The sequence below is a fragment of the Rhinichthys klamathensis genome, unplaced genomic scaffold (genome assembly GCF_029890125.1).
Source record: "Rhinichthys klamathensis goyatoka isolate OS25496 unplaced genomic scaffold, OSU_Roscu_1.1 h1tg000599l_1, whole genome shotgun sequence".
In the NCBI taxonomy this organism is placed as follows: Eukaryota; Metazoa; Chordata; class Actinopteri; order Cypriniformes; family Leuciscidae; genus Rhinichthys; species Rhinichthys klamathensis.
The window spans coordinates 530,418-602,506 of NW_026607054.1; the positions used below are offsets into that span (position 1 = coordinate 530,418).

General features: G+C 43.2%; 1 protein-coding gene across 5 annotated transcripts; it reads left to right on the forward strand.

Moving 5' to 3' along the window:
* The first annotated feature begins 5,150 nt into the window (after positions 1-5,150).
* Positions 5,151-53,504, forward strand: LOC130075705 (DDB1- and CUL4-associated factor 1). Of its 5 annotated transcripts, none has more exons than XM_056240461.1 (26): positions 5,151-5,330; positions 6,746-6,866; positions 8,238-8,314; positions 10,943-11,016; positions 16,028-16,141; positions 17,493-17,630; positions 19,145-19,651; positions 22,063-22,164; positions 22,305-22,463; positions 27,084-27,263; positions 30,890-31,099; positions 34,911-35,080; positions 35,171-35,239; positions 36,784-36,908; positions 37,401-38,457; positions 41,241-41,459; positions 41,610-41,808; positions 45,196-45,278; positions 45,354-45,438; positions 46,173-46,406; positions 47,292-47,385; positions 49,916-50,020; positions 50,268-50,341; positions 50,846-50,944; positions 51,719-51,794; positions 53,303-53,504. In XM_056240461.1, exons 2-26 carry the CDS (start codon positions 6,751-6,753, stop codon positions 53,359-53,361), a joined length of 4,425 nt encoding a protein of 1,474 aa, XP_056096436.1. In that variant the 5' UTR covers positions 5,151-5,330; positions 6,746-6,750; the 3' UTR covers positions 53,362-53,504. The 5 variants fall into 5 exon arrangements, with proteins under 5 accessions (XP_056096436.1, XP_056096433.1, XP_056096432.1 ...); XM_056240458.1 differs by having other exon boundaries at positions 5,152-5,330; positions 50,846-50,938; positions 51,512-51,798; positions 53,310-53,504; XM_056240457.1 differs by having other exon boundaries at positions 5,152-5,330; positions 50,846-50,938; positions 51,512-51,794.
* Positions 53,505-72,089: the final 18,585 nt, after the last annotated feature.

Here is a 72,089-nt window from a genome sequence, read left to right on the forward strand (position 1 = left end):
CCACGATCTGATCTGGATACGACCCGGATCTGGCTGACTACATCATGTGTTGTGGTCGTGTCTAGGCGCAGGTCCACGATCTGATCTGGATACGACCCGGATCTGGCTGACTACATCCTGTGTTGTGGTCGTGTCTAGGCGCAGGTCCACGATCTGATCTGGATACGACCCGGATCTGGCTGACTACATCATGTGTTGTGGTCGTGTCTAGGCGCAGGTCCTCCATCTGATCTGGATACGGCCCGGATCTGGCTGACTACATCATGTGTTGTGGTCGTGTCTAGGCGCAGGTCCACGATCTGATCTGGATACGACCCGGATCCGGCTGACTACATCATGTGTTGTGGTCGTGTCTAGGCGCAGGTCCACGATCTGATCTGGATACGACCCGGATCTGGCTGACTACATCATGCGTTGTGGTCGTGTCTAGGCGCAGGTCCACGATCTGATCTGGATACGACCCGGATCCGGCTGACTACATCATGTGTTGTGGTCGTGTCTAGGCGCAGGTCCACGATCTGATCTGGATACGACCCGGATCCGGCTGACTACATCATGTGTTGTGGTCGTGTCTAGGCGCAGGTCCACGATCTGATCTGGATACGACCCGGATCTGGCTGACTACATCATGTGTTGTGGTCGTGTCTAGGCGCAGGTCCACGATCTGATCTGGATACGACCCGGATCCGGCTGACTACATCATGTGTTGTGGTCGTGTCTAGGCGCAGGTCCACGATCTGATCTGGATACGACCCGGATCCGGCTGACTACATCATGTGTTGTGGTCGTGTCTAGGCGCAGGTCCACGATCTGATCTGGATACGACCCGGATCCGGCTGACTACATCATGTGTTGTGGTCGTGTCTAGGCGCAGGTCCACGATCTGATCTGGATACGACCCGGATCTGGCTGACTACATCATGCGTTGTGGTCGTGTCTAGGCGCAGGTCCACCATCTGATCTGGATACGGCCCGGATCTGGCTGACTACATCATGCGTTGTGGTCGTGTCTAGGCGCAGGTCCACGATCTGATCTGGATACGGCCCGGATCTGGCTGACTACATCATGTGTTGTGGTTGTCTCTTGGCGCAGGTCCACCATCTGATCTGGATACGGCCCGGATCTGGCTGACTACATCATGCGTTGTGGTCGTGTCTAGGCGCAGGTCCACGATCTGATCTGGATACGGCCCGGATCCGGCTGACTACATCATGTGTTGTGGTCGTGTCTAGGCGCAGGTCCACGATCTGATCTGGATACGACCCGGATCCGGCTGACTACATCATGTGTTGTGGTCGTGTCTAGGCGCAGGTCCACGATCTGATCTGGATACGACCCGGATCTGGCTGACTACATCATGCGTTGTGGTCGTGTCTAGGCGCAGGTCCACCATCTGATCTGGATACGGCCCGGATCTGGCTGACTGCATCATGCGTTGTGGTCGTGTCTAGGCGCAGGTCCACGATCTGATCTGGATACGACCCGGATCTGGCTGACTACATCATGCGTTGTGGTCGTGTCTAGGCGCAGGTCCACGATCTGATCTGGATACGGCCCGGATCTGGCTGACTACATCATGCGTTGTGGTCGTGTCTAGGCGCAGGTCCACGATCTGATCTGGATACGACCCGGATCTGGCTGACTACATCATGCGTTGTGGTCGTGTCTAGGCGCAGGTCCACGATCTGATCTGGATACGGCCCGGATCTGGCTGACTACATCATGCGTTGTGGTCGTGTCTAGGCGCAGGTCCACGATCTGATCTGGATACGACCCGGATCTGGCTGACTACATCATGTGTTGTGGTCGTGTCTAGGCGCAGGTCCACCATCTGATCTGGATACGGCCCGGATCTGGCTGACTACATCATGCGTTGTGGTCGTGTCTAGGCGCAGGTCCACGATCTGATCTGGATACGACCCGGATCTGGCTGACTACATCATGCGTTGTGGTCGTGTCTAGGCGCAGGTCCACCATCTGATCTGGATACGGCCCGGATCTGGCTGACTGCATCATGCGTTGTGGTCGTGTCTAGGCGCAGGTCCACGATCTGATCTGGATACGACCCGGATCTGGCTGACTACATCATGTGTTGTGGTCGTGTCTAGGCGCAGGTCCACCATCTGATCTGGATACGGCCCGGATCTGGCTGACTACATCATGCGTTGTGGTCGTGTATAGGCGCAGGTCCACGATCTGATCTGGATACGGCCCGGATCTGGCTGACTACATCATGTGTTGTGGTCGTGTCTAGGCGCAGGTCCACCATCTGATCTGGATACGGCCCGGATCTGGCTGACTACATCGTGTGTTGTGGTCGTGTCTAGGCGCAGGTCCTCCATCTGATCTGGATACGGCCCGGATCTGGCTGACTACATCATGCGTTGTGGTCGTGTCTAGGCGCAGGTCCACGATCTGATCTGGATACGGCCCGGATCTGGCTGACTACATCATGCGTTGTGGTCGTGTCTAGGCGCAGGTCCACGATCTGATCTGGATACGACCCGGATCTGGCTGACTACATCATGTGTTGTGGTCGTGTCTAGGCGCAGGTCCACCATCTGATCTGGATACGGCCCGGATCCGGCTGACTACATCATGCGTTGTGGTCGTGTATAGGCGCAGGTCCACGATCTGATCTGGATACGGCCCGGATCTGGCTGACTACATCATGCGTTGTGGTCGTGTCTAGGCGCAGGTCCACCATCTGATCTGGATACGGCCCGGATCTGGCTGACTACATCATGTGTTGTGGTCGTGTCTAGGCGCAGGTCCACGATCTGATCTGGATACGGGCCTGATCCGGCTGACTACATCATGTGTTGTGGTCGTGTCTAGGCGCAGGTCCACGATCTGATCTGGATACGGCCCGGATCTGGCTGACTACATCATGTGTTGTGGTCGTGTCTAGGCGCAGGTCCACGATCTGATCTGGATACGGGCCTGATCCGGCTGACTACATCATGCGTTGTGGTCGTGTCTAGGCGCAGGTCCACGATCTGATCTGGATACGGGCCTGATCCGGCTGACTACATCATGTGTTGTGGTCGTGTCTAGGCGCAGGTCCACCATCTGATCTGGATACGGGCCTGATCCGGCTGACTACATCATGTGTTGTGGTCGTGTCTAGGCACAGGTCCACCATCTGATCTGGATACGACCCGGATCTGCCTGACTACATCATGTGTTGTGGTCGTGTCTAGGCGCAGGTCCACGATCTGATCTGGATACGACCCGGATCTGGCTAAATACATCATGTGTTGTGGTCGTGTCTAGGCGCAGGTCCACCATCTGATCTGGATACGGGCCTGATCCGGCTGACTACATCATGTGTTGTGGTCGTGTCTAGGTGCAGGTCCACGATCTGATCCGGATACGGCCTGGATCCGGCTGAGTACTGTAAACCTCGAGATAAACAGAGAGACTAATATTAGCGTAGACTAATCTTCTTATGATGGAAAGATTACATCGGGTGTTACAGGATGTGTTCCCTGTTCTGACTGACCTAATTTGTGCAGCCTAACAATCACTTAACTCAGATCTTTAAAATAAATTATCTTTAAATATGGACCACTCAGATGATCACTTTTTTAAAAATCTGAAAAGTAAGTAATGTAAAGATTGCGTTCAGATTATGTTAATACTTAATCAAACCAGGAGATGTCGCTATTATGTGTGTGTGTGTGTGTGTAAGAGTGAGTGAGTGAGTGAGTGGGTGTGTGTGTGTGTGTGTGTGTGTGTATGTGTGAGAGTGAGTGAGTGGGTGTGTGTGTGTGTTAGTGAGTGAGTGAGTGAGTGTGTGCGTGAGTTTGTGTGTGTCTGTGAGTAAGTGTGTGTGTGTGTGTGTGTGTGTGTGTGTGTGTGTGTGTGTGTGTGTGTGAGAGAGAGTGTGAGAGAGAGAGAGTGTGTGTGTGTGTGTGTGTGTGTGTGTGTGTCTGTGTGTGTGTGTGTGTGTGTGTGTGTGTGTGTGTGAAATCTGAAACTACAGAGACAAGATCATTGAAAAACTTGTTTTCAATCAGCTTAACAAGTTCTTTAACTCGAATGGTTCGACAGTTTTCAGTCTGGTCAAACCGTATCAGCGCTCATAGAGGTAATAAATGATACAGCACAGTACAGTACAGTAGGACACTCAATACAGAAACAGGCAAAATATCAGAGCTGGGTTTGGCACTGTCGATAACAAAACACTGGGTCGGGCTTTTCTGGGATAGTCCTCAAATGGTTCAGGTCATACTAAGAAGAAGTGAGAGGTTATTATGTGAGTATAGGTGACCATAAGTCTGAGTGGACATCCTTAATAAGTTTATTTCATCTGTTCATCACGGGACAACTGAAGGTGATGTGCTCTTCAGCGCCTCCTGGTGTTTGAGATGAGTAAAAACACACTGATCACTCTCTCGCGCCTCCTGTGGACACAGCGGGAACTACAGGTGACTGACAGGAACTACTCTGAAGCTGCGATTAATATAAGGCAAACATAGTTATAAACATAACATGCCTAACAGCATGGTTACTGTCAGAATAATAAAGACATACATATTTTTACAGATATATTTTATATACAGCGATATGCTGCATAAAAACTTAAAGATTGTATCTTATTACATTAAAAAAATAAATGGAGCAGTCAGTGTCTTCCTCAGGCTTACAGAATACGTATAAATTGAAAACATAAACAAAAGGAGCGATTTGGGAGCTAGTTAAATAGATATTACTCAGTATCTTAAAACGCTGTATTTGTCATGCACTTTTACAGTGAATATCGTCACAAATTGTTCCAGTAAAAGTGGAAACTATATTATGTAGGAATTACTTCACGTTTTATTATTATTTATTTTTTTTTATTCTTTATCAAGAGAGTCAAAACTCTCTTCTTTTTTTATTACAACATTAACAACAATTATCATTATGATTATTGTCATAACTGTAACACAATACAGTCCAAACGCTCTTCTTTCTTTTTTTCTTTTTTTTTTAATTAAATGCCAATCACATTACAAATAATAAACATGACAATTGTCCAACACATAGTATAAAAAAACTGAACAAATATAGACAACAAATAGTAAAGTCCAAACTCGCTTCCCTGGTGGCAAACAGCGTGCGTCTGACGTCATCGACGTCTCCCTGTGGTCGCCGGGTGATGACGCGTTTAGAGATCGCCATCATAAAGTTGCAGCACATTGCTAAAGGCAGACACGAGTGACATGAGCTCTTAAGCGACACTATTCATGTGTTTATAACAGTCCGTGACGCGTGTCTTGTGTTCGTGAGGCGATTGCGAGCCGTTCGCGAGTCTGAGGCGGTGTGTGCGCGCGCGCTGAAGGTGAGTGCTCGCGCGCCGAAACACGTTATAAACACTGTTTACCTCAGTGTTGTGTGCAGTTCACATGTCAGATCAGTGTGTGCGGGATACACGCGTGCTCGCTCTGTAAACACCATGTCTTTCTATACTTTATATATGTATACACTGGATAAGCGCTAGCTGCGTGTTTGAGCTGGTAATGTAACGTTACTGTAAGAGGCGCTCAGTTCATAATAGCAGGTGTTTCTGCTGGACTCAAGTTCAACTGACACACACACACACACATACACGTGATGAATAACGTTACATGTATTGATATTTTCATCTATTGATGTGTTCAGCTTTATCACAGGCACAGCGATATTAGTGGAAACCCTGACTAAGAAACTCTTGATTAAATATTATAATTCTTATCAGTTCTTCTATTACATTCAGGATGCTGTTGGCCTTGATGACCTCACTGTGATTTACTCCTCTGTGTTTCAAGTTTTACTCATTTACAGTCAAACCAACATTTATTCAGACTCCTTCAACATTTCTCACATTATCTCAGTTTATTCGCTATAGTTTAGAAACATGAGCAGAACTCAGAGTTCTCAGATCAGTGGATATTTGACTGGTTTTGTCCGTCCTTCTGTTAGACTCTCACACATGAATTATGTTGAATATCTGTCAGCTGTTAAATTTAACTACACAATTAGATAATACCAGTTTAGCTCAACCAGTGACCAAGCAATGCTTCATGTTGTTCAGTGTGTGTGTGAAAAGAGCATTAGCAGTTACAGAAAACACACTTCAGCAGAACATCATCAGCTCAAAGTGGAGGAATAATGTTTAGTCCCAAATTTTCACTGGTAGTCACTGTATGAAGAATATTTGGGTATAATATGTCAGAGTTTACTTTATTTTGCTCTCCTCACTTACAGAAATGAATTATAGTGTCCTGCACACACTAGTAAAAACATATCAAAAATGATATCTGATGTCTGGATAATGTTTGGACTGTATGAGGGAAACGGCTTCTCCAATGGGAACAGGTGTGGGGCGGGGCTTAGTTTAGTCCAGTGAGGAGGTTTGATTGGCTCGTCATGAGCAGGGATTTTGCAATGCTTAATATGATCAAATATTAAAAAGCTATGACAAATATTTGGTTGGTGCACGTTTAGTTAATGCATCCCCACCATATATAGACCATTAAAGTCCCCCTGTGGTGTAAATCCAGCGTTTAATGTTGTTTATGTGTCTATGTGGTGTTTTTAATACGCTTTAAGACACACCGTGTGTAAGTTCATAAGTCGACAGCATTGCTGAGTATTTCCTGCTTAAAACTGCAGTGAACCAAAGACAGTCTCAAAAACACGGTTTGAAATCGCTGGTGTTTCTGACGTCACAAACGACCTTGTAACCAATCCTGTGTGTGTGTGTGTGTGTGTCAGGGCTGATGGCGTCTGGTGACGGAGGCGGGGTGGACTCTAAAGCGGAGCTCAGTGCTCTCCTGGAGCAGTGGGAGAGAGAACAGCAAGCGGGATCCGGAGAACTGCTCAACATACTGACCAAGTGAGACACACGGAGACTACAGTAGGGCTGCACGCTCGTGGACAAATCAGCATCACCGTTATTAAGATCAATATTGAGATCACGATTAATTATCACGATTATTGGTTGATTTTAACCAAAACAAATGTTATTGTCACATAGGCTGATTATAGTGCTTTCTCATCCATATTGTGCTATTCCTGCTAATGTACAGATATGAGCATCAAAACAAAATCTTATTCACCAAAATTCAGTGCCAGTTAACTAATGAACTAGCGCTTCATATCCGCCTTGATAATCAATACGCACATGGTTATAAATCTATCAAAAAGGTACGCTAATATCGGCAGCCGTGATGCATCATGATCAATGTCGCGTGTGTGATGCATTACGGGTTAATAATTATTATTATTAAAAAAAAAATTGTCATTTGTTCTCCATTTGAAAATATTAGACTTTTGTTATTAATATCTCTACTGCTGTTATAAATTAAAAGATGTAACTGAGTTCTAAGCTAGAAATTGAAAGTGAAATTACAGTATTGAAAAAAGTGATAATAGTCAAAAACAGAAATAAAACAAATAAATATCGGTTCTGTGTATCGTTTATCATGGAACATAAACATGCCAATAATCAGTATCGGTTATAATAAAACACAATATCGGTGGATCACTGAACCGCATCTGAGACATCGAGAGTAGAGATGTATTAAAGTAAACATATCTAATTAAAGCTAGAGGTCACCCCAACATTTTTTTAAATAAATTAATTTGCATTTGTTCACGTCGTTCCAAACCGTAAGACTTCATTTCAGTTTTGAAACACAATTGTATTTAAACTAATTTTGTTACATTACAAATGCAATGAAATTTAACATCAAAATGTGACGTCTAACCTTAAAATGTATGTTGTAATGTAAAGACTTTGGTCAGATCAAGAATAATTTATGCAGTTTTATATTATTTATTTGAAAGAATTACCGAGGCTATCTCTATCCATGTTCAACCGGCCGAGGTGTGGCGTTTAGAAGGGATTTGCCGATATGTAATGTAATACTTTTAGAGTAATTAGTACAGACATCACACCATTGACGATATAATTCATAGCTAATAATTAATGACTGTTTTAGAGTAACTTGCCATGTTTCGTAGTGTGCAGCTTCCCCAACACATTAATGTATAACCAGGACTGACGTGTTCACAGGGAAGTATGAATTTCTTCTGGGTAATGTCAAGTAAACTAATTAATGTGCATTTTAACGAGTTATCTATGTTATGAAGACCTGTTAAATATGCTTGTAAATGTTGAATAACTAATCGAGAAGAAGCGAGTGTGTTCCTCAATGCCTGTGGTCATGTGTGTGTGATTGGTGATGCTCGTGCGGATCTGCAGGATCTCGGATCTGGTGGAGCGGGAGACGGAGGAGTATCACAAGGCGGATCCGGACCCGTTCGACGACCGCCACCCAGGTGCACTCTCACACATTCATATCAGCATTAATATCAGCATATCAGCATTCATATCAGCATATCAGCATTAATATCAGCATTCATATCAGCATATCAGCATTAATATCAGCATTCATATCAGCATTAATATCAGCATGCATAGCATGCATATCAGCATTAATATCAGCATTAATATCAGCATTAATATCAGCATTAATATCAGCATTAATATCAGCATTAATATCAGCATATCAGCATTAATATCAGCATGCAAAGCATGCATATCAGCATTAATATCAGCATTAATATCAGCATATCAGCATTAATATCAGCATTAATATCAGCATATCAGCATTAATATCAGCATTAATATCAGCATTAATATCAGCATATTAGCATTAATATCAGCATATCAGCATTAATATCAGCATTAATATCAGCATTAATATCAGCATATCAGCATTAATATCAGCATGCAAAGCATGCATATCAGCATTAATATCAGCATTAATATCAGCATATCAGCATTAATATCAGCATTAATATCAGCATTAATATCAGCATATTAGCATTAATATCAGCATATCAGCATTAATATCAGCATTAATATCAGCATTAATATCAGCATTAATATCAGCATATTAGCATTAATATCAGCATATCAGCATTAATATCAGCATTAATATCAGCATTAATATCAGCATATTAGCATTAATATCAGCATATCAGCATATTAGCATTAATATCAGCATATCAGCATTAATATCAGCATTAATATCAGCATTAATATCAGCATTAATATCAGCATATTAGCATTAATATCAGCATATCAGCATTAATATCAGCATTAATATCAGCATTAATATCAGCATTAATATCAGCATTAATATCAGCATATCAGCATTAATATCAGCATTAATATCAGCAGGGCTTCACATTAACCCTTTGTCGCACAAGTAACTCTGCCATTCACTCGTCCGAGGTGTGTGGATGTGTGTGCGTGTGTGTAGGTGTGTTTGTATGTGGGTGGGTTTGTGTGTGGGTGGGCGTGGGTGGGTGTGTGGGTGTAGGTCTGTGTGTAGGTGTCTGGGTGTGTGTGTAGGTGTAGGTGTGTGTGTGTGTGGATGGGTGTGTGTTAGGGGTGTAACGGTTCACAAAATTCACGGTTCGGTTCGATACGATACACTTGTGTCACGGTTCGGTTCGGTACGATTCGGTACGTTTCCGATACAGCAAAAAGAAAGAAATGCCAGAGAAATTTCCTTGATTTAATCTTTTTAATTATATTTTTATTAAAACTAACATCATAAAGTATGATATTTTTTAACTTTGAGCAATGATGGAGCTATACTTGACTTTTCTTAGGAGCTTATAAAACAAAACAGCTCCTTGGACAAAATTAAATGTAATATTGTAGTAGTTATAAACAAAGGTTTATTTTAGTTCAGATTAACATTTGAGGGCAGCAATTGTATTCATAATGTCAAAATAAAACCGACGTGATGTTACTTGAAAGCATTATAGCCTACTATTCCTGCCAAACTTCCATGGTTACAGTTAGTAGTGTTACTACAGTAAACCCATGGTGAATGCTGCTGATCTGTGGACACTGGATAGTTCATTCATGGCACAATGTTTCTTCCTGGTTTCCACGTCAGCGCTGTTTGATCCGTTAATAACGGAGAAATGCGAATGTTTCTCACTAGATCTTGCAGCGATGTTATTACTTCAGTGGCGAATTCAAATGCTTTCTTTACTGGATTTGGCTGTGTAGTAACAGTGCTGATGATTAAGATCGGCTCGCGCTGTATTTGTCCAAACTGATAAACGGTCCTTCAACCACACAATAACGAGTGGTTTCGTTCCGCTTACATTACATTTGCCATTTGATGTTGGGCAATGTTGTGGTCACGCACATTATGAGCGCGCGTGACGCGCCTTCATTTGAAATAACGAAATTTTGGTCGGCAGGAAAAATGGTCCAACGAACCGTTCGGTTCAAAAATGCGTACCGAAAACCGAACCGAAAGCCTCGTACCGAACGGTTCAATACGAATACGTGTATCGTTACACCCCTAGTGTGTGTGTGTGTGTGTGTGTAAATATAATTGACTCTGAAGCAATATTCTCATCAGTGTTCAATCAGCTTTGATATATTAAATCTGCATATATTGTAATATCTGCACTTTTAAAGCCCCCCCCCCCCCCCCCCCCAATCTTATTAAATGTACTCTTCATCTTTCATTTTAAATTCCTAAATTTGATCAATAAATTCAATTATTTAGAATAAAGCTTTATATCTCCGAAACAGAACAAAACCAGCCAATATTGTGTCTAAAATGTAAGTGACTTGATTTGAACTGTTTATGGGCCTGTTGTAGTCCACCGCACGACATCGTTACAGTAATACATTATTATCCACTATCGATCGCAACTTACAATAAATATAATGCAGTCTGAATCATTCTGTCGGTGTAGTGATTCCATGGTTATTTATAGTTAGTTATTGGCGTGTTAATCCGGATGCTTGTAAGTGAAGTTCTCCTTTACTCGCCGCTTCATAAGATCCTCTTGTCTGATGTGGAGCTCTGCGTGCTCAGCGTCTCCCAGACCCACAACCGTAACACTGACTTCCTGTTTTGCTCTAAGGACGGGCAGATCCAGAGTGCATGCTGGGACACCTCCTGAAAATCCTGTTCAAGAACGATGACTTCATGAATGCGGTGAGATTGGATGCATAATCACAAGCACAATTGCATCATGAATTGAACTGATACACAAATAAATTACACATTTTACATTTGTTTAATTAATATTGTCAATAAAATGTAGTTTAAAAATGATAGTCACTGATTGCATACTTTTTCCCTGAAATACAGCTATAGTGCAAGTGCTCATCGAGCACAGTGATGGTGACAATATACAGTGTTAATCAATAGAGATTTACTATATTGTTTATATACTATATAGTTTATGTGCAGCTTTCAGTGGGCAGGACTCATGATTTTATTTTTTTTTCCATAAAATTTACATATGCACGCACGCAGACAACAGAGAAAAGATGTAACTGATATAACGAATATCTAATGAATATTTTTAAAAATAGTTTTGAAAGTCCAGATTTACATCTGCAAGTAAATTGAATATATTTAGTTTGATAACTAAATATAACAGGGCTCCAGACTAACTTTTTGCCTTGGTTGCACAGGTGCGCCTAACTTTTTTATTTAGGTGCACAAAAATTTTTCCTCGTCTCGCGTCGCCTTTAACGCCACAATTTCAAGGTCACATTTTTATCACGCTCCATATACATTCATATATATTATGTAAATGCTTTTAAACAAGAATAAGAATAATAAGGTGTATTTTTTTTTTTTTTTTAAGCACAATTATACTGTATATAAAAATATAAATCTTTAAAAAAAAATAAAACATTTAAAGTGCTGTTTTTACATTGTTCAAGTTAGGGCAGTGTATTGACACAAATTTCACAATTCGATTCAATATTGATTATTTTGGATATCAGGTACAGTACATGGCACATTTTCTCAAGGAAAACAAATCTCTTAACTAATGCTGTAAACTGGGAGTCAGTTGTAGCCCACTATGCTTCATTAGCCTACTATAATATTGAAGGTAAAAATTACCTGATTTGTACACAAACACCTAAATTACACTTTTATTTATTTTTATAATAATAAAGTTATATGAAATATAAACATTTAAATGGTGGCTGCATAAAAACTTGCCAGATTTTTTCAAACAACATGCATTAAATATGGAAAAACATTAAAAATTATAATGAATATGCAATATGGTGCATATATTTGGCAAAATGCTCCTCCCTAGAGTTAATTTTTCTAGCTAGCTAGCGAGTTTATGGGCACTGGATATGTTTTTTCTGAGGTAAATGTGACGTTACATGACATTGTTTACAAGCGTTTTACTGACGTCTTTCCACGGTTGAAACACTGATTGAGCGATTCCATGTGAAAGATACGGATTTCGATAAGTTGTACTCTATCTTTTAACACACTTTCAGACGCTCGTTCATGTTTATTTCGCGCTGTAACTGGTATTATTAAGGCGGAAGAGAAGATCATGCGCTGCTGCTTCTCTTGAGCTGAGCTGAGCCAGAGCGATCTCACGCCACAGCGCCGACAACACACTATTTATGTTTTTGAATTTCATAAGAAAATGGACCTAATTTGAAATCTGAGACTTTGTTTCATATCAATAGTAACAAAGCACAAAGACTATTGGGATTTATTGGATGGGATGCTCGCTACAATGTTCCATTCATTCATCAACTGAAAACAGCATAGCCCAACGGTTCGTAAAAATCAATGAGAATCGATTAAAATCGAGAAATCAATATTTTTCACCTAGCCCTAGTTCAAGTAGCCTACATGTTTTAAAGTTTCTTCGTCGTCTGTTTTCTTGCGCTTATTAAGCTGATGCTGCTGATTGCTGTAACTGATTCTCTGGTGCTCACGTCGCAATTTATTTCAATCACACAGTCAGCACAGAGCATTTTAGTCCTACAGGAATATCTGAACCACAGCCAATCAGAGGCAAAGACCCACCCAATCTCTATCTCTGATTGGTTTAGACCACGATATGATCCAACCATGCGTGCAAGGAGAACAAAAGACTCGTTTGTGGAGAGGCAACGGATGCGATCATGCGAGAACGTTATTAGGTGCACTGGTGCGACCTAGGAAAAAATTTAGTCGCACCCTTACAAATTTTGGTCGCACTCTAGAGCCCTGTATAATATTGTAATAAACTGGCATTTTGACAATTCTGTGTGTATTTGACCGTTGAAGGGCAATGAGCCACAGAAGAGGGCATTTTAATAACTCTCTTCAATGTCAAGCACATCACAGTCTTTATCCTGTCACTCATCTGCAGTCCAGATATGTTTACTCCCACCGTGATATGAAGAATATTCGATCAGCTCTCAGTGTCGTGATGCCGTGCTGCTGTACGGATGTGTCATGACGTCATGCATCTTTAACCCCTGTAAATAAGCCTGTTACTCAGCTTTAACCCAGAAGTGCTGCAAAAGTGTCTAAAAAAAATACGTTTCAATCAAAATACACTTATTTTTTTCCAGATTTTTAAATTATTGTTTGAGAGCTTTAACCATTTAAGTGTGTTTGGGAAGGATTTCCATATCTTTCTACGCACATTTTCATCAGAGTTTTACTTTCTTATACAAAGATGTTTTATTTGGTCAGCACAACTTTGATAAAGATATTTTTTCATAAACTTATTAATTCTTCTAGCTAACTTTTTCTTACACAAATGTAAAGTTCAGGGTGCTAAGCCCTACTTTTTCATTTTTGTTGTTGTAAGGAACTTAACCCTTTAAGTGTGTCACCCCGCTTTTTTTGAATATACATGAAAATGCACATTTCGAACTTAAATGGTTGTAATTCAAGAATGCTTTGGGATATAGACGTAAGATTGGTCTTGTTTTAAAGAAGACATTTGGCAGATTTTTGTAGAAGTGAAATAAATTGAGAAAGTGAAACAGAAAAAAAGTTATCGAAGTTTGAGTTTATGAAAATGTACAATGTAAAAAATGTAATTATTCATATTTTATATAAAATATATATTTTCAAAACCTGGGCGACTCTAAAACTGCACAAAAAAAAATCAAAGCCAAAAATCTGAATAAGTTGTGTTTCACATTTTAGGTTGATATCTTAAAAAATGAGCTTTCAGTGAGATTTTGTTTGAGCGCAGTACCAAACTTTTTCACTAGATGACAACCAGACTCCATCACTGCCCATATAAGGGCGCCTCCATTTCCATATGTGTTTTGAGTGATATGAACCATTATTTCCACAATTTTCATACAATTTATGAAGTAGACATCCTATTCAGAAGTAATATGAGAAGTTTGGCAGATTTTGATATGAATTCAACCTCTAAGAAACACATAAAAAGAACAAGTATGTGCGTTATAGCTTCCTGCCACAAATGGTGAATCTATAATTTTTTTCTTTATATTAAAAAAACCTTTTTTTCTACAATAATTGAATGGATGCTATCTTTTGAACTCTTGGCATGAAAACAAACTGAGGTTTCTATCCTTCTTTCATGATTTTTCATGTTCATCACTATTTCAAAATAAAGGTCTAAACACGCCTTAGGAGTATGAAAATATTCTTGTTGGAAATTGATAAATTACGGCTCCTCTGTAATTTATTTTGAAAATCAATCACCAAATATGGAAACTAGAGATTGTAAGCTTTCAAATGATACATAGTTTGTCAAGATTAGTTTAGGTTTAGTATAGGATATTACTGTTTTAAAAATGTAATGGATTTGGGCCCACCGGTGGGCCGGTGACACTTAAGGAACTTAAATGCTAGCTGGACACTCCTTACATCCGTCCACAGCCCTTAAGACTGTCTCGCTGTGTCGTTTTTTATGATATTGTCCTGATTTTGTAACCTGTAATTGCACTTTTAACTATATTTTCCCCAGGCATTGATCATGTATAGCCGCGTTTCCACCAGGAACGGTGAACTTTGTGGTGTTGCTCTGTGTGTTTACACCGCAGGGTCTAATGCAGTTCGGGGAAATATTCCCCTCGGACGGTCCTGCTGGCGAGAGGTGTTGCTATCTCAGTTCAGGAGCTGTCAGGGGCGGGACTTAGGCGCTGAACGTGCTGATTGGTTGAGTTCATGCCGCATTTTGATTGGATGACTCCACGCAGCACCGTCTGTTGCGGTGCGTGAAGTAACAGTTGTTTACTATTCGAATCAACAAAGATTTAAATAAATCCGTCTGACGGACCGACACCGAGGTTCAGGCTTTATTAAGCTTAAATTCAGAGTAACTGTAAAGTAGCGCGCGGTCCTGCGTCACCGGACTAACTAGCCTAATCTTCACGGCACTGTAGACCGCGGTGGAAACGCAGACAGCAACAGGTCTGGGGGAGAAAGTTCCTGGTGATTTCGGTGGAAACGCGGCTTAAGTTCTCAGCAATAAAGAACTGAATGTGTGTGTGTTCTGATGTTGGGTGTTGTGCGCCTCCAGCTGGTGAACTCGTACGTAATGAAACTGAATGTGTGTGTGTTCTGATGTTGGGTGTTGTGCTCCTCCAGCTGGTGAACTCGTACGTGATGAAACTGAATGTGTGTGTGTTCTGATGTTGGGTGTTGTGCGCCTCCAGCTGGTGAACTCGTACGTGATGAAACTGAATGTGTGTGTGTTCTGATGTTGGGTGTTGTGCTCCTCCAGCTGGTGAACTCGTACGTGATGAAACTGAATGTGTGTGTGTTCTGATGTTGGGTGTTGTGCACCTCCAGCTGGTGAACTCGTACGTAATGAAACTGAATGTGTGTGTTCTGATGTTGGGTGTTGTGCGCCTCCAGCTGGTGAACTCGTACGTAATGAAACTGAATGTGTGTGTGTTCTGATGTTGGGTGTTGTGCGCCTCCAGCTGGTGAACTCGTACGTAATGAAACTGAATGTGTGTGTGTTCTGATGTTGGGTGTTGTGCACCTCCAGCTGGTGAACTCGTACGTAATGAAACTGAATGTGTGTGTGTTCTGATGTTGGGTGTTGTGCGCCTCCAGCTGGTGAACTCGTACGTAATGAAACTGAATGTGTGTGTGTTCTGATGTTGGGTGTTGTGCACCTCCAGCTGGTGAACTCGTACGTAATGAAACTGAATGTGTGTGTGTTCTGATGTTGGGTGTTGTGCGCCTCCAGCTGGTGAACTCGTACGTGATGAGCAGTCGAGAGGGGTCCCTGAACACCGCCGCCTGCAGACTCCTGCTGAACATCATGCCGGGCCTCGAGACCGCTGTGGTCTTCCAGGAGAAGGTACCGCCTCATACGGCCGCTCTACACGCTCTCTTCACAGCCGTCTGATTCACCGTTACATCTACACCTGCACACACAAATGTGTTTCGCAGAACGGATATAAATCCGATCTTCATTTCCCACACGATCTGCAGATTTAAAGGGTTCGTTCACCTAAAACTGTCAGTAATGGCTCTCCCTCATGTTGTTCAACCCCGTAAGACTGTCGTTCATCTTTAGGACACAAATGAAGATATTTGTGATTAAATCTGAGAGCTGGATCACTCCTCCAGAGGCTTCTAAAGGATTGAAACTTGCTGGCCGAGAAAAGTTAGTTAAAAAACCTTTAAAATAGTCCGAGTGACTACAGTGGCTCAACCTTAAGTTCATCAAGCGACGAGAATACTTCGTGTGTGCAAAAACCCCCAAAATAACGACTTTATTCAACTCTTCATGTTCTTCTCTGTGGGCCTGAGTGAGTTCTCATAGTGTAACAGTGCAGCGCTGGTGTACGTCACACACAGGCTCACTATTGGCCAGCATCACACACATGACCAGTGTCAGCCAATAGTATTCTCGTCGCTTGATAATCTTAAGGTTGAGCCACTGTAGTCACTCGGACTATTTTAACGATGTCTTTAATAACTTTCCGAGGCTGGCAAGTTCAATCCCTGAAGAGTGATCCAGCTCTCAGATTTAATCACAAATATCTTCATTTGTGTCCCGAAGATGAACGACAGTCTTACGGGGTTGAACAACATGAGGGAGAGTCAGAGTTTACATTTATGGGTGAACTAACCCTTTAATGGAGGTCACGTCACTGAAAGCAACCGATATAAGCTGCATTTTATTGATCATCAGCTAATTCAAAATCAAAGACCGCTATAGGAGAGAGCGGCAACAGCACTGTAAGATCGTTTCGTTTCTTTTAATGAAGATTATGAATGTTAAGCGTCTGCGACTCACTTTGATTTGCGATAGTTAGCGCTTGATGAAGAGATGCTCATCTGTGGTGTCATCTGGCTATAACATGACATATAGCTTATAACACGCGCTCACATGTTTAGTTTTAGCATTGTTGGGAGGAGTAAAATTTACATATGTGGTTTCAGCAACCAGATGCGTTTACACTTGTCCAGTTTCGTCTGGAATGCGTCTCAGACCTCCTCCTGAAGTGGTTTGAGCGATCGGATTTAAATCCGTCTCGAATGCGTTTCGGAGGGCATTTACACCTGGTCTTTTCACGATCGGATAGCCATCCAATCACAGAACACGCATGAAGTGGCCCGGTGTAAACAGCCCTACGGCTTCTGCTTCCTCACGTCTGCATGCGGATTGTAAGTGTGTGTGTGTGTGTGTGTGTGTGTGACAGGACGGTATAGTGGAGCGCTTGTTTAAATGGGCCCAGGAGGCGGATCAGCCGCTCAGGATCTACGCCACAGGCCTGCTAGCCGGAGCCATGGAGAACCAGGACATCGCCGCCAACTATCGCGAGGAGAACTCTGTGCTGGTGAGGCCAGGATAACATAACGTTTCATTTTCCCAAGCTCAAGGATGCTTCACAGTAACAGTAGAGAACAAAAGATCAGGTCATACATAATACATGTACAATAGACATTTGCCCAGTCCAAGAAGAGAGTGATTGCGGTTGCATCAAATACAAACAGAAACAACTGTGTATTTATTTGATTAAAAATACAACAACAAAAAAACAGTAATATTGTTTGACAGTGTAAATCAGCTGATTTCTATGTGAATATACAGTAAAGTGTAATTTATTCCTGTGATAAAGCTGAATTCTCAGCATCATTACTCCAATCTTCAGTGTACTTTTTTTTCAGGATTCTTTGATGAGAATTTCATTTATTTGAAATATAATCTTTTGTAACATTATAAATTTCTTCACTGTAACTTTTGATCAATTTAATGCATCCTAACTGAATAAAGTATTGATTTCTTTTCCTCCCCACGCCAAAAAAAATCTTACAGGCCCCAAACTTTTGAATGATAGTTTGTTATAAAAGCTTTCTATTTGAGATAAATGCCGTTCTTTTGAACTTTCTATTCATCAAAGAATCCTGAAAAAAAAGTATACACAACTGTTTTCAACATTGATAATATTATTTAAAGGGATACTCCACCCAAAAATGAAGATTCTGTCATTTACTCACCCTCAAGTTGCTGCAAACCTGAATGAGTTTCTTTCTTCTGCTGAACACAAAGGAAGATATTTTGAAGAACGATTGGAACTTCGGCACCATTGACTTCCATAGTGTTTTTTTTGTTCCAATCGTTCTTCAAAATATCTTCCTTTGTGTTCAGCAGAAGAAAGAAACTCATTCAGGTTTACAACAACTTGAGGGTGAGTAAATGACAAATTTTTATTTTTGGGTGGAGTATCCCTTTAATGTTTCTTGAGCATCAGATCCTCATATTAGAGTGATTTCTGAAGGATCATGTGACACTGAAGACTGGAGTAATGATGCTGGAAATACAGCTTTATCACAGGAATAAATTACAGTTTAAAATGTATTCAAAGAGAAAATGGTTATTTTAAATTGTAATATGATTTCACAATATTACTGTTTTTTTTTTTGTATTTGTAATCACATAAATGCAGCCTTGGTGAGCAGAAGAGACTTTAAAAAGTCTCACATTAAAAACATTAAAAATCTTACAGATCCCAAACTTTTGAATGTCGGTGTGTATGTTACACAAGGGTCCCTGCGAATCAAATTTGATGCCATAAAAAGATGTCAGTTACTCAGATTGAAGATTATCAGGAACATTGAATGCAATTCGCAACCTCACCACTAGATGCCGCTAAAACTTACACACTGCACCTTTAAATGGTACAAGAGAATCGAGACTGCCCGATATCGTCATCAGAGAGAAGAGCTGCTGCAAGAGGGAGGGGACGTTACTCAGATTCAACAATTTAAAACAATGATGTGCGTAGTTGAAGTATGTATATTATACGCTGCAAAACTGTCCGTTTTGAAAATAACGCATGTTTGTGTGCAGGTTCCTCTCATGCTGCAGAGACTGAGGGAGCTTCAGGATAAGGAGTCGGAGAGCCGGAGAGACGGCAAGCGTCCGAGCAAGAGTCTGGCTCCTCTGCTCCCGCTGGACGAGGAGACCGTGGACGGAGAGTTCGCTCCCAGCGTTCCCAGCGCTCTGCCGGAGAGCCCGGACGCCGAGCCCGTGTGTGCGCTGAGGAGCCTGGGCCGCTCCAACACGGGCATGAAAGGCCTGATGAAGCCGGCGTCTGCTGTGCCGCCGGAGGAGAGCGAGGCGCCGCTGGAGGGCTTGAGGAGCTGGAGGAAGAGGGAGAACGGAGGGAAGGTGAAGCAGAAGCTGAACTTCTCCATGCCGGAGCCGGAGCGCAGCTTCAGTGAGCTGTCCAACAGCAGCTGGTCTGAGATGAGCCCGTGGGTCATCGGGAATAACTATCACCTGTTCCCGCTCACGCCGGGGATCGAGCAGCGGCTGATCCTGCAGTACCTCACCCCGCTGGGGGAGTACCAGGAGGTGACGCCACACACACACACACACACACACCATCAGTCAAGCTCTCCTAAACACACACACACACACTCACACTCATGCACTGATGGGGACAGAGCTAGCCTGCAAACACAGAGTTCACAAGAGAGCACAATTTGAGTTTGCTCAGCGACTCCCTGTGGCATTGAGTAATTAAGTTAATAGTTAATTGCTCATTAACTATGGCCTTGTAGCTGAGCTGCACCAATCACATCGGGTTATCTGATCTAGGCGGGCCAGAGGCGAGATGACGACAGCGCTGCGACGGCGAAGTCATTGGTAAACATTGCAAGATGGATATGGATGAACACCAGGGGCCTGATGTATAAACGTTGCGTACGCATTTTTCCACACACATATCGGGATTTAAAAAAATAAACTTGGCGTAAATAAGTGCACACCGTAAGGATGCTCTTGACCGTGCGTACGCACTCTTTTAGAAGAGTATGTGTTTTGGCGACACCAACTGGCCCAAATAGCAATAACTATTTAAAATGAAAAACTTCTAAATTATCCTATTACATCACCCAATAAATCAAATTGCATCAACCTGAATTATCATTATCAGCATTCTTAACCAGGTGCAAATACAATTTTTTTGTAATGAATGGGCTATAAAAAGGTATGTGCGTATATAACATATCATCATAATGGATGCTCCAGCGCTGTTAGAAGACCTTGCTAATGACGCTCTACGGAGGGAGCGTGTTCTCAGAGACCGTGAAGATGATTGGCTTATGATGATGATTGGCTCATGAGCCAATTTCGATTCCCAAGAGCCATCCTCTTGTAATTGTGTTCTGAATTACGGCCAGTAACAGGAAATCATTACTGAGAAGTTACAACATTTTTATATTCAATAAATATTTTTTGTGGATGTGAACACTTTTCCTCTGGCATGCTGTCTGTGTTTTAATGTGTTAACTACAGAGATAATTGCTTATCATGATAGCAGATTGTCTGAGAAAATGGTTTCATGCAAATAATGCACAACAAGGTCTATCTGTTTCCATTAAAAATATAAATCAATTAAAATACTATTTGGCCAGTGGAAAAGATTGAGAAAAACTTTCTCTGAAATGCATTTTGCACTATTTTATTTTATTTATTTAAAAAACAAGGGAAGGATGGGCTACTAAATGATTTTTAGTAATGTAATGTGACGGCACATCCATATTTCATATTTTCCTAATGTCTTGTACCGTTAAACATGTTATCATGTGGATGAATAATCATATGCAAATGATATGCAGATGAGGATATGCATAGTAAAACTAGGCGTTATAATCTCCATATATGGTTGTTTCGGGGAGGAGACGCGAGTGCGCACACTCTTCCGCTGACTGGGATTTATAAAGTGAATTCTGCGCAGGTTCTGGCGTACGCACGGTTTTATAAGTCTGAATATTTTTTTGCGTACGACATTTTTGGCTTTCGGACGCACGACGCACGTACACTTTTAGTAAGGACTCTACGCACAGTTTTATAAATGAGGCCCCAGTTGTTTGAAACGGCTTTGGCCGCTACTATGAGCGCGTTAGACTTGGCTAGGCTAGCTGTTTTGCTGACCGGATACTGCAAGAGTCTAATCTACCAGTTAGCTCCGTGGTAGCTAATATTGTATTCGAGTATTTGGGCTCATAAAAATATTTAAATGACGTTTAACGAGAAAGACTAAGTTATTGTTTAAGTTTTTGTCACCTGAACAAGCTTACGATCAGGCTAGGGGTGTAACGGGCCGCGTGTTCATACCGAAAACCTCTGCTACGGGTCTTTTGGTCCGACACACATGTGTCTTAGGGCTGTCAAATAAAAATTAAAGTTTCGAATATTCGTCGAATTTATTAAAAAAAACGTGCATTTGAATTTTTGCTGTCAAGAGGTGTGTGTAGTAGTCTAATTCTATCCCTTAACTCATCCTTGATCACCAAAATTACTCATTTGAAAGTTTTTCCTTGAAGAAATGTCTTCATGCCTTCAAATTTCTTGAATGTAACTCGACTCCCTCGCCTCATTTAGTATGCGCGGTTCTATGAATATGCAGATGAGCCCCGCCTCCACTCACTCAGCTCAGAGATCCAGTCGTTGACGATCACACGTTGATCTGATTGGTTACAAGGTCGTTAACTCATTTATGATGGAGGGACAATTTCCCAGGAAGTGATGATTGTGTTCTCGAGAACGTTTTGTTGTTTTATGCATAGTTAAATGCGCAACTTCAGATGGAAACACGTGGTGCATCTTTCACGAAAACATTTATCGACGTCCAACACAACACACACTTCCTTTTTTAAAGCCGTTTTCAGCCAAAAATAAAGGCATATTTGCCCCCCATTTTAAAGCTGTGTGAAAAGCCATCTGATAACACGTGTGTGTGTGTGTGTGTGTGTGCGCAGCTGTTGGCTGTGTTCATGCAGCTCGGCGCCCGAGAGCTGCTGATGCACTACATGGACCTGAAGCAGACCAACGACGTCCAGCTCACGTTCGAAGCGCTGAAGGTACCAGACACACTCCTCACACACTCCTCAGCTCAATGTCTCTCACGAGCATGAACACCCTGTGATCTCAAGGTCTTAGTTTTGAGGCCTGTGTTCACCAGCCAGATGTTGACTCGTTCTCTGTCCTCTGTGTTTTCCAGTATCTTGCATCTCTGCTCCTCCATAAGAAGTTTGCTGCCGAGTTCGTTGCGCACGGAGGAGTGCCGAAGCTGCTGGAGATCCCCCGGCCCTCGATGGCTGCCACCGGCGTGTCTCTGTGCCTCTACTACCTCGCGTACAACCAGGACGCCATGGAGCGGGTGAGATGCTGGCGCGATCAGGCTGGAGCAGGGCTCCACATTAGCGCGTGTGTAGTATCATGATTAACACGTCAATAACTAAAAATAACCATGGAATCACTAAAACGAGAGAATGATTCTGATTTATTGTAAGTTGCGAGCGATAGTTTATACTGACGGTATCAAGGTTGTGCTGTTGAGGCTCTCAAAATGTGGAGTTTTATATTTTTAACACATGATACAGTTTAGCGCACTCACACGCCGAGTGCTGTTCCTGAACACCATCACGACTGGAAGCGTGACACTGATTACCGCTAAAGGTGGAAACACAACAAGCAAACACACAATCGGGCCATCAGTGCATCATAACTAAAGTTTATCATTTTCACGTCTCAAGTCTTATCAGTTTAAACATTCAGGCTACTCGCGCTCTGAGAGATGGTTCCTCTGCGTGCACACATACGGTAAAGCTGCCTCACAAACAGCTCGCGAGTAAAGTTATTTTTCGCAGATTATATGGCTTTAATGGGGGGAAACGCAAAATTGTCAATTCCGGTCTGGGTAAGTACACTCGTAAACACAGTCGGTTATGTATAAAGCACATGTGACAGTGTGACAGACAGAATAATGAAAACAGCAATGGATCACTAGCAGTAAAGGTGATAGCAGTGTGTGTGCTCGTGTCTCAGGTGTGTGTGCTCTTCTGTCTCAGGTGTGTGTGCTCGTGTCTCAGGTGTGTGTGCTCTTCTGTCTCAGGTGTGTGTGCTCGTGTCTCAGGTGTGTGTGCTCTTCTGTCTCAGGTGTGTGTGCTCGTGTCTCAGGTGTGTGTGTGTGCTCTTCTGTCTCAGGTGTGTGTGCTCGTGTTTCAGGTGTGTGTGCTCTTCTGTCTCAGGTGTGTGTGCTCGTGTCTCAGGTGTGTGTGCTCTTCTGTCTCAGGTGTGTGTGCTCTTCTGTCTCAGGTGTGTGTGCTCTTCTGTCTCAGGTGTGTGTGCTCGTGTCTCAGGTGTGTGTGCTCTTCTGTCTCAGGTGTGTGTGCTCGTGTCTCAGGTGTGTGTGCTCTTCTGTCTCAGGTGTGTGTGCTCGTGTCTCAGGTGTGTGTGCTCTTCTGTCTCAGGTGTGTGTGCTCTTCTGTCTCAGGTGTGTGTGCTCTTCTCTCTCAGGTGTGTGTGCTCTTCTGTCTCAGGTGTGTGTGCTCTTCTGTCTCAGGTGTGTGTGCTCTTCTGTCTCAGGTGTGTGTGCTCGTGTCTCAGGTGTGTGTGCTCTTCTGTCTCAGGTGTGTGTGCTCTTCTGTCTCAGGTGTGTGTGCTCTTCTGTCTCAGGTGTGTGTGCTCGTGTCTCAGGTGTGTGTGCTCTTCTGTCTCAGGTGTGTGTGCTCGTGTCTCAGGTGTGTGTGCTCTTCTGTCTCAGGTGTGTGTGCTCTTCTGTCTCAGGTGTGTGTGCTCTTCTCTCTCAGGTGTGTGTGCTCTTCTGTCTCAGGTGTGTGTGCTCTTCTGTCTCAGGTGTGTGTGCTCTTCTGTCTCAGGTGTGTGTGCTCTTCTGTCTCAGGTGTGTGTGCTCTTCTGTCTCAGGTGTGTGTGCTCTTCTGTCTCAGGTGTGTGTGCTCTTCTGTCTCAGGTGTGTGTGCTCTTCTGTCTCAGGTGTGTGTGTGCTCTTCTGTCTCAGGTGTGTGTGTGCTCTTCTGTCTCAGGTGTGTGTGTGCTCTTCTGTCTCAGGTGTGTGTGCTCTTCTGTCTCAGGTGTGTGTGCTCTTCTGTCTCAGGTGTGTGTGCTCTTCTGTCTCAGGTGTGTGTGCTCTTCTCTCTCAGGTGTGTGTGCTCTTCTGTCTCAGGTGTGTGTGCTCTTCTGTCTCAGGTGTGTGTGCTCTTCTGTCTCAGGTGTGTGTGCTCTTCTGTCTCAGGTGTGTGTGCTCTTCTCTCTCAGGTGTGTGTGCTCTTCTGTCTCAGGTGTGTGTGCTCTTCTGTCTCAGGTGTGTGTGCTCTTCTGTCTCAGGTGTGTGTGCTCTTCTGTCTCAGGTGTGTGTGCTCTTCTGTCTCAGGTGTGTGTGCTCTTCTGTCTCAGGTGTGTGTGCTCTTCTGTCTCAGGTGTGTGTGCTCTTCTGTCTCAGGTGTGTGTGCTCTTCTCTCTCAGGTGTGTGTGCTCTTCTGTCTCAGGTGTGTGTGCTCTTCTGTCTCAGGTGTGTGTGCTCTTCTGTCTCAGGTGTGTGTGCTCTTCTCTCTCAGGTGTGTGTGCTCTTCTGTCTCAGGTGTGTGTGCTCTTCTGTCTCAGGTGTGTGTGCTCTTCTGTCTCAGGTGTGTGTGCTCTTCTGTCTCAGGTGTGTGTGCTCTTCTGTCTCAGGTGTGTGTGCTCTTCTCTCTCAGGTGTGTGTGCTCTTCTGTCTCAGGTGTGTGTGCTCTTCTCTCTCAGGTGTGTGTGCTCTTCTCTCTCAGGTGTGTGTGCTCTTCTGTCTCAGGTGTGTGTGTGCTCTTCTCTCTCAGGTGTGTGTGCTCTTCTGTCTCAGGTGTGTGTGCTCTTCTGTCTCAGGTGTGTGTGCTCTTCTGTCTCAGGTGTGTGTGCTCTTCTGTCTCAGGTGTGTGTGCTCTTCTCTCTCAGGTGTGTGTGCTCTTCTGTCTCAGGTGTGTGTGCTCTTCTCTCTCAGGTGTGTGTGCTCTTCTGTCTCAGGTGTGTGTGCTCTTCTGTCTCAGGTGTGTGTGCTCTTCTGTCTCAGGTGTGTGTGCTCTTTTCTCTCAGGTGTGTGTGCTCTTCTGTCTCAGGTGTGTGTGCTCTTCTGTCTCAGGTGTGTGTGCTCTTCTTTCTCAGGTGTGTGTGCTCTTCTGTCTCAGGTGTGTGTGCTCTTCTGTCTCAGGTGTGTGTGCTCTTCTGTCTCAGGTGTGTGTGCTCTTCTGTCTCAGGTGTGTGTGCTCTTCTGTCTCAGGTGTGTGTGCTCTTCTGTCTCAGGTGTGTGTGCTCTTCTGTCTCAGGTGTGTGTGCTCTTCTGTCTCAGGTGTGTGTGCTCTTCTGTCTCAGGTGTGTGTGCTCGTGTGTCTCAGGTGTGTGTGTGCTCTTCTGTCTCAGGTGTGTGTGCTCTTCTGTCTCAGGTGTGTGTGCTCTTCTCTCTCAGGTGTGTGTGCTCTTCTGTCTCAGGTGTGTGTGCTCTTCTCTCTCAGGTGTGTGTGCTCTTCTCTCTCAGGTGTGTGTGCTCTTCTGTCTCAGGTGTGTGTGCTCTTCTGTCTCAGGTGTGTGTGCTCTTCTGTCTCAGGTGTGTGTGCTCTTCTGTCTCAGGTGTGTGTGCTCTTCTCTCTCAGGTGTGTGTGCTCTTCTCTCTCAGGTGTGTGTGCTCTTCTGTCTCAGGTGTGTGTGCTCTTCTGTCTCAGGTGTGTGTGCTCTTCTCTCTCAGGTGTGTGTGCTCTTCTGTCTCAGGTGTGTGTGTGCTCTTCTCTCTCAGGTGTGTGTGCTCTTCTGTCTCAGGTGTGTGTGTGCTCTTCTCTCTCAGGTGTGTGTGCTCTTCTGTCTCAGGTGTGTGTGCTCTTCTGTCTCAGGTGTGTGTGCTCTTCTCTCTCAGGTGTGTGTGCTCTTCTGTCTCAGGTGTGTGTGCTCTTCTGTCTCAGGTGTGTGTGCTCTTCTCTCTCAGGTGTGTGTGCTCTTCTCTCTCAGGTGTGTGTGCTCTTCTCTCTCAGGTGTGTGTGCTCTTCTGTCTCAGGTGTGTGTGCTCTTCTGTCTCAGGTGTGTGTGCTCTTCTGTCTCAGGTGTGTGTGCTCTTCTGTCTCAGGTGTGTGTGCTCTTCTCTCTCAGGTGTGTGTGCTCTTCTGTCTCAGGTGTGTGTGCTCTTCTGTCTCAGGTGTGTGTGCTCTTCTGTCTCAGGTGTGTGTGCTCTTCTGTCTCAGGTGTGTGTGCTCTTCTGTCTCAGGTGTGTATGCTCATGTCTCAGGTGTGTGTGTGTGCTCTTCTCTCTCAGGTGTGTATGCTCGTGTCTCAGGTGTGTGTGTGTGCTCTTCTCTCAGGTGTGTATGCTCGTGTCTCAGGTGTGTGTGTGTGCTCTTCTCTCAGTTGTGTATGCTCGTGTCTCAGGTGTGTGTGTGCTCTTCTTTCACAGGTGTGTGTGCTCGTGTGTCTCAGGTGTGTATGCTCATGTCTCAGGTGTGTGTGTGTGCTCTTCTCTCTCAGGTGTGTATGCTCGTGTCTCAGGTGTGTGTGTGTGCTCTTCTCTCAGGTGTGTATGCTCGTGTCTCAGGTGTGTGTGTGTGCTCTTCTCTCAGTTGTGTATGCTCGTGTCTCAGGTGTGTGTGTGTGCTCTTCTTTCACAGGTGTGTGTGCTCTTCTCTCTCAGGTGTGTATGCTCGTGTCTCAGGTGTGTGTGTGTGCTCTTCTCTCAGGTGTGTATGCTCGTGTCTCAGGTGTGTGTGTGTGCTCTTCTCTCAGTTGTGTATGCTCGTGTCTCAGGTGTGTGTGTGCTCTTCTGTCTCAGGTGTGTGTGCTCGTGTGTCTCAGGTGTGTGTCTCAGGTGTGTGTGCTCGTGTGTCTCAGGTGTGTGTGCTCTTCTGTCTCAGGTGTGTGTGCTCTTCTGTCTCAGGTGTGTGTGCTCTTCTCTCTCAGGTGTGTGTGTGTGCTCTTCTCCCTCAGGTGTGTATGCTCGTGTCTCAGGTGTGTGTGTGCTCTTCTCCCTCAGGTGTGTATGCTGCCGCACTCGCTGCTGGCGGAGGTGGTGAGCTACACGCTGTGGCTGCTCGAGTGCTCCCACGCCTCCGGCTGCTGCCACGCCACCATGTTCTTCTCCATCTGCTTCTCCTTCAGAGCCGTGCTCGACCTCTTCGACAAGCAGGACGGCCTGCGCCGGCTCGTCAACCTGGTGAGCTCTTCTTAGGGCGTAGGGATCAGACAATTAGAGTTAAAACCCAGAAGTGAACATTCTGTCTTTAAGCCCGTGTCCTAACCGGATGCGATGGATACGATTACAGCGATAAGCAGTTTGTATGTTTACACCAGACATGACACGATTACGAGACCTGACAAATCAATTCACAATCAGAAGAGCGTGTGGGCGGAGTCTCTGCTAGCACACTGCACTCGCAACAATCAATCAAACTCTCAACCAATCAGAGGAGCATGTGGGCGGAGTCTCTGCTAGCACACTGCACTCGCAACAATCAATCAAACTCTCAACCAATCAGAGGAGCATGTGGGCGGAGTCTCTGCTAGCACACTGCACTCGCAACAATCAATCAAACTCTCAACCAATCAGAGGAGCGTGTGGGCGGAGTCTCTGCTAGCACTGCACTCGCAACAATCAATCAAACTCTCAACCAATCAGAGGAGCGTGTGGGCGGAGTCTCTGCTAGCACACTGCACTCACAACAATCAATCAAACTCTCAACCAATCAGAGGAGCGTGTGGGCGGAGTCTCTGCTAGCACTGCACTCGCAACAATCAATCAAACTCTCAACCAATCAGAGGAGCGTGTGGGCGGAGTCTCTGCTAGCACACTGCACTCGCAACAATCAATCAAACTCTCAACCAATCAGAGGAGCGTGTGGGCGGAGTCTCTGCTAGCACACTGCACTCGCAACAATCAATCAAACTCTCAACCAATCAGAGGAGCATGTGGGCGGAGTCTCTGCTAGCACACTGCACTCGCAACAATCAATCAAACTCTCAACCAATCAGAGGAGCGTGTGGGCGGAGTCTCTGCTAGCACACTGCACGCGCAACAATCAATCAAACTCTCAACCAATCAGAGGAGCATGTGGGCGGAGTCTCTGCTAGCACACTGCACTCGCAACAATCAATCAAACTCTCAACCAATCAGAGGAGAATGTGGGCGGAGTCTCTGCCAGCACACTGCACTCGCAACAATCAATCAAACTCTCAACCAATCAGAGGAGCATGTGGGCGGAGTCTCTGCTAGCACACTGCACTCGCAACAATCAATCAAACTCAACCAATCAGAGGAGCATGTGGGCGGAGTCTCTGCTAGCACACTGCACTCGCAACAATCAATCAAACTCTCAACCAATCAGAAGAGCGTGTGGGCGGAGTCTCTGCTAGCACACTGCACTCGCAACAATCAATCAAACTCTCAACCAATCAGAGGAGCGTGTGGGCGGAGTCTCTGCTAGCACACTGCACTCGCAACAATCAATCAAACTCTCAACCAATCAGAAGAGCGTGTGGGCGGAGTCTCTGCTAGCACACTGCACTCACAATAATCAATCAAACTCTCAACCAATCAGAAGAGCGTGTGGGCGGAGTCTCTGATAGCACACTGCACTCGCAACAATTAATTTAGAAATCACGGCTAATCAGAAGAGCGTGTGGGCGGAGTCTTTGATAGCACACTGCACTCGCAACAATCATTCAAACTCTCGACCAATCAGAGGAGCGTGTGGGCGGAGTCTCTGCTAGCACACTGCACTCGCAACAATCAATCAAACTCTCAACCAATCAGAAGAGTGTGGGCGGAGTCTCTTTGCTAGCAAACTGCATTCGCAACCAAATCAATCAAATTCTCAACCAATCAGAAGAGTGTTTGACTCGCAACAATCAATCAGAAATCACGGCCAATAAGAAGAGCGTGTGGGCGGAGTCTCTGTTCAAGCACACTGCACTCACAAACAAATGAATAAGCACATAATCAAATTCATAAATGTTAGACCATTTTAACATGATTAACTGACTGAAACAAACATCCACTTTCAGTACAGCTATAAATCATATTCAAACTATCACTAAATTCTTTTAACATTTTATAAAGCACATAATTAGTACCTGAGATTATCATTGTCATACTTTAGTATGTTGCAGATGTATAATCTGCTCGTCGACTCATTTGGACAAAATCTCTGATTAACATGTAAACTGTGCCTTTATTAATCATCATGGCGTCGCGTTTGTTTTCTCATGACAGCGAAAACTATGACTTTTTTCTGTGGAACATAAACAAAAACTGAGATATTTCTCAAAATATATATATTTTTGTCCATACAATGGAAGTCAATGGGCTTTAACGTAATTTGAATTGCACCGTTCTTCAAAACATGTCATGAATATCTCCCAGAACTGTAGTTTTGGGTGGGGTGTGCCTGAAGAGGAGAACGCCAGCCGTTGAGCCTGGTGGCCTTCGATGAGAGTGATATTAGGCAGGAGAGCCCTGTGCTGATAAGCTGATATTTCTACTACATAAATGTGCCCTGCTGAAAACCACAGCGCAGGCTGCTTTAAGATGGGGCACATGTACTTGTGAATGTTTTGTTCATCAGTTACTCGCCCTCATGTGGAAGCTTGTTTCCGCCACAGAATAAGAGATAAAAAAGCTAATTGTGACTTTTGTGAAAAGTCACTTTTAAAAAATGTTTTATTCTGTGGCGGAAACCATTTTATTCAAGCTCCTAAAAACGTATCAGTTTCACAGAATTTTTAAATCAAAGTGCCATGTGGTCAAACTAACTTTATTTAACATTTCCTTGTATTGAAAATGTTCATTTCTTGGAATATCTGAACACCAGGTTTTTCCTAATGTCTGTCATTATTAGCAGAACACATTTTGGGGGAAACCAATGGTTTAGTCAATAAGGTCCTCTTGATTCGAACTTGTACTTGGCCTAAAAAGTGACATAGGTGTTGTAATAGTTTAACAATATAAGGCTGCGTTTGTTAATAAGGACATAATTACAGGTAATTGGCTCCTCATTACAATGCTACGCCAATCAGATTTCTTTTTTCTTCCTTTTTTCATTTATAGCATTTCACCTACACATTCAGAAGCTCTATATACAACATGCCACAGTTGTACTATAAACCTTTAGTGAAAAATCTCTTCCATTAACAAATAGGCGAATCTATTATAAATTCTACAAGTTAGTCAAAATTTACCACAATAAATTCAACAGAATTTGATAAACTCTAGTGAAGGTGGTCGTGAGTATTAAAAGCTCTCTAGTTTATGTTGGTGCCCGATGATGTTTTCATCAGTCTCTTTAGTTTGTGGCTGTTTTAGATTATGTTTGACATTCTCCACTGTGTTTTAAAGCAGCAAATTCTCAATATATTTCAAATAAGTTGCACATTTTAATATCAAAGGCTATAAATATTGAGGGAGTTGTACCCCCCCCCCCCCCCCACACACACACACACACACAAACTACGCCCCTGTTCAAACCCTATTTCATTATTATTTTAACTTTCATCAGACAATGGAATTGGTTTGTCATTATAATACAGAGCTTATTCAGACTTATATGAACAAAAAAAGATTTTCTTAGTTAGTATTTTAATCTTGTTTCCAGTCCAAATATCTAAAAATTCTTAAATCAAGATGGATTTACTAAAGTAGTAAAATGCCATAAGATATTATGTTTAAGAAATGTCTTGTTTCATATTCTCCGGTTTATGAAGCGCACTGTACCGCTATGCTAAAGCTGTAAACGCTCTGCTCTGCCAGCAGTGTTAGCCTGAGGTGTGTGTGTGTGTGTGTTGTAGATCAGCACGCTGGAGATCCTGAACCCCGAGGACCAGGGCGCGCTGCTGAGCGACGACGAGATCTTCTCCAGCCGGCAGACGGCCAAGCACACCTGCATGGCCCTGCGCAGGTACTTCGAGGCGCACCTGAGCATCAAGGTGGAGCAGGTCAAGCAGTCGCTGCAGAGGACCGAGGGGGGCGCGCTCATACACCCACAGCCCTACTACAAGGTGCGTCCGCTCGCCACACTGCCATGTGACCTCAGTGATGTCACGGTCCTGCTGCCATGTGACCTCAGTGATGTCACGGTCCTGCTGCGTCTGTCTGTCTGGCGTCTGAAATACACACTACTGATCAAACGTTTTTAATGATTTTTGAAAGAGTCTCTTCTGAACCGCTGTTTCCTATGTGAACATTTATTTGTTTATTTGTCAGGGCCCATGAACAGCTCAGGCCCTGTCCCAGAGTTACCTATGCAGCTAATTTACATCTGTGGTCCCTGGGCAAGGAAAATAAAGACAATATAGACAAACATTACTCACTTAAAAACAAAAGTACAGATATACAATACATGTTATAAAAAAGCTCAATGATCACATAGTTGATTCTCCTTCAGCCAAGTCTTTAAGGACATTTTAAAACTGCTGAGACTTGCACAATCTCTATTATAATGTGGAATTAAAGGGATAGTTCACCCAAAAATGTAAACTCTGTCAGTAATGACTCTCCCTCATGTTGTTCAACCCCGTAAGACTGTCGTTCATCTTCCGGAACACAAATGAAGATATTTGTGATTAAATCTGAGAGCTGGATCACTCCTCCATAGGCTTCCGAGGGAATCATTTCCTTCTCTGTGGGCCGTGATATTTCACGTAGTGAAACTACGCAAAGCTTCTGGGTTGTATGTCACACACATGACCAGTGTCGCCCAATAGTGAGCCTACGTGTGACGTACAACCCAGAAGCTTTGCGCAATATCACTGCGTGAAATATCACGGCCGTACAGAGAAGGAAATAAGTTGAATAAAGTCGTTATTTTTGTTTGTTTTTTTGCACACAGAAAGTATTCTCGCCGCTTGATAATCTTAAGGTTGAGCCACTGTAGTCACTCGGACTATTTTAACGATGTCTTTCATAACTTTTGGGCCAGCAGGTTTCGATCCCTTAAGAAGCCTATGGAGGAGTGAGACAGCTCTCAGATTTAATCACAAATATCTTCATTTGTGTCCCGAAGATGAACGACAGTCTTACGGGCCTGAACAACATGAGGGAGAGCCATTACTGACTACTCAAGAATTTTCATTTTTGGGTGAACTAACCCTTTAAGTTCCACTTTTCTACTACAGTAAATGAAAAAGCTGATTGACCAAATTTAGTCTTCCTAAATTGAGTGTAACAGTCACCTCTTACAGAAGCCCTGGTGACCCTTACATTATCTCTGCAAAATGTTGCGGAGCGGGCGTGTTACGGATACGTGGTGTAATTTTTTTTTTTTCAATCAAAAAGCATGTCTAATTAATTTAAATCATGTATTATGAATCATTAAACTTATAATTTTTTCAAAAAATATATATATATGAAAAAAAAATTCACACTAATTCCGTGTTGTGTTTTTTCTGGTAATAAAATGAAGACATAAAACACAAATTTTATCATTTATCGTCAATTTCAATCAAATGAAATTTAATAAACTTTTTGTCAAATAACTTGCTGCACAATGAGCTTTACTGTTAAAATTAAAACATGGATTATTCCTTAAAAATTTCATATTTATGAATTTTTATTTGATAATTTATTTGGATTAGTGTATTATTACATTGGGACATATCTGAATTCTAATGTACAACGGTAATATATTTCTGTCAGTTTAAACCGAACTTTTATTTTGACGGGTTGCCGTGAAGACCTTTTGAGTTTCTGTGTGTTTACAGTCTATGGTTTATGTCATGATGATAGTTTTTCTCAAATGAAGCTTGAAATGATCACGAAGTGACTTTCAGAGTGGATCTAGAGCCTGGAGAGGAACTTCATGCATTTGTGTCTTCAAAAAACAGAAAAAAAAAACAGCGCAAGCGTCACACGTGCTTCAGTGTGTGTGTGTGTGTGTGTGTGTGTGGTAAATGAAACTGCGCGTCGGCGGCACCATTCATTCACACAGAACATGCAGGGTTCGTATTTAAATAGTCTTTGTGTTTTAATATTCACACACACTAGTCTACATCGCGATTTGATTTCAAGTGTACTTAACTGCTTTCTATGTTTTCCTCAAATTTACAAGTTCCGTGAAATTCCGCGTTATACAGTAAATTCCTTTTTTATGACTGGATTTCGTCAGCAATTTAGGGGGGGCGGGGGGTCGTTTTGGGGGGGGGCTGGCCGCCCCCCCAAAACAATGGTAGGGGAAACACTGCATTGCTTGAGTGGGGGTGGTGCAAGATCATGGATCAATTTATACATCAGGCACATCAACAAAACTTAGAAAACTGTCAAAGGTTAATAAGTTGTATTTTTTTTATAATGATACAATGCCGGTAGTTTCTTGTTTTTTTGTCAAGAACTTTCACAGCTTGTTTGTAAAGGGTACATAAGGGTTTTAGCGTCTGGGACCAGCTTGTAGAACAGTAAGAGAAATGTAAAAAAATCATTGTATGTAAAAACAGTTTAGGTGAAGCTATTGGTAACTGATGTCTTATATGTCTAAAATTAGCCAAACTAGCTCTAACACAGTTGGAGATCTTTGTGTTTTTTAAAACTTAAATTAGAGTCAATGATTAACATACGGGTATATAGTGAACTAATTTATTCCTGTGATCAAAGACAAATTTGAAAAATCAGAATTACACTTTACTATATATTAGGGATTCACCGATATGAACATTTTGTCCGATACGATAATTCTGTATGTTTGAAAGCCGATAACCGATATATTTGCTGTTAAATCTAAATCCAAATTTTATATAATTTTTGAGAGTCTGATTACAAAAACAAAAGTCTCATCATTAAAATCCATGTCACAAACACACAATTATGATGTTCATTATAATTTTATGTAGCCGATATGTAGCCAATGTTGCACTGAACTGTATTTTCCTTTTGGAAGTGATTCCAATCACCAGACAAAAGTATTTTCAACCAGTGCGCATCTGAAGCGTCTCAGCTGAAGGAAATAATACACTATTCATCGGCTTTAACATATCAGACAAATTGTCTTACCGGGCCGATAACAATAACAATAAAATAAACATATCTCGGCCGATACCGATATCGTGCATCTCTAAAAACAATATTTTTTCACCCGTCTGATATTAATATAGAGCCATCTCACATGTCTATGCGCGTGATATTGCTCATATAAATATATAATATAAGTATATGATACCGCTTTCATTCTTCAAGAAAAGCGATATCTTTTATCCGTTTAATGGTTACAGGTACCAGGCATTTCATGTGCTGCACTTTATTTGGTAAATAGATAAATAAATAAAAATGGTACATTTTGATAAGTGAGATCTGTGATTATGGAATCTGTACGAACCCTGTTTTAATTAATAGAATTTTGGAAAGAAGTTAAACTAAATTTAACCATCATAGTGTTGGACGTGTTTTGTCTTGCCAATTTACACATTCAACCTATTTTAAACGCAGAATTGATTCCTCTTTCGCGCTTTCTTGCCCGGACACACACACACACACACACACACAATGATGTCTAAACACCGTCTCTGCAAGTGTTCTCTCGGTTCTGTCACGAAACGGATGTTTGTTAAAGTCTTAAAGTGACGGCAGCCCAATATTCCTGCTGTCGTCTGTGTCATTAATGTTCATAAAACATTTTTAATCATTCTTGAACTTTATCAGTTAGGCTTGTAGTGTTCAAAGAACTTCAAGTGAGCTTTAAGTAATAACCCCCCCCCATATATTTATTTATTTCTGATCCGATCCGTGGCTCTAAACCCGTAAATGACCCGAGCGGTGAGTGTTGTGATTGGTCGCACCAGTGGTGGGTGGTGCTGAAGTGTGTTCTCCTGTTGGCTGTTGCAGGCGTGCTCCTACACACATGAGCAGGTGGTGGAGATGGTGGAGTTCCTGATCGAGTTCGGGCCGGCGCGCCTGTACTGGGAGCCCGCCGAGGTCTTCCACATCCTGTCCTGCGTTCAGCTCCTGCTGCAGCTCATCTCCATCGCCTGCGACTGGAGGACCTACTACGGCAGGTGAGCACCGGGCATGCTGGGAGTTTGTTTGAGGTGTTCGTGTACGTTATATCAAAGGTGCAAACAGTTATTTTGTTTGATGTATCGCAGTAAACTTTCTGATGGCAGTCATCTTGGACTTTCTATCGGTGTGAATGGAGCATCATCCAAAAAGCAAAGGTTTTGGGTTGTAGATGCAATAGTTGAAATACATGCAGTTTGCACAAATTCCATGAGTAAAAGTGTCAATGATGATAAAGACCACGTTTACACCAAAAAAGAACTGGTTCGGAGCTGGTGCCGGTTCAAAGTTGGTTCAACTTGCGAACCTTCTCAGAACCGGTTTGTTTTTCCACTGACTAGAGAGCCCAGCGAACGCTGTCGTTACGTCACTGTGTGCGTCGCCATACGTCTCAGCTTTCCCATTCCCCCCCCCCCCCCCCCCCCCCCCCCCCCCCCCCGCCCCCGACGTAAGCATGACATGGTAGAGAACGGTTCTAGTCCAGCAAAGAGTTGGTGCCGCTTTGGATCCAATTTTCCTGGCCGAGAACCAGTTCTTTGGCTGTCGAAACACACAGAACTGGTTCGGCACCGGCTCTCAATTTGCTTTGGTGGAAAAGGGGAAATATTGTGAGTCGAGTTCGGCCGGTTTTGTGATCGCAACATGTCGGACTGATGAAGCGGTGGCAAATATAAGCAAAAATCACACTATCCTTAAGTTTGGTTGATTATGAAGTGTATCAATGTACACCTTTTTATCTCTTATGATACGATTCCAAAAAGTCTACCACAATACAAAGTAGTCTTGTAATACTAATATTGTTTGTAAGTGTTATTGCTTGTGGTTGACCGATATATCGGCATATATATATGTCTATGTTAAATATATCGCTCTACCACTTGGTAGGGTTTGTGTGTTGTGTATATATTCTGTATACACGCACACATACACATACTGCTAGTGGTAGACCGATATATCGGCCGATATTTTATTTATAAATAACACACACACATTTTATTATTATTTGTATCAGGCGATAACTCTGTTTGTTTGCCGATGTGTGGGAAGCGAGTGGAAGCACTGTGAACACAAGCTTTCCAGCGTCCAGCTCCCGTCCTCCATCTTCAGTAGTTTACCGGCCCATTAAACCCAGTGAACTCTATACGAAGAACTATTGTAGTGTTTGCTGCTTTTCTATTATTTGGAAGCAGGACTTTTATTTTGAAAGTGCTTTTAAGGCATGGGTTGATCTGAGCACCTGTGTACGGTGCAACTGTACTACTTTAAAATCAATATTCTCCAATATAATATGCTCAAATGAGTCATTTGTGCGTGAATCAAGTTGCATTTATTTCTACAGTGGAAAAACACAATGTAAATGTTCAGCGTATTGCCCACCCCATACACAAGTGTTCATGTCATGTGACTCATGATGTGCACATTATTTATTTATTTTTTTGCTTTTCTAAACATGAACATCATTCAGAATTTTTTTTTTGTAACAGTGACATGTTTTGTTTTTTACCCATTACCCCAACTTAATCAACCAGCCCCTGAAAAAATAAAAAATAAATACATTTAATAATATATATTTTTTTTAAATTGATGTGCACTTGATTTAATTTTTTTTTTTTAAGATCTGTTGCACTATTGTGTAAACCCTTTAGTAATGAGGTGGAAAATGACGTTGCACCTCTGGTGTGTGTGTGTGTGTGTGTGTCAGGGCTGACACTGTGCGGTACGCGCTGGACATCCTGAGCATTCTGACGGTCATCCCCAAGACTCAGGTTCTGCTGTCGGAGAACGTGGCGGTGCTGGACGAGAGCGGCTCCTCCATCTCCACTGTCGGTGAGAAGCGCTTGTCCCTACAGGAGCCGAAGCCATTTACTCTGCCATATGTAGCCGTTAGCATGCTTGACGCGTCTGCCTGAACAATGACACGTCGTTTACCGGCACAGACATGTGAAGCAGAGGAGCTCCGAAATGAACATTTTACCGTAATATAATTTAGTACCATAAAATCCCAGAAAAACACAAAATATTAAATAAAGTTATCGAACTAAAATGTACATTCATTTGATTGAAATTAAAAATAAATTTGTCATTTTTGACCGACACTCGAAGAGCACCAGAGGGTTAAAAATAAAGCATGATGTGCACTGATAAATCATTTACAATAAACACTGCAATATTCCATTAAAAACCAAAACAAGAATTTACATGTTTGATTTCATGCTGACTTTCACAGAATCTGAGATGCATGATCAAGTTTTGAGATTGCATGTGTTTGTTCTGTATGGACATCCAGTATTAATCAAGTGTGATTCCTGTGTCCTGCAGGGATGAGCATCGTGCTGGTCGTCGCCGAGGGGGAAGTATTCGTAAACGACGCCGAGATCCAGAAGTCGGCCCTGCAGGTGATCATAAACTGCGTCTGCGCTCCGGACAAGCGCGTCTCCAGCATCGGCAAGTTCATCTCGGGAACGCCACGCCGGCGTCTGCCGCAGAGCCACCGCGCGAGCGAGAGCGTGCTAGCCAAGATGTGGAACGTGGTTCAGTCCAACAACGGGATCAAAGTCCTGCTGTCCCTGCTGACCATCAAGATGCCCATCACTGATGCTGACCAGATCCGCGCGCTAGCGTGCAAAGCCTTGGTTGGATTAGCACGTAGCGCCGCGGTACGGCAAATCATTAGCAAGCTTCCGCTATTCAGCAGCGGTCAGATCCAGCAGCTCATGAAGGAGCCGGTGCTTCAGGACAAGCGTAGCGAACACGTGCGCTTCTGCAAGTTTGCAGCAGAGCTAATCGAGCGAGTGTCCGGGAAGCCTTTGTTGATCGGCACTGACGTGTCGTTAGCGCGGCTGCAGAGAGCTAATGTCGTGGCGCAGTCGCGCATCTCGTTTCCAGAGAAGGAACTACTTCTGCTAATTCGGAATCATCTTTTATCTAAAGGTCTTTCGGACACGGCTACGGCTTTAACGAAGGAAGCTGAGCTTCCCATGGGGCTACATGCGCTAACACATGCTAGCGTGCCGCCGTTCACTCCCGTTTCTGTGGCCACACCTCCTTCTCCTGCCGCCGGCATCCCTCGGACTCCTCGGCTCACTAACGGAGTTGCGGCTCGTTTGGGTGGCCACACCCCTCATCACCTGCAGCCCCGCCCCTCGACCTCACAGGCTCCGCCCCCACCGTCGCCTGCCGTTTCTCACCACAGCAACGGCTCTCCGCTAATCGGGCGAATCGTGTTCTCGCGGGAGCGCCCGTCACCGTGTCCCGCCGCTGGAGGGAAGAGGCCGAAAGTGCTGAGGCAGAAATCAGATCATGGCGCTTTTATTCAGAGTCCGGCTATGAAGAAGCAGCTGGACCGACATCTGCCCTCTCCACCTTCTCTAGACAGGTGTGCTAGTCTCTGCTTATATACCTAGCATCCCGTGCTCTTCGGGCATCTTTGACCGAAAGATTTTACGTTTTGTTTTTTTAGAATTTTTTACTTCATTGGAATGGTACGAAACTTGATAAAGGTTTTAGCACTTGCTATGTAAACACTAGAGGTGGGCATAGATTAATTTTTAAAATCTAGATTAATCTAGATTAAAATGGCTCATTTGAATTCTCCCGAAGGCATTCAGAATATGTGTGCTACCCAAATAATGACTAAAAGTAAGTTTTTGAGAATAGTTTGCCTCGCGTAGGGATGTGCATTTCTGCCAAAAATGCCATTCGACAATCGAGGAGCAAAAGTCGAATATCGTAAAAAAAAAAAAAAAACGCAATGACAGAAAGGGAGGCCAATTTCATCTTTAGCGATTTGTCATCAAACAAACTGTTTATTAATTGAACAAGTAACATGTTTTCTTCCTTTTTTTAACATAGTAGGCTAATTGGAAGAAGAAGAAAAACAATACGCACGACAGTCCGTTTTTGCATCGCCAATGCTCGTTAGATCAAAAAATAATGTCATCATATGTCATAAGAATTTTATGTGAACCTGCCTTGTTACTGCAATAGCCTCATTTTTAAACAAATTAGTTTCAATCAATGTAAACTATTCGTGTGATTATGCCACTGCGCAATACACACACAATACACACACAATGTATTACCTGAATGAAATGAAACCGAATGTATCGTCCTGTGGAATCATTCATTCACAGACAGCTTACGAAGATGTTCAACTAATAAAGATCTTCATCGCTGGCAAAAATATGATGCATTTGCAGATTTGCATTCACTAGACTGTAGATCGGCCACTTCATCCAGCGCTCTTGATGCTCTTAAATCTTCCTGTTTCGACTCCGAGTGTGAATTGAAAGCGCTTCAGACGATTCAGTCCGCGAGGAACTGAACAGATCAACTGATTCGCGAACCAATTTAGACAGATCATCTGACAACTTGTTTGATGAAGTCTTTGAACAGAATCGACTCAAAAGAGTGATTCATTTGTAAATGAGCATCGCTCGTGCCCATACAAAGGACACAGCGCGCTTGGAATAAACTCATTTAACAACGTATTGCATTAAAATAAAGTAACGAGAGGAACGTCGCCCAACGTAACAAAGTAAAAGTACACCTTGTGTCCCTGACAGGAAAATACCCTGCTGCGCGATCTGTGACAGTAGGCGTGGCGTCATACTACACATTAGAATTACGCGAAAATATAACGATATTCGAAAAAGCTATTTATGATCCCAACCCAACTTTGATTAACGGCGATATTTTTTTTTATCGCCCGATAAGAGTCTCACGTTAACGCAGCACGTTAACGCCGATAACGGCCCGGCACTAGTAAACACACAAAAAAATCATGGACATGATTCGAACAGGTTAAAGGGTCCTGAAAAGAATAGTCACTCTTGCCCCTCGCGGCCAGAAATGACGCATTGGAAACGAATGGGAGACGAATTTTATCTAGTGGAAGCGTTTGGTACTGCAACATCTCACTGAAAGCTCATTTACTGAGATATCAAGCTCAAATTTAGAACACAACTTGTTTAGGTTATGGCTTTGATTACATTTTTTGTGCAGTTTTAGAGTACAATTTTATTTTTTAAATATATTTATTTCATATAAAAATAGTATTTTTGCGCAATTCTGTTACTTTTTAAGTTCACTTAAAAACTTTTTATAAAAGTCATAAACTTTTCTCACTTCAGCAATAATCTGCCAACTGTTGTCTTTGAAAAGAGACCAAAGTTAAAAGTGTTGCTCTAAAGAAGTCAAGATTTACCACAGTTTAAGTTGGAAATTTTATTTTCAGGTCTATGCTCAAAAAGTGAATAAATGGATTATAAATACAGCGTAAATATAATGTAGTACCATAAAATCCCCTAAAAACTAAATATTAAATAAAAAACATTATCAAACTAAAATATAGTACATTCATTTAATTTACAAAAAAAGATGGTTTGTCTTAAAGCATATTAATAACACCACATAGACACATAAACAACATTAAACGCTGGATTTACACCACAGGGGGACTTAAAATAAAAGCCCTTCTGACATCAGAAACTATTAGGTGATCAGAGTCACAAGACACCAGTACTCCTGAACACTAAAGCAATATGTAAAACGATTGGTCGCCCCGTGGTGTTGATTGTGGCCTAGAAATGATTAATATGTAAGCAATAAGGCTCGAGGCTACACGTGTTCTCTCTATTCACTTATACACTTATTCTATATACTTATTCACGATACAGCACTAGCCTCGAGTATCTTATTGCTTTTACAAAAGCGTTACCACACATTACAAATATTAAAGCCAAAAAATATGTATCAATGCAACTATTTAATCTATATCACTATAAATCACTTAGTAAAATCACAAAGTCTTCCTTCCGCTGTAAAAAATAGTCCCTGACCGTAAATGGCAACAGAAGTTAAATAAATGTTTTCGTCATTAGATGGCGGCGAAGACGGACTTTATGAGTGAGTCAGTCAGTAGAGAAGACTTTTACTCGATCTCTCACAATACTCACTCTATAAGCTTATCAATATCAATGAGATCAAACATACGTTGCTAAGAGTGGTTGCTAGGGGTGTTGTGTAGTGATACATAGAGCCGTTGGGTGAAGCGGTCGTGTGTTATCGTGAAGAAAACGCCGCTATTGACCAATCAGACTCAAGGACTGAAACTAACCGTTTGGTAGGAATAATTGTGGCGTGTGTTGTTGTTTGCAGTATAATAACGGAGTATTTGCGCGAGCAGCACGCGCGCTGCAAGAACCCGGTGACGACGTGTCCTCCCTTCAGCCTGTTCACGCCTCATCAGTGTCCCGAGCCCAAGCAGAGACGCCAGGCGCCCACCAACTTCACCCCGCGACACACTCGCCGGGTCGTGTACCCCAAATACGGCGGAGTGGACGGAGGCTGCTTCGACAGGCATCTCATCTTCAGCAGGTGCTCTTCACTGGGGTTTCTGGGTAATGGGTCAGGTGCTCTTCACAGTGGCAGCTCATGGGTTTTAAAATAGGAGACACACTATATTGAAATGTTTCCCTGCCGATGATGATTATATTAAGTGCTGTGTGTCCGTGTGTGTGTGTCCAGGTTTCGGCCGATCTCGGTGTTCAGGGAGGCTGAGGAGGATGAGAGTGGCTTCATGTGTTGTGCGTTCTCGGCGCGAGAGCGGTTCCTGATGTTGGGCACGTGCACCGGCCAGCTCAAACTCTACAACGTGTTCAGTGGACAAGAGGAGGCCAGTTACAGCTGCCACAGCTCAGCCATCACACACCTCGAGCCCTCCAGAGTAAGCACACACACACACACACACACCTCCAGCCCTCCAGAGTAAGCACACACACACACACACACACACACACACACACACACACACACACACACCTCGAGCCCTCCAGAGTAAGCACACACACACACACACACACCTCCAGCCCTAAAGGCCCCCATATACTCTCAGAGAAGTTCTGTTTCATTCTTCACTTGGTGGTAAACAGTAGTTTGAAACACCTTTACGGTAATATACTGTTAGTGAACATGAGAGCGGCGTTTAGATGGATATGTAAATAAGAGCTGCACGCTTTCCTCTCAATAACAGAATAAACACCACAGAAATGAGAACAGCAGTTCAGAAAGCATCTGATCATAGAGCTGTGGAGATGTTTGCAGCAGCTCTGAGATTCAGATCTACAGGCACGTCACGTGTATTCATACAGCACTTTATACAATAGATTGCTTTAAAGCAGCAGCTTTACTGTATTAAACATGAAAACCGGGTCAGAGTCTCTTTCAGTTAGAATCACAGCTTGAGTTTCTGCTATAAAGCGTCTCTCCTGTGAGTTCATGTTTTTAATCGCGTCTGAGCTCGACCGACTGAACTGAAGAAATGAACCGGAGAAGATTTACACCTCAAAGAAAGCCTCAGAGCCACTCCCATTGATTACATCATCACCACACCGACCAATGGGAGATCAAGGCTCTTATCTGCCGGAGTGAAGGCTCACTTCGACGAGCTGTTTCGATGCTCCTTCATGGCCAGACTTTATTTGAAATGATGTCAAACCTGTTCGTTCTTCGATTCTTTCTTAAAGTTTTTGTGTGGCCTTTATATAACAACATGCTTTTAGTTGTGCTTTAACGCGTTTCAAAAGTACCCTGGTTAGGATCGATTCGGCCAGATCTTGCGTCTGAATTGAATGCGTTTTTGTAGTAGGCGTATAAGTACGGGATAATGTACATCCAGCCGGTTGTTATCTCAGAATAAACCCGACAGGGTGATCAGGATCCTGAGGGGGTTTATTCTGAGATCACACACACACCTGAGGGGGTTTATTCTGAGATCACACACACACACACACCTGAAGGGGTTTATTCTGAAAACACACACACACCTGAAGGGGTTTATTCTGACAACACACACACACACACACCTGAGGGGTTTTTTTCTGACAACACACACACACCTGAGGGGGTTTATTCTGGCAACACACACACACACCTGAAGGGGTTTATTCTGACAACACACACACACACCTGAAGGGGTTTATTCTGACAAAACACACACACACACCTGAAGGGGTTTATTCTGACAACACACACACACACCTGAAGGGGTTTATTCTGACAAAACACACACACACACCTGAAGGGGTTTATTCTGACAACACACACACACACACCTGAGGGGGTTTATTCTGACAACACACACACACACACACACCTGAGGGGGTTTATTCTGACAACACACACACACACACCTGAGGGGGTTTATTCTGACAACACACACACACACAACACACCTGAGGGGGTTTATTCTGACAACACACACACACACCTGAGGGGGTTTATTCTGACAACACACACACACACACACACCTGAGGGGGTTTATTCTGACAACACACACACACACACCTGAGGGGGTTTATTCTGACAACACACACACACACACACCTGAGGGTTTTTTTTCTGACAACACACACACACCTGAGGGGGTTTATTCTGACAACACACACACACACACCTGAGGGGGTTTATTCTGACAACACACACCTGAAGGGGTTTATTCTGACAACACACACACACACCTGAAGGGGTTTATTCTGACAACACACACACACACACCTGAAGGGGTTTATTCTGACAACACACACACACACACCTGAGGGGGTTTTTTCTGACAACACACACACACCTGAGGGGGTTTATTCTGACAACACACACACACACACCTGAGGGGGTTTATTCTGACAACACACACACACTCACCTGAAGGGGTTTATTCTGACAACACACACACACACCTGAAGGGGTTTATTCTGACAACACACACCTGAAGGGGTTTATTCTGACGACAACACACACACACACACACACACACACACACACACACACACACACACACACACACCTGAAGGGGTTTATTCTGACAACACACACACACACACACACAAACCTGAAGGGGTTTATTCTGACAACACACACACACACACACACACACACACACACACCTGAAGGGGTTTATTCTGACAACACACACACACACCTGAAGGGGTTTATTCTGACAACACACACCTGAAGGGGTTTATTCTGACGACAACACACACACACACACACACACACACACACACACCTGAAGGGGTTTATTCTGACAACACACACACACACACACACACACACCTGAAGGGGTTTATTCTGACAACACACACACACACACACACACACCTGAAGGGGTTTATTCTGACAACACACACACACACACACACACACCTGAAGGGGTTTATTCTGACAACACACACACACACACACACACACACACACCTGAAGGGGTTTATTCTGACAACACACACACACACACACACACACACACACATACCTGAAGGGGTTTATTCTGACAACACACACACACACACACACACACACACACACACACCTGAAGGGGTTTATTCTGAGATCACAACCGGCTGGATGTATATTATCCCGCTTATTACACGGATACTTGCCACAAGTTATTAATTAGACACAAAATATTGAGTTGAAATATTTTATTAGCTCTTTAAACGCAAAGTGGAGAGAGCAGTTTCAGCGACGAGATCAAACTAGACGGACATGTAGGAGATACAGTATACAGTCATAACACTTTCACCACATAAATAGTTATGGAGATCAGAGATATTGATTTCAGATTAAACTGTTTTAAAATCGCACCTGTTTGTATCTTATAATCCAACAGTGAACAAAACAATAGTCACAAAATGGCCGCCGCTGCGTTTGTATGAAACGAGAGGGAGCGAGTCCACATTATTAAATAACTGTGCACAAAATATTGATTTGACTGAGTTTTAATATTTTATTAGCTCACCAAACGCAAAACTTCCACGAGGAAAGACCGCTCCTAGCGAGTGTATAGCGCTGCTGTCTTCAGTGACCGGATGAGCCGGTGTTTCTGCTGTTATCTGGGAATAATACACCGCTGGATGTGTGATTGACCAATCAGAATCAAGCATTCCACAGAGCCGTGAAATAATGTTTTTTAGTTTCCATGGTAAAATAAAGCTGATACAAAGAATTTAGGCGATTGAAATGATTCATCCACATCAGATGGTGGAGTTTTCCTGATCTGCCTCTAGTATCAAAGTACACCGTTGTGATTGTCTTAATGTGTGTGTGTGTGTGTGTCAGGACGGCTCGCTGCTGTTGACGTCAGCATCTTGGAGTTACCCGTTATCAGCGCTGTGGGGGATGAAGTCTGTGTTCATCATGAAGTGAGTCTTCAAGCCATCAGAACTCGACTCATATTCTCCTCATGGGTTTTTAATTGATGAACTCCTCTTTTCCAGGCATTCATTCCTGGATGATCATTATGTGGAGTTCAGCAAACTCTCTCAGGACAGAGTCATAGGAACCAAAGAGCACATCGCACATGCAAGTCTCCTTCCTAACCAATGCCTTTGTCTTCCATTCACTCAGTGTTGTGTTCCGAGTCTCGAACATTAGGGAATCAGCTCTTATTCAGGACTAAATAAAAACATGCAGATTCTAAATGGTGTTTTAAAACTTGTATATAATATGTGATTAAATTTAGGGAGCTCGATATATCGGCCACTATATCGGTATCGGCCGATATACGTTCATCTTTAATGTTATCATTATCAGGCCAATTAGAAAATGTGTCCGATATATTAAAGCCAATGAATAGTGTATTATTTCCTTCAGCTGAGACGCTCCAGATGCGCACTGTTCAACATGATGGATTCGAATTCCTTGAAAAATTATTGTAATCATAAAAAAGGAAAATACAGTTCAGTGCAACATATAGGCTGTTAAAATTATAATGAGAACATCATAACTGTGTGCTTGCGACATGGATTTTAATGATGATACTTTTGTTTTTGTAATCAGGCTCTCAGAAATGATATAAAAATTTGGATTTAGATTTATCGGTTATCAAATATAAAGAATTATCGGTTATCGGTATCGGACAAAATGTTCATATCGGTGCGTCCCTAATGTGAAGCTGATACCCAGCTGACAGGGAAATGTTCACATAACCAAGAAAATACATCGGTGTATATAATATAAATAATTATCGGTTATCGGTAAAATGTCCATATCGGTGTATCCCTAATCAAATGATATCGCCATGTGTATTTCTGCAGATATATGACATCCAGACAGGACAGAAGATCCTGACCCTCAATAACCCCGACCTGGCCAACAACTACAAGCGCAACTGTGCCACGTTTAACCCCACAGACGACCTGGTCCTGAACGACGGGGTCATGTGGGACGTGCGCACATCGCAGGCCATACACAAGTTCGACAAGTTCAACATGAACATCAGTGGCGTTTTCCATCCCAATGGGTTAGAGGTCATCATCAACACGGAGATCGTATGCTTTTCTGCTCAGTGAACCACTGTTTTATTATGAAGCAGTTTTCTGATCCTGTTAAAGTCCCCCAGAAGTCAATACTTTTATCCCTTAAAACTCATCGTTGATCACCAAAATGAAATCAGCGTTTTTTCCTTCATGCCTTTAAAATATCTTGAATGTAACTCGACACCCTCGCCTCATTTAGTATGCGCGGTTCTATGAATATGCAAATGAGCCCCGCCTCCACTCACTCAGCTCAGAGTGGTTCTCACTGGTTGACGATCACACGTTGATCTGATTGGTTACAAGGTAGTTTGTAGTTTAAACATAAACACCACATACACACATAAACAACGTAAACGCTGGATTTACACCACAGGGGGACTTTCACTCTTTACAATACGGTTTTAAATCAAATGTTGTATGTGTTGACATTAGTGAATGCACTGTGAGCTAGCATGAGCGAACACTGAACAACTGTATTAAGGAACATTCATTAATACATTTCTCAGTTTAACTAGTGCATTAACTAATGTTAATAAATGAGACGTGTCCCACTTTATATTAGGCGCCTTTAACTACTATGTACTAAAATTTAAATAAATTGTTTGATACAATGCGCATACATGTTTTTACATTGTACATATATTTTTAAAATGCCATCTACAATTAACCCTTAAACAAGCAAACCCGTCCCAACCTGAGTTTTACACTACAGCATCAACACAATAAGCACTTTGTAAGTATTAATTTAGTTTTTGATTAAAGTACGCAGTAGTTAAAGGCACCGACCCGGTAGACGAGTGCCTGTTAATGTAGACATAGGGTGGATTTGGGAAAAGTGTTCCCGGGAAACGTGTGGATGCTTGAATGCTGAGTTGTTGTCTTTAACTGGAGCTCCAGTGGGATTTGAGGACGTTTCATCTCCTCCACACCGTACCAGCGCTGGATCAGTGCAGGATCGTGTTCAACAACAACGGAACCGTCATTTATGGAGGTGAGAGACACAGATGCAGTGCATTCAGATCCTTCACTTTTCTCTTTCTCAGTTAATGTTGCCGTCTAATGCTTTATTTCTCGTCGGTCTGCCCTCCATACCCTCTGGGAGCTTGTGTCCGCCACAGGATAACAAATAAAAAAGCTAATTGCGACTTTTTATCTCGCAATTCTGACTTTATAACTCGCAATTACGAATTTATAACTCACAATTCTGACTTTATATCTCGCAATTGCAACTTTATAGAACGCAAATCTGATTTAACACACAATTGCAAATGTATCACGCAGTTCTGACTTTATAACACAATTGCAACTTTATAATATCACGCAATTCTGACTTTATATCTCGCAATTGCAACTTTATATCACGCAATTCTGACTTTATAACACAATTGCAACTTTATATCACGCAATTCTGACTTTATATCTCGCAATTGCGACTTTATATAACGCAATTCTGACAATAACACAATTGCGACTTTATATCACGCAATTCTGACTTTATATCTCGCAATTGCGACTTTATATAACGCAATTATGACTATAACACAATTGCGACTTTATATTGCGCAATTATGACTTTATATCTCGCAATTGCGACTTTATATCACGCAATTATGACTATAACACAATTGCGACTTTATATTTCGCAATTCTGACTTTATAACTTGCAATTACGAATTTATATCACACAATTCTGACTTTATATCTCGCAATTGCAACTTTATATAACGCAAATCTGATTTAACACACAATTGCAAATGTATCACGCAGTTCTGACTTTATAACACACAATTGCAACTTTATATCACGCAATTCTGATTTTATAACACACAATTGCAACTTTATATAACGCAATTCTGACTTTATAACATACAATTGCGACTTTATATCACGCAATTATGACTATATCTCGCAATTGCGACTTTATAACACGCAATTCTGACTTTATATCTCGCAATTGCAACTTTATATCACGCAATTCTGACTTTATATCTCGCAATTGCGACTTTATATAACGCAATTCTGACTATAACACAATTGCAACTTTATATCACGCAATTCTGATTTTATATCTCTCAATTGCGACTTATATAACGCAATTATGACTATAACACAATTGCGACTTTATATCATGCAATTCTGACTTTATAACTTGCAATTACTAATTTATATCACACAATTCTGACTTTAACTCGCAATTTTGACTTTATATCACGCAATTTTGACTTTATAACTTGCAATTGCGAATTTGTCATGCAATTCTGACTATATAACACACAATTGCAACTTTATATCACGGTTTTCTGACTTTTTTCTCATAAGTTTATATCACGCTATTCTGAGAAATAAAGTCAGAATTCCGAGATGTAAAATCGCAATTGTGAGAAAGTCACAATTATCTTTTAAAATGTTTTCTTCTGTGGCGGAAACAAGCTTCCACAATACCCCATGTTGACAAAGCAAAAACAGTTTTTGATGACTTGACAAATTTAGAAGAAAATGTAAATCTCACATTGCCATCAGTATTCAGACTCGGTACTCAGAGTAATCAAACTTCGGCTTCAGCGATTACAGCCTCGGGTGTTTCTGGGTCCTCTTGTGCACCCCTGGACCCGGGGACGTCTGCCGTTCTCTGCAGATCCTCCGAGGACTGTCTGGATGTTCTCCAGTTCCTGCAGAGATGTGTCTGATACGTCTGGCCTCTGATTGATCCGGCTCTGTCGTCAATAAACCACTGTTGTGTGTTTAAAGAGCACTGCGATGCTTTCCTCCACGCTCATCGGTGTTTAGTGTGTGATGTTGCTGTTCGATCATGAGAAAGCTCCAGTTCTTCTCTATATCAGTGTCAGTGTTCCTGAACTCCTGAAACGCCTCCATCGTAGTCTTGAGTTTCTCCCGGGAACGAACACGTCACAATATTCCTCATTATAATAATCCATACGCAGAATAAAGGGGCGGGGCCTGGTTGAGTGAGTTAGTAGTGTGTTAAACTGGCGGTTATGGAAAGGGGCGGGGCATTTCCCAAACACACTCGAAGCGCTTGAGCCGGCCAATCAGAGCACAGTGTGCTTTTCAGGAGGAGGGGCTTCATAGAGACAGGAAGTAAACAGAGCGTTACTGACAGACTGGGAAGAGAGGAGCCGCAACAATGGAGAATATGAGGAGAATAATCAACATTCAAGCAGGAGAACCTGTTCTAGTAGAGCCTGAAACATCATCAAGAGTTTATAAAAGGGCAGAAAAGGGAAACTTTAAGGTCATTTTCCTGTTGGAATGTGAAATTCAGCACAACATTTGAATGCGTCGTGTCATAAGAGTGTACACACACAATCTGTGTTTCTGCAGATATTGAAGTGTAAAGTGCTCTGGATGAATATGTGTGTTTCACTGATGTTCTGGAGTGTGTTGCTGATGTTCTGGAGTGTGTTGCTGATGTTCTGGAGTGTGTTGCTGATGTTCTGGAGTGTGTTGCTGATGTTCTGGAGTGTGTTGCTGATGTTGTGTGTGTGTGTGTGTGTGTGTAGCCATGTTGCAGGCTGACGATGAGGATGACATGATGGAGCAGCAGATGAAGAGCCCCTTCGGATCCTCCTTCAGGACCTTCGATGCCACCGACTACAAACCCATCGGTATCTCCATCATAAACATCCTTCAGCTTTTACAAAAGAGCATGATGTGATCTGTCGGATCAAATATATATGTTGTGTCTGGTTAGTGTAAAAGCATTGACATAAGAGACAAGCGGTCACATGCTGTCCATAGACTTTACTTTGAAAATAACCCAGTCTTTCTGTAATGAGTTTTTCTTTACGCTGATGAATAATGCCAATAATTGTATTGAATAATGAATATAAAATAAAATGTTTGCTTTCTCAGCCACCATTGATGTGAAGAGGAATATTTTCGACCTGTGCACAGACACCAAAGACTGCTATCTGGCCGTCATCGAGGTATGCGGCGCTCTCATTCATTCATTCATTCGTTCATTCGTTCATTCATTCGTTCATTTGTTCATTCATTCATTCATTCATTCATTCATTCATTCATTCGTTCATTCGTTCATTCATTCGTTCATTCATTCATTCATTTTATATGGTTTTGTATATATAGCTGCACCAACTCTGGGACACACTTTTAAGGACTTATTTACGGATCCAGATTTTTATTTTATACAATTTTTAGCACAAGTACATTTAAAGAATCTTTTACATAATTGTACTCATTTTGAACATTTACTCATTTTTATTTTTTAAACTCAAATACTAGTACTACACCAACTCTGAGTCTTTGTGCTTTTAAAATGAAGATTCTTGTTTGGTTTGATGACAGTGAACACACTGATCTTCTCGGAAGTGAAGTCTACAAAACTACATTCGTGCAAGAAAATGTCGACTACATCTGTCTCCCATAATTATCATGTTCGACACTGTAACGTGTGTGTGTGTGCGCTACAGAATCAGGACTCGATAAACATGGACACTGTGTGTCGTCTGTATGAGGTGGGCCGCCAGAGACTCGCTGAGGAGGAGGAGGATGAGGAAGAGCAGGTGAGGCTGATGCTAAACACACATCTGAAAACTCTGACACTAATTCTCCTTTCATGCACATTAAGGAAATAATATTTCATTTAAGAACAATTGTTTCAAAATGCAGTGCTTGATTTGGTTATTGCGCTCGTCCCTCTTGTGGCCATAGCAGGCAGTGCAGCCCTTTCCCCTCTCACATTAACTATGGCCTTTAGAAGTGGAATATAATTAGAATTTTGCTAATGTTTAAGAAAGAAATTCGCATTCATCTTTTCAGCCATTCCGACAGCCCTAGTGTGTGTATATATATATTTGTGGGAGTGTTTTGCTGGAATGAGCCATTCTGGGGATTCTCAATTGTACAATTCTTTTTTTTTAAACAACATTTGATCATTTATCACCATCATTTTTACCTTTATAATGAAATGTGATGTCTGCAAAAGCACACTCTCTGCTTGTGAAATGCAGTGCAGCTTCTGCTTCAGATCCGACTGGAGATCTAGTTCAGCTTCACTTGCACAGATCTAGACACCTCAGAGTTTGACTGGCGTTCAGGGTCAGGAGTAATCGTGTGTGTGTGTGTGTGTGTTTCAGGAGGAGGACGACCAGGACGAAGACGACGACGACGACTCTGATGATGACATCGATGACATCGACACCGACCCGCTGCTGGCCGAGCTGAACGAGAACAACGGCGAGGAGGATGGAGAGCACGACTTCTCCCCGTCCGATGATGAGGAGGTGGCGCGCCTCCTGGATGAAGAGGCTGACGAGGACGACGATGACGACGACGACGACGACGACGATGATGATGAAGACGACGATGATGATGATTCTGATGATAATGAGCGAGATGTGGAGCTTGTGCTGGACAACAGTGAGTTCGACATTCATCCAGTATTATGATGATGTCACGGCATCGAAGTGCTTGATTTGACTTTTTGAAATGCAAGTCCTGGAAAACAGCCACATTTATGAAAAGTGCATTATTGAAAGACAACATATGGGAAGTGTATTTTTTATTGTATTGATAAAGCTATCGGTTCACACACACCTGAAATAGAGGCGTTTCGCTGAGCGTGCTCTTGCTCATGGAGAAGATACAGCTTTCACTCCTCAGGTCAATCATATATTCATGGGAGAAAAACAATCAATCTGAATTAGTACAGCGATATCTTTATCATAGTGTCCTGTCAGTGGATGGTTACCGCAGCATTGCTTGTGCTGCACTTTTGATCTATTTCCCTTTTTTAGCATTTAAGGCGAGACGCTACAGGCGAATAGAGTAAATTTTAAAAATAATAGATATCACCATGAAACTTCCTCAGTTGATTACTTACACAAGTATATAAAAAAAATGTATTATACGTTTTTGAAATTTGTATGTTTAATTATGCAAATTAGGCATTATCTCATTAAATATGCGCAATTGTGCATATATTTTCGGTAGATAGATCTGAACATATGATAAAGCCAGGTGCAAAATTATTTTTTTATTTGGTTTACACACAAGATGAAAAAAAAAGTTCAGAGGGATTTCAGGATATATGCTAGGAAATCAAAAATATACTGTCCATAGCCTTAAAAAAACGATTTTCGCCATATTTTTTTTATTAAAATGTCACATAAATCAGTCCAGGATTGATTTATGAACAAATCCCTCTGAAATATCTTCAGAATACTGCGAAGTGTGTAACTGGAGAGTTTGGTGCTACACAGGCTGAGACGTTTCTACTGGAGAATGACACAAAACTCATTTTGAGAAAGGCATTTAAAGATTTAAGTAGGGAATTTAATACATTTCTATTGGAAAAAATTGGTCAAAAACAGAATAAATACTCAGGCCCTTAGTAATAATAATATATAATATTTCAAGCTCATGAAAACTGATTATTTAATAACATGGCAGGCATATAATGCCTACAACTGCAGTAACGCAATGAATTAACATTGGCAGAGTACACCATGTGATGCGTCTGAGCGAATCACGTTAGCAGAAACCAGCAGTGGCCAATGAGATTTCGTCATTAGCTTTAAATCACCCTTTGGACATTCACGATTGGTTACTGATAGAAAGGAAATGCCCATATTTGGGTTACACAGCGTTGTGCAGGAGACTCCGAGCTTTACAGCGAAACCGCTTTCCGTAATTTACTGCCGCAAGGAAACAAAATGTAACAAAATAAACATCTTAATGTATATTTTCAATGTTTTCTTTATTGCAGCACATTGAAGGAGTAAACTAGCCCAAAATCTCGGAACTGATCACTGCATGACAAAGCGATGTTTTTGCCTGCCGTGTCTCGCCTTAAGAGATCATAAAGAGAGAGATTGTGTGATGAATGAGATCTTCCTGTCCTGAAACGCGCTCTCCTCTTCCCACAGCGGACAGCTCTGATAACTCGGACCTGGAGGACGACATCATCCTCGCCCTGAACGAGTGACGCCACAGGAAGTGACATCAGACGAGCTCGCCCCGTCCTGCACCTCAGAGAAGATCTGGCAGGAACACGTCAGCCCCGGCTCTCTTGTGCTCGTGCGGAACCGCCGTCATTGGTCGGATGTGTGTTTGGTGATGCGTTTCCTGCTCTGACTGTCCGATCACTTTTAAAGAGACCTGGCGTGCGTTAAACCCTTCGCACACGCGTGCGTCTGTCTGATGTTCATAGGTTTGCGTGCGTTTCACGGTCTAGTGGAGTTCTGGGTAGCTCTGATCCACTGGATGACCTTTGACCTGCCCACCACTCCTCAGGTGACCTCTTTAGTTTGATCAACCTAAACGGCTGAAATCGAGTTGCTTAGACGTTTAGTTGATGCATTTTTTGCTTTTTGAAGGGTAGTTTTGTTTGATTTTAAAGGTCTGGCGGATTGGATTGAGACGTCGACTGAGCAATAATTTCCTTTGATCTGAATTCATATAAAGGACTCTCCGGCCCGTGGCGCCTGACGTCTGACCGCTGCATTTCACATGGAAGCGAAACTTTTTTAAGCATCTGTGTACAGCCTTCATTTACTTTATGGTTTAATGTTTTTGTTCATGCCTTTCCAAAAGTCAACCTCTAAGGCAACATTGTGTACAGAATGTATTAAAAATATTTTTACTATACATGTTATTACAATAAACCAGAGAACATTTGTTTGCTTTTATTTTTAATTTATTTTTGAGTGACATACTCAAGCGTTATCACACTCTCAATTCACCGTGTGTGTGAGAGTAAAATACTGACCTCGAAATGTTCGGAACAGGTTTGTGACAGTATCTCCACTTCTTCTTAAAGGGGAACAATGATTTGAAAAGCATCTTGTCTTATAAACGCACTCTTGTTCCACATGTTGACTTCAGAGGCTGCTCAAAATCCTCCGTTTTCAATGGAATTACTTTTTATAAAGGACAAATATAATGTACATACTGAATTTGACTGAATAAGGTTTCTGATCCAGAGGTGTAAAGTCTACACACCTCGGTTGAAATTGATTCATGTAACTCTTGTGCTGTTGAAAACCCTGTGACACTCGTGGTGTTCCTGGTCAAGAAATGGCTTCTAAATCACTCGTTACGCTGTTTTATCAGCGCTCAGGCTCGGCTCTAGCCCTTTGGTTGCCCTAGGTGAGATTGAGTTTTGAGTTATCATTAAAAATAAGTATTTATTAAACTAAACAAAAATGCTCTTATAGTCATTCCAAAACTTCAAGCAAATTATGACTTGAAATTGTTCATACAAAGAACGTTCAAGGATATTTCAATCATCCTACACAGTTGCATTGTACATATACATTTTATCTGACCATGTAACTTGTAGTAGATAAATTAAAATTACCACCACCACTATTATTATTACTAATCTATTATGCTGCTACAGGGCTGGGGGGTTCGGGGGTATAGAATCTTCCCCCTGTAAGAGAATTTTATGCATTTTAATGTTAAATTCATCAATCTGGTGCACTTTGAGAGTTCAAAACTAAAAGCTCCACCCATATTCAGTGTGCAAATTAAACAAAGAAAAATTCAAACCTCTTTTAATTACAGTGTCTACATTACACTACTACATAATAATAGTTATAATATTAATCCCATGACAGTAATAGCCATAGGCTGTATTGTAAGACAAATGCACTGAAAAATAAAAGAAACTTTCATTATTAGTTTTGTACAAATTTCTATACTGTTACGGCCAGCTCGTTTCGGCCGTACATAAAGTAAACAAGTACACCAAAAATGACTTGCAAGATTTTATTCGTCCTCAAAAATCACAATAAACTGAATATAACAAAGTCTAGGGTTTCAAATCAAAAGGGTAAAAATCATAATCCGGTTGGGGAGTAAAAGAAGGTTGGAATGGGCTGTAAATCAAGGGTTCGAATGACTTCGCCAGAGGCTGTCAATCCCCTGGACGAAGTGAAGATGAGATGTTCAATCCAAGGTTTTATCCTCTTCATAATCAAAGATAATCAGGAAGCAGGTGTGTGCGATCTCCCACGCTCTCTCAGAGCAACACCGCCACCAGCAGGCGAGCAAGCAGAACACAGGGTCGTAACACCTCCCTCCAAAAGAAAAAGATTCGGCCACGAATCTAAAAATCAAAAACAAGAGAAGACAATTAGGCACAACCCAAAACAAGCGCAATGACATTCTGGACGTCGTCTTCTCTTCATTCTCCAGCACCTCTTGGCCCTAGAGATGCAAAGAAAAGAAAATGGACAACGCAGAGGTTAGGTTATGCTCTGGAAAGTGTGTCAGCTATGACATTATCTTTTCCTCGAATGTGTTGAATCTCAAGGTGGAAAGGTTGTAAAATGAGACTCCATCGCATAAGTCGCTGATTTCGATTTCTCATTCGATTCAAGAAAACCAACGGATTATGATCCGTATAGATGATAATCGGTGCAGCGATGGACCCTAGGTATACCTCAAAATGTTGCACGGCCAACACTAGGGCGAGAGCTTCCTTCTCAATGGTAGAGTATACCTGTTGATGTCGATTAAACTTTTTTGAAAAGTAACTTACAGGATGTAGAACCTTGTTCGAATCCTCCTGTAAGAGGACAGCACCCGCACCACAAGCACTTGCATCGATTGCAAGGCTAAAAGATTTCTCAAAATCCGGGGCTGTTAAAACAGGGGCACACGCCAACAACGCTTTACAATTACCAAAAGCTCGTTGACAGAGCTCAGACCACTGAAAAGTCAACTTTGGACTCAATAAATCGGTAAGAGGGGAGACCACACTGGCAAAATTTTCACAGAAGCCCCGGTAATATCCCACCATACCGAGAAACCGTCGCAATTCACGACGAGTGGTGGGTACGGGAAAGTCACAAATGGCTTCAACCTTGGTCTCAATAGGCTTTACACAACCGTTTCCCACGACTTTACCTAAATAGGTAACGGTTGCCTTCGCAAATTCCGATTTAGCGAGGTTTATGGTAAGATTAGCCTTTGCTCAACGAGAAAACAATTCCTTAATCTGGTTAAGATGTTCAGACCAGGAGGAATTATACAACACCACGTCGTCAAGATATGCCTCACATCCTGACATTCCATACAGTATACGATTTACGAGACGCTGGAACGTCGCGGGTGCATTTCGCACTCCGAAAGGCATAACCGTATACTGCAGGAAAGCATCAGGTGTGACGAAGGCGGATAATTCCTTCGCTCGACAAGTCAGCGGCACCTGCCAATATCCCTTTAGGAGATCGAACTTACTAACATATCGGGCAGAGCCAACATGATCGACGCAGTCATCAACTCGAGGCAAAGGGAAGCAATCCGGCTTAGTAACAGAATTAAGTTTTCGATAATCTGTGCAGAATCGATATGAGCCATCAGATTTATTTACCAGAACACAAGGGGAACTCCATGAACTGAAACTACATTCAGCCAGATCATGAGCAAGTAGATAGTTCACCTCTTGTTTCAGCAAATCTCTTTTAAAAGGATTGACTCGATATGCGTTCTGTTTAACAGGACACGAGGCTCCTACGTCGATATCATGTTCTATGATAGAAGTACGACCAGGAACATCACGGAAAAGAGAGGGAAATGACATCACCAACTCAGTGACATCACTCCTCTCCTTCTCTGTCAGATAAGAAAGATGAGAGGACAGATTAAGAAGAATCTCAGAGTTCTTAAGTCGCCCGTCGACTTTTCCTAGAGAAAGAAAACTCTCATCCTCATCAGCATTCTCCAAAGAATCCTTACTCGGGCTACGAAAGGAAGATGACAATTCTGGAAAAGAATCACAAGAGTTTACCACATTAACAGTAACGGAACGAACAGGAGCTATGTACAATTTTAACAGATTACTGTGACATACTTGTACCTTCTTCCTCCGATCAGGAGTATTCAACAGATAGTTATTATCGGAAAGAAGTTTAACTATCTTGTAAGGGCCTGTAAATTTAGCCTGAAATGGATTTGCAGGTAGAGACAATAAAGCCAATACTTGTTCACCCACCTGAAATTCTCTTAATTTAGCTTTCTTGTCAAAGCGTTGTTGCATTTTTATTTGAGACTTACTCAATTTCTTTTTAGCAAGAGCTCTTGCCTCATATAATCTACGCCGAAATCCGCTCACATAATCCGAAATGTTTTCAGACAGTTTAGGCATACGCCACTCCTCAGCTAACACAGTTGTAGGTCCTCGCACTACATGTCCGAACACTAATTCATTTGGGCTAAACCCAAGACTTTCTTGGATTACCTCACGGATCGCTAACAACATCCATGGCAGACCTTCTTCCCAATCTACATCGAGTTCCACACAATAGGACCTCAAAAGGGACTTCAGGGTTTGATGAAACCTTTCAAGAACTCCTTGACTCTGCGGATGATAAGCACTAGAAATATTGTGTTTCACTCGAAGTTGACGCAGGGCTTTTGAGAACTGTTTTGACATGAAGTTCGAACCCTGATCGGACTGAATGATTTTAGGAATTCCAAAGGTCGACATGAAATTAGTGAGAGCCTTCAAGACAGATTTAGTAGTGATGGACCTTAACGGATAAGCAGCCTGATAACGAGTAGTCTGACACATAATGGTTAAAAGGTATTGGTGACCAGTCTTGGACCGAGGCAAAGGACCAACACAGTCAACTATCAAATACTCAAAAGGAGTGGAACCGACGGAAATAGGTTGCAACGGAGCAACAGGTAACTTTTGATTTGGCTTACCGGTGATCTGGCATGTATGAAAAGATCGAATATGTTTTGCCACATCTCGTTTCACCTTCGGCCAATAGAACTGTCGTAAGACTCGATCGTACGTTTTACGAACTCCGGTATGACCAGCAAGTCCTTGATGAGCTAAATGCAACACGGATTCCCTCACCGTAAAAGGAACCACAATCTGAATTTTAGGTTCTAGAGAAACATCTTCATGCAACACCACTTTCCGACAAAGCAGACCATCATCAAGAAAGTACGAAGAAGACTGAGGATCAGAACATTTCTTAGACCCTACTTCAGAGAATAAGGTTTTAAGACTGTCGTCGCTCTGTTGAGCTCTAATCAAATCCTCTCGAGAAATCTGGAACAAAGAAGTCAGAGAACAATCATCAACATCAGAGAGATCAACATTGGTTTTCTCAAGAGTGGACAGAACCTCTAATGTATCGTTAGATTCATGTCGCAACACTGTCGAATCTTTCTGGTCAGAAGATAACGAAGAACAGGACTTCAGGTCTCCTTGCTCAGGACTCTTGGACACATCCAATCCTGAATCACCTGTATGAACAGTATAGAAGAAAGTGTCATGCAGTGGAACTTCAACTTGATTTTCAGATAATGGTTTAGCCATTGATCGAGTAACTGCAGAAGCTGGAAACAAATCAGGAAATTCTCTACAATTTCCAACATCAGATTTCCTAGGTGTAGATGCTATTATGGGTGGAGCTGCCACTTCACTCCAACCCCAAACATTCCCACCAGCTAAATCATTTCCCAGAATAAATGTAATCCCAGGGACTGGAAGTGCAGAACGAACACCAACTACTACATCACCAGATACAATGGCAGAGGAAAGATGGATTCGATGCAAAGGCACTTCAACAAACCCCATCTCAAAACCTCGCACTAACACATGAGTTCCAGTAGCGGTTTCAGAAGTCAAGGGTAAAATTCCCTCTAACAGAAACGACTGCGCAGCCCCTGTATCTCGAAGAAGACGCACTGGCACCGTTTCATTTGAACCAGGCAATGACACATTTCCTTCTGTGATAAAAGGTGTATAATCAACAGAAGAAATTATACACTGATCAACAGATTTATCACCAGAACTGGACAAATGACGATCTTTCTCATCACGAGTGTCAATAGTAAATGGTGAGGTAGAAACCAAAGCAACAGGTTTCGACAATCTCTCTTTCCTCTTGAGAGTATGACAGTCAGATATTTTATGACCAGGCTTTTTACAATAAAAGCAAACCATGTCTCGTGAGACTACAGGTTTACTAGAATGTGCAGCAGCTGTTGTCTTACTATTCCTACTCATCACAGGAGACTTTGTCTTAGGTTGAAAGCAAAACTTAGACTTACTCATATTGTTGGTTTTAAGACCGACTGAACTGAATGACTCACAATGGGTTAATACGAATTCATCAGACATGATAGCAGCTTCAGAAAGTGTATTCACCTCGTGTTCAGTGAGATGCGTAGCTACAGCATGAGGAACACAATGTTTAAACTCCTCTAAGAGCACTAATTCTCTTAACTGCTCTCTAGTTGTAACCTTCATTGAAGTGCACCAACGATCAAATAAGTTCTCTTTTTCTCTTGCAAACTCAACATGAGTACATTCATCAGCTTTACTCAAAGTCCTAAATTTCTGACGATATGCCTCAGGCACGAGTTCATATGCATGTAACACAGCAGATTTCACAACATCATACTCACCACTCTGTTCCAGTGAGAGTGCAGAATAAACTTCCTGAGCTTTACCTGTGAACACACACTGTAATAATAAAGTCCAAAAGCTTTTCGGCCATTTCATGGATAAAGCAACACGTTCAAAGTGATAGAAATACTTATCCACTTCCTTTTCAGAAAATGGCGGCACTAATCTCATATTTCTGTGAACATCAAACACAGGTTCACCTGCATTCGCATGCTGTTGTGGAACAGGAGGCACATTCGCTTGTGAAGCTTCAGCCGTCTTTGCTGCTAATTCTAACTCCAACTTTTTTATCTCAAATGCTCTCTCGTCACGTTCCCTCTCTAACTGAAGCGTTCTCTCTTCACGTTCCTTCTCTAACTGAAGCGTTCTCTCTTCTAAATCAAGCTCCATTCTTCGCATAGCTAACTGATGATTTAATTTCCTCTCTTCAAATTCTCTTTCTACCGCTCGCTCTTTCATAGCGCGATCATCTCGTTCAGCACGAATTTTCGCGGCATCTAAACACAATTGCTTCTCTTGCAAAGACAATTCTGGAAATTTCGTCTCACTTTCACCATAAACCTCAGCAGGAGTAGACACAAACGATTCACTCGGAGTGATTAGCTCAGTGCTTACCTCTATAACTCCTCTATCAACAAGTGACCGCTTCAAAGTAGTCACCATAGTCTCCCTCAGCCTCTTCTCTTGAGAAGTAAAATCGACACTGAAGCGTTCGGCGATTTGCACCAACTGCTCCTTTGTACAACTCTCAAGCAAAGCTTCTGATGGACACGCAAAGAAATCCTCGACCACCGAAGACATTTTGTTCGTATGTTTTATGCACAATAACACAATCGAAACTACTAGCTAACACACGTGAGACGCTGTTCACTCAAAATACAATTCCCAGCCACTGCTTCCAAAAGGAACTACGTCACCGTATTACGCAACCTCATTCACAAAATTTTCAAAGACTTCCCACAAGTCAAAACACAGTGTAAGCGTAAAATAAACTGCACTATACACGCAATCTCAACGATTTTCCCTTTTTTTTTTTTTTGTAGAATGGATTTACCACTTATAATATAAGAGAACTCCAGCTCCTAACTCAGAAAAACACTAACTAAATCCTACCTGGTCTTCAGAGATGTACCGGGCTCGAGGCGACATTAAACGCTGAACTCCGCAACTATCAGTCAAACTGAAAGTCCGGAAGCGTACCCCCTACAGAGAGTTAATCTCCACCCAGGATAACCTCCAAAAACAAAAAAGGCAAAATAACAAAATAAAACAAAACAACAAACAGTGCTCCGACGGAAGGATTGTATTCACAATCCAGCTGGAAACACTCTACCTCACCAGAGTTCTCATTTATAATAATAATAATAATAATTCATTACATTTATATAGCGCTTTTCTAGGCACTCAAAGCACTTCACATGGAAGGGGGAATCTCCTCAACCACCACCAATGTGCAGCATCCACTTGGATGATGCGACGGCAGCCATAGTGCGCCAGAACGCCCACCACACACCAGCTTACTGGTGGAGAGGAGACAGAGTGATGAAGCCAATCAGTGTATATATATATATATGGGGATGATTAGGAGGCCATGATGGACAGAGGCCACTGGGCAAATTTGGCCAGGATGCCCGGGTTACACCCCTACTCTTTCGAAAGACATCCTGGGATTTTTAATGACCACAGAGAGTCAGGACCTCGGTTTAACGTCTCATCCGAAGGACGGTGCTCTTTGACAGTATAGTGTCCCCGTCACTACACTGGGGCGTTAGGACCCACACAGAGCACAGGGTGAGCGCCCCCTGCTGGCCTCACTAACACCTCTTCCAGCAGCAACCTGGTTTTCTCAGGAGGTCTCCCATCCAGGGACTAACCAGGCTCAGCCCTGCTTAGCTTCAGTGGGCAACCAGTCTTGGGCTACAGGGTGATATGGCTGCTGGTAAAGGTTTATAAAGGTAACCATTCACAAAAACATACACACATACAACCCATACTTACCAACGTTTCCTACCCCAATAGGATCGCGGACGAGACTCCCAATTTATGTTACGGCCAGCTCGTTTCGGCCGTACATAAAGTAAACAAGTACACCAAAAATGACTTGCAAGATTTTATTCGTCCTCAAAAATCAAAATAAACTGAATATAACAAAGTCTAGGGTTTCAAATCAAAAGGGTAAAAATCATAATCCGGTTGGGGAGTAAAAGAAGGTTGGTATGGGCTGTAAATCAAAGGTTCGAATGACTTCGCCAGAGGCTGTCAATCCCCTGGACGAAGTGAAGATGAGATGTTCAATCCAAGGTTTTATCCTCTTCATAATTAAAGATAATCAGGAAGCAGGTGTGTGCGATCTCCCACGCTCTCTCAGAGCAACACCGCCACCAGCAGGCGAGCAAGCGGAACGCAGGGTCGTAACAATACTTGGAACAAAGTAACCCAGCGCCGCCAATTAAGCAAAACGACTGGGCCGCCGATGTACGAGTTTTATGGGCCGTTAAGACTAAAAAAATTGTGGCTGAGGGGGCGCCTTAGGGTGATCATGTTTAATAAACATGTTTTTGTTTCGCTTGTCAATCTAATTCTGTGATTAATGGGAAGTAGGCCAAGGACGACACTAGAGGGCGCCGCACCCCAACACATTTGTCGCCCTAGGTAAGTTCGCCTGTAGCAATCCGGGCCTGTCACCAATTATTGGATTTAAAATTTTTGTCAGCTTTTTTTTTTTTTTTTAATTAGGCCAGGTTTTGTATTTATTTTTGAAAGTGACTATTGTAGTCCTCATTGATCTGAGCCTCAATGATTTGAGGATAACGTTCATCTCTGTGAAAAAAGCCTGTAATACTCAAAATATTTTGTTTGTGCACGTCTGTGTGTGTATGTGCGCGGATGCATGAGTGTGTATGTGCGCGGATGCATGAGTGTGTATGTGCGCGGATGCATGAGTGTGTATGTGCGCGGATGCATGAGTATGCATGAATCCACACATGCACAGGTCCCAGGCCTTTATTTCTGCAAGCCCACATGTACAGGTCGTGAGGCCGGTTGGATGTACTGCTAAATTCCCTGAAACACCTTTGGAGACGCTCTTGGTAGAGAAATAAACATCAAATTCACGAGCAACAGCTCTGGTGGACACTCCTGCAGTCGGCATGAATAAATGTGTTCGGGATGCTCTGGATCGGCGTATACGACAGCGTGTTCCAGGTCCTGCCAATATCCAGAAACTGAAGAGGAGTGGACCAACATCCCACAGGCCACAATCAACAACCTTTCTTTTTTCTCTCTTGTTTCTCCTCTCCCTCTCTTCTCCCTCTCTCCTCGCCTCTCCTCTCCTAGTCTCTCCTCTCCTTGTTTCTCCTCTCTCTCTCCTCTCCCTCTCCTCTCGTCCCTCCTCTCCCTCTCCTCTCTTCTCCTCTTCTCCCCTCTCCTAGTCTCTCCTCTCCTTGTTTCTCCTCTCTCTCTCCTCTCCCTCTCCTCTCGTCCCTCCTCTCCCTCTCCTCTCTTCTCCTCTTCTCCCCTCTCCTAGTCTCTCCTCTCCTTGTTTCTCCTCTCTCTCTCCTCTCTTCTCCTCTTCTCCCCTCTCCTAGTCTCTCCTCTCCTTGTTTCTCCTCTCTCCTCTCCCTCTCGTCTCTCCTCTCCCTCTCCTCTCTTTTCCTCTTCTCCCCTCTCCTTGTCTCTCCTCTCCTTGTTTCTCCTCTCTCCTCTCCCTCTCGTCTCTCCTCTCCCTCTCCTCTCTTCTCCTCTTCTCCCCTCTCCTAGTCTCTCCTCTCCTTGTTTCTCCTCTCTCTCTCCTCTCCCTCTCCTCTCGTCCCTCCTCTCGTCTTTCCTCTCCCTTTCCTCTCTTCTCCTCTTCTCCCCTCTCCTAGTCTCTCCTCTCCTTGTTTCTCCTCTCTCCTCTCCCTCTCGTCTCTCCTCTCCCTCTCCTCTCTTCTCCTCTTCTCCCCTCTCCTAGTCTCTCCTCTCCTTGTTTCTCCTCTCTCCTCTCCCTCTCCCTCTCCTCTCGTCCCTCCTCTCGTCTCTCCTCTCCCTCTCCTCTCTTCTCCTCTTCTCCCCTCTCCTAGTCTCTCCTCTCCTTGTTTCTCCTCTCTCTCTCCTCTCCCTCTCCTCTCGTCCCTCCTCTCGTCTCTCCTCTCCCTCTCCTCTCTTCTCCTCTTCTCCCCTCTCCTAGTCTCTCCTCTCCTTGTTTCTCCTCTCTCTCTCATCTCCCTCTCCTCTCGTCCCTCCTCTCGTCTCTCCTCTCTTCTCCTCTTCTCCCCTCTCCTCTCCTTGTTTCTCCTCTCCCTCTCCTCCCCCTCTCCTCTCTTCTCCTCTTCTTTCCTCTCCTAGTCTCTCCTCTCCTTGTTTCTCCTCTCTCTCTCCTCTCCCTCTCCTCTTGTCCCTCCTCTCCTCTCGTCTCTCCTCTCTTCTCCTCTTCTCCCCTCTCCTAGTCTCTCCTCTCCTTGTTTTAGCTGATAAATTGCTGCGTTGTAACCTACATAGTAAAACTATTATGTGGGTATTGAATTATCTTATACGTCGACCCCAGTTTGTTAGGCTGGGTGATAAAATCTCTGACATTATTTTAACCAAAACAGGAGCCCCTCAAGGCACAGTTTTATCACCATTTCTTTTTTCTTTGTATACAGCTGACTACAGGCACACTCAGAATTCATGTTGTATACAAAAGTTTTCAGATGATACTGCCCTTGTGGGTTTAATTAATCAAGGCAACGATGTGGACTATAGAAGAGAGGTTGAGTTATTTGTTGGATGGTGTGATGAAAATTTCCTAAAATTGAATGTAGAGAAGACTAAGGAGTTGATCATTGATTTCAGAAGGAATAAAGAAGTGATAGAACCAGTGAGTATTAACGGTAAGGAAGTAGAGATTGTTCAGTCTTATAAATATCTTGGTGTCCATTTGGACAGTAAACTGAACTGGAAGAAGAATAGTGAGGCTGTGTTTAAGAAGGCGCAATCAAGACTATTCTTTTTGAGGAAGTTGAGTTCTATTGGTGTAAGTAGGAAGCTTCTTTATGTTTTCTATCAGGGAATTGTAGCTAGTGTTTTATTTTATGCAGTGCTCTGTTGGGGATGTAGTATCACTGTAGATGATAAAAATAGGATTAATAAATTGATTAGAAAGGCTGGCTCAGTGATGGGCCTTAATCCTGACTCACTTGAGATCACTGTGGAAAAGAGAACAAGGGCAAAATTAAAAATAATTATGCGTTACAAAGGTCATCCACTACATTGTAATTTTAGTGGACTTAAAAGCTCATTTAGTGGAAGATTAATAATGCCTCGGTGTTCTACAGAGCGATTTAGAAGGTCTTTTACTCCGAATGCAGTTAGGTTGTTTAATGAAATTGTGTAATTTCTTGTATTGATTGTTGTTGTTTTCTGTCTTTGTTTGTTTGTGGTGTCTGTAATGTGCAAGGGTGGCGAATGAGGTTCCCCTTACAGGGATTAATAAAGTTTTCTTACTTACTTACTTACTTACTTGTTTCTCCTCTCCCTCTCCTCTCTTCTCCCAACATGACATCATGACTTTGTGTAAACATACGTTGGCATCCTTCTGTCTTCGAGAGACAATGGTTTAGAATCTGCACCCAGGTCAGTCTGTGGTTTGGTTGCAGACTCTACTATGACTGTAGAGTCCGATACGGGAGCGACAGCACCGGTGGCACTTGCTACAGGTGTAAGCAGTGGTGATGTCAATGGGAACAGGCTGAACGCTTTCCTGCCGGCGAGTCCTCTTCTCCTCCCACTGCATTGCTCTTTTTTCTTCAGCTAAAAGGACACCAGTCTTAACGGTGGATCGCCAATTTTCGCGGTCCGATGTCACTGCTTCCAAATCAGCCGGACAGATGCTGCACGTTTTCAAGTCTCGCTTGCAGGCGTCCTTGTAGCGCAGGGTTGGCCGTCCAGATGGTCGTGTTCCTGTGGCAAGCTCCCCGTACAGAACGTCCTTTGGGATACGAACATCATCCATCCTGCACAGGTGACCAAGCCAGCGCAGTCGCCTCTGTGTAAGGATGGTGAACATACTTGGCATACCTGCCTGGGCCAGGATGGCTATGTTTGTGATACGATCCTGCCAGGTGATGCTCAGGAGTCGTCTGAGGCAGCGCATATGGAAGGAATTCAGTCTTTGCTCTTGGCGAGAATATAGAGTCCAAGCTTCACTGCCATAGAGTAGGGTGCTCAAGACGCATGCTTGGTACACCTTCAGTTTTGTTTTGAGTGTCAATAGAGTGTTATCCCAAGCCCTCTTTGCTAGTCGAGCCATGGCGGTGGCTGCTTTGCCTATCCTTATATTGAGCTCAGTATCCAAGGATAGGTTGCTGCAGATGGTGGAGCCAAGGTATGTGAAATTCTCCACTACCTCCAGGGTGTGGTCGCTGATAGTGATTTCAGGAGTGGTGTTGACATCTTGCACTATCATTTTGGTTTTCTTGATACTGATGGCAAGGCCAAACTCTGTGCATGCATCTGCAAAACAGGTGATAAGTCGCTGGAGGCCACCCTCAGTGTGTGCAGCAAGAGCAGCATCATCTGCAAACAGCATCTCCCGTATGAGTACCCTGCGGACCTTAGTCTTTGCTCTGAGGCGGGCAAGGTTGAAAAGGTTCCCGTCACTCCTAGTATGGAGGAAGATCCCGTCTTCAGAGTTGCAGAAGGCATAGCGCAGGAGCAGGGAGAAGAACATGCCAAAAAGTGTTGGCGCCAGAACACACCCCTGCTTCGTAGATAACAAGCAGGCCAGCTGACAGTCTTGCCTGGGCCCGGGACAAGATAATCTTAGATGGGGCCCCCCCACGATTTATTTTTATTTTTATAAAACACCATATACTTTTACCCACAATGAATAATGAAAACACGTTTAAATGGGTACATTTTTCTTCATGTACATGTACATCTAATTGTACATCAGTCTTCATTTTCTTTTCTGACATAGCCTACTGCAGTTCTTGTTAAAACACACTAGACATGCATAATCTGTGCATTTTGGGCACTTTTTGTGTGAAATCATATTTATTTTTTGTCCATCAAAAGTGTGCTTTCACTTTTAAGCATGAGCAGCACAGCAAAAATAGACTCGGATCTGACCCATTATCTGTTCACCGATGATGACAGTGATGCATTTCAGCCAGCTTTTTATTTCTCATCTCCATAAATAGTAGTAAAGCTAATCCAAGGGCTAGAAATCAATGAATTCTTTGCTAATACTTTCTCGTCATCATGGAGAGCGCAGTTCGCACCGCTTTCTCCTTTCCACAAGCGTTTGCTCTCCCGTGGCGTCTGTCGTTGCTATGCAACAATAAACTTAGGCGCGCCTGTAAAAACGAGCGCGCCGCGTCGCTATTATGAGCTAATATTCAAAATATTTCCATATGTGGCTCTTTCCTCCTTTCTTATCAACAAGTGGATTTACAGCATACAGCCACCACAGCAGCAGCACCGCCGGTCGCCATGTCTCAGCGCTTTTATGAAGAGGACGCAACTGCACGCGCTTTGGGCATGCACGCGCATCCCGGGTTTGAGAAAACCTGGTACCGTGGCGTGACGTTTAAAAAGAAATTTGTACCGACTTGGTACCGAAGTGCCGGGTCTTTGACAACACTCATAAACGTTGGCTGCGCTGTTTCTTACCTTGCTCTACGTTGACTTTACTAACGTTAGTTCCAGCTTCACCGTCACCACCTTTTTAAAAATATTTGTTTAGGGCATCTCGAAGGCCTCTATTTTCTTCTTCTCTTTTCTTTTCTGAGCACCGGACTTGTGTTGACCGGACATTTTGAGCGTAACGTTAGCCTACTGAACTTCAAATCAAATGACAACATCATATTTCGATCAGTGGCCAAACCATTTTTGTTTGGGGGGGGGGGGGGGGGGGTCTTGACCACTATTTCAAGGACAATTAGAAAGAAAACGAATAAAAAGCTTTTATGTAACTCAAATATTAGATATTTTTTCAACAAATATGCCTATTTTTTTTTTTTTTTACAATTATTCCATAATTTAATGAGGGCCCAGTTCTGGGCCCCCCTCCCTACCCTGGGCCCGGGACAACAGACCCGTTTGTCCCCCCCTGTCGGCGGGCCTGATAACAAGTGTTGTGTTATCTATGCATTTTGAGCTATCCGCGTGTATATCCACGCCGAAACGAACCGTCATCTTTTGCGTGTATATCTACGCCGTTAAATGTCCGAGTGATTCCGCGTGTATGTACGCCATTAAATGTCCGACCGAAACGAAGCAAAATCTATATCTACATCTGGGGAGCGATATTTTTTTTCCTACGATGGTAGGGGAAGACTCATAAATGGTATTAACCCCAGTGACGGGTAGGGTTAGGGACGGGGTTGGGGTAGGTCATATATTTACATATACAGTAATATAACGTTAAGTCAACGGCGTTGATAAACACGCCGAAAAGCGATTATGCGTGTTGATAGCACGCCAATTATGGAAATACGAATTGGCGTGTCATACATACGCCATTTCATGAGATCAGTCTGCTTCTCCTCGTCTCTCCTCTCCTTGTTTCTCCTCTCCTCTCTCTCTCCTCTTCTCGTCTCTCCTTGTCTCTTCTGTCCTCTCCTTGTTTCTCCTCTCCTCGTCTCTCCTATACAGGCCCGGATTGGCCATCTGGCAATTCTGGCACATGCCAGAAGGGCCGGTGTGATTTTCTATTGTTTTGGGCCGAGCTGCACCTACCCATTGCATAGCTGTCAACATTGAAAATAAGGGAGATTTCCCGGAATCCATCCCCAAAATAAGGGATTTTTTTTTACACGATTCTTACCCCAAAACTTTTTTTTTAAAAAGCACTAATCATTAACAGTCTAAAGAGTTTATAACTACACAATATATATTACAGAATTACAGACCAATGAATATGTTTAAAGTGCTTTATTAATGAACAAAGTAAACATTACTTACACATTTTTATTTTGCTACAACGTGTTTTAGCTTAATGTTGGGAGACAGAGTGAGAAAGAACTCAAAGAATTGGTGGTTAATTCGGTGATTTTGGCCATCGGCGTCCTCCTGATCCATCATCGCACATCACACTCATCTACTCTACTCTCCTTGATCATTTCAAATTCACTTCCCGCTACTTTTTCCCATGCTTTCCCCTCTTCCTCGCTATGTTCCTCGCGCTCGCGCCCGTGCCGCTGCGACTGTCTTCTTCTTCTTCGATAGTAGCCTAAGCTACTGTCTGTATACTGCCACCTGCTTTACTGGAGGTCTAGCAACCCAAGTGCAAGCCGCCACTTCACAGACACAGATAGTTGCGTGTTCTGAGTTAACACAATCAGAGCGTAAAAATACGGGATATTTTACGGGAAAATACTAAAACGGGAAGACAGCGGGAAAAGAGCTAAAATACGTGAGAAACCCGGAAAAAACGAGATGGGCCGGCCCATATTTATAGGGGGGTTTCTCCCCCTAGCTACTGGCAAGTGATATGGCAGGACGTGCATGAGGACGTAATAGGCAGAGGCCCTCCCCTCTGCCCAAAGTAATATGCTCCACGTCAAGAGTACGCAACCAAAAGCGGGGAAAGAGTAAAACAAATCTTGCTAGCATTTCAGTTGCCGATCTACAAAATGGATAAAAAGACGAACTTTGTGAAAGTAAAGGGTGGTGCAGAAAAAATAAGGGACAAAAAACGCAAATGTCTTGAGGCCCATGCTGAAAAATGTCCCAAGATAAAATAACTGATTATATAACTGATATAACTTAGAAGCATTCCCACTTTAATAAGGTAGGCCATGCTTATTTTTATCATATATATTCTATTGTGGTTTGGTCATGGTGCTTTTTCTTTATTAAGCAGTTGTGTTGTGTGCGTCGGGCCGCCGTGCCATGCTCGTGTGTGTGCGTGTGTTTTTGGCCGCTGTGCCATGCTCGTGCGTGCTGTGAATGTGTATGGACTAAAGTCTATGCGCCTCAGTTATATATCATGACGTGTATGCCTACAGTGTGAAAGTCATTGCTGCCTTGTATGGTGTGTCTCAGTGGGAAAAATGTTCAGATTCTGGGGACGTTTTTTTTAACGTCATCAATTAGTTGGGCCGGTGAAAACCACAAATGCCAGGGCCGAATTTTGGTCCCAGTCCGGCCCTGCTCCTATACCTCTCATCTCCTATACCTCTCATCTCCTTGTCTCTCCTCTCCTTGTCTCTTCTCTCCCTCTTCTCCTCTCCCTCTCCTCTCTCTCTCTCCTCTCTTCGTCTCTCCTCTCCTCGTTTCTCTTCTCTGTGATAAGAACCCAAGCAGTCAGAAGGAGAATCACATCAGGCATCCGTTTAAAGGTTGTTCCAAAAGAAGTTTAATACTTTAAAGGCAAGGAAGTGGAAAAGGTACATACAACAGTGGGCAAGAGCAAAAATAAAAACAAAAGTTACAAAAACAGTGTAAAAACTAGCACTGTTGAGTAACTGTTGGAGACCAAAGTTTATCATGCTAAAGTAGCATTAACAACTTTTACATTAAGCTCAAAACCACTCTCTGTTCCCCTGCCTCACTTCTGAACACTCTTAAATGCATAATTTTCCCGCTTACAGTTAATTGGAACATACCATTTTCTGTAAAACTAACTCCTGTCTCTCTATACATTTCAGCAAGTTCTTTCAATGATAGTTAAAACAGAGATTTTATAATAAAACTGCAAATACCCATATGAACAATTATAACATGCATGATATAACGAAAAATAAGGATCCAATTTTGAGGGATGGAGAAGCAACACTGGCTCTCCATCACCATCTCCTCATCTCTCCTCTCCCTCTCCTCTCTTCTACTCGTCTCTCCTCTTCTTGATTCTCTTCTTCCCTCTCCTCTCCATGTTTCTCCTTCTCCCCTCCCTCCCCTCTACTCTCCCTCTCCTATCCTTGTTTCTCCTCTCCCCTCCCTCGTCTCTCCTCTCGTTTCTCCTTTCCTCTCCTCGTCTCTCTCTTCTCCTCTCCTCGTCTCTCCTTGTCTCTCCCTCTCGTTTCTCCTCTCCGCTCTCATCCCCTCCTTTCGCCTCCCCTCATCTCCTCCTCGTTTCTCCTCTCCTCTCCCCATCTTTCCTCTCTTATCCTCTCCTAGTCTCTCTCCTCCCGTCCTCTCCTCTCCTCCTCGTCTCTCCTCTCCCCTCAATCCTATGCTCTCCTTCTCGTTTCTCCTCTCCCATCCTCTGCTCTCCCCCTCGTCTCTCCTCTCCCATCCTCTTGCTATCCCCTTCGACTCTCCTCTCCCCTTCCATCCTCTGCTCTCCTCCTCATCTCTCCTCTACCCTCCCCTCCTCTGCTCTCCTCCTCGTCTCTCCCCTCCTCTGCTCTCCTCCTCGTCTCTCCTCTCCCCTCCCATCCTCTGCTCTCCTCCTCGTCTCTCCTCTCCCCCCCATCCTCTGCTCTCCTCCTCGTCTCTCCCCTCCCCTCCTCTGCTCTCCTCCTTGTCTCTCCTCTCCCCTCCCCTCCTCTCCTCTCCCCATCTCTCCTCTCTTATCCTCTCCTAGTCTCTCTCCTCCCGTCCTCTCCTCTCCCCTCCATCATCCTCTGGTCTCCTCCTCATCTCTCCTCTCCACTCCCATCCTCTGCTCTCCTCCTCATCTCTCCTCTCCCCTCCCATCCTCCTCATCTCTCCTCTCCCCTCTCATCATCTGCTCTCCTCCTCGTCTCTCCACTCCCATCCTCTGCTCTCCTCCTCATCTCTCCTCTCCACTCCCATCCTCTGCTCTCCTCCTCATCTCTCCTCTCCCCTCTCATCATCTGCTATCCTCCTCGTCTCTCCTCTCCCCTCCCATCCTCTGCTCTCCTCCTCATCTCTCCTCTCATCCTGTGCTGTCCTCCTCATCTCTCCTCTCCACTCCCTTCCTCTGCTCTCCTCCTCGTCTCTCCTCTCCCCTCCCATCCTCTGCTCTCCTCCTCATCTCTCCTCTCCTCTCTTATCCTGTGCTCTCCTCCTCATCTCTCCACTCCCATCCTTTGCTCTCCTCATCTCTCCTCTCTCCTCCCATCCTCTGCTCTCCTCATCTCTCCTCTCCCCTCCCATCCTCTGCTCTCCTCCTCATCTCCACTCCCCTCCCATCCTCTGCTCTCCTCCTCATCTGTCCACTCCCATCCTCTGCTCTCCTCCTCATCTCTCCTCTCCACTCCCATCCTCTGCTCTCCTCATCTCTCCTCTCCCCTCCCATCCTCTGCTCTCCTCCTTGTCTCTCCCCTCCCCTCCACTGCTCTCCTCCTCGTCTCTCCCCTCCCATCCTCTGCTCTCCTCCTCATCTCTCCTCTCCCCTCCCA

What these genes read in the sequence shown, in the direction of transcription:
- LOC130075705 (XM_056240457.1), top strand. Translation starts at nt 6,751, where the DNA reads ATGGCGTCTGGTGACGGAGGCGGGGTGGACTCTAAAGCGGAGCTCAGT. An exon ending in TGGAGGACCTACTACGGCAG is followed by an intron (nt 35,081 to 35,170) that starts GTGAGCACCGGG and finishes GATGTATCGCAG; the next exon opens with TAAACTTTCTGATGGCAGTC. An exon ending in TCTCCACCTTCTCTAGACAG is followed by an intron (nt 38,458 to 41,240) that starts GTGTGCTAGTCT and finishes TGTTGTTTGCAG; the next exon opens with TATAATAACGGAGTATTTGC.